The sequence below is a fragment of the Taurulus bubalis genome (assembly GCF_910589615.1).
Source record: "Taurulus bubalis genome assembly, chromosome: 8".
NCBI lineage: Eukaryota > Metazoa > Chordata > Actinopteri > Perciformes > Cottidae > Taurulus > Taurulus bubalis.
Genome location: NC_136596.1, coordinates 12,576,021 through 12,641,686, shown reverse-complemented (window position 1 = coordinate 12,641,686; position 65,666 = coordinate 12,576,021). Strand labels below are relative to the sequence as shown.

General features: G+C 40.7%; 1 protein-coding gene across 1 annotated transcript; it reads left to right on the top strand.

Annotated features, from left to right (window-relative positions):
• The first annotated feature begins 5,867 nt into the window (after positions 1–5,867).
• Positions 5,868–36,618, top strand: LOC306740650 (uncharacterized protein). The gene is made up of 16 exons (XM_079222879.1): positions 5,868–5,971; positions 22,712–22,767; positions 23,015–23,127; positions 23,964–24,038; positions 28,766–28,909; positions 29,211–29,288; positions 29,463–29,614; positions 30,890–30,944; positions 32,119–32,193; positions 32,342–32,450; positions 32,628–33,167; positions 33,700–34,071; positions 34,249–34,341; positions 34,443–34,576; positions 35,081–35,132; positions 35,250–36,618. Exons 1-16 carry the CDS (start codon positions 5,880–5,882, stop codon positions 35,384–35,386), a joined length of 2,277 nt encoding a protein of 758 aa, XP_079079005.1. The 5' UTR covers positions 5,868–5,879; the 3' UTR covers positions 35,387–36,618.
• Positions 36,619–65,666: the final 29,048 nt, after the last annotated feature.

Here is a 65,666-nt window from a genome sequence, read left to right as displayed (position 1 = left end):
ATGTTTTGAAACTAAAAATTTGTAATATTTTTGAACCACTGTGATTTGTACAAAATTAAAAAAAAGTAGAAAAAAAGTTGTTTTTTGCCATTTCAGTATTTTGATGTTTGACATGGATTTTATTAAAAATGTTAATCTTTTGAACTTGTCTCATGTGTTTGTTGTTATTGTGTGTTTTCCTGAATAATTCATCAACTCTGATAACTTCCACTTAATGTTACTTAATTTCAACTTGCAATTAAATTACAAAGAGGTGGTCATCTAGATTTAAATCATTAAGGAGAAAATACCACGGATAAGTACTACAGACAGTTCTGCATGAGCAAATGTGAAACTATATCCATATTACATATCATTATTCTTTGTTATGAATTTTAACTAAGACCATTTACAGCACATTGATCTAATGATACATTTTGTCCACTAGGTGAGACTAATTTTAGAAAATGTGGCTTTTAACAAGTCAACATAATAAAATATCAAAAACCAGAAGGAAAGTCAAAAACTGAAAAGAAGAAAAGAAGTTAATTCCATTCTTTCTGTCTTTCACTTGTCATTCCAGCAGTCTTTCTTTTTTGCATATTAGATTGTGGCTTTACTTATTGTATTGTAATGATTGACTGAATAAAACACACATTTATTTATGGTTTATTCTCAACCATTTTCCTTACACACTTAATGCATTGATACTTTGATGCAGCTGTGTCACCTAGTGGAGAAAAGAAAACACTGCGCAACTGCGTGTTGAGCAGCTGTTGTCTCATCAGTAATGCCTTATTTTTCGGCTTCAATATTTAAAAGATCGCCAAGCAGCTGCCCTCTTACACACATATATTATATTCTTTTCACATTTTCTTGAAACTTTGTAAGAAAGAGACTCAGCAACTCATACCCAGTGGCTTCCTGAGCCCATGCATAATCAACATCAACATGCTGTGAGCTAAGACTTTTAATAGAGTAGGTCTGGTAAGGGATCCCAGAAAGCCACAGAAACATGGGGGGAGTGGGCCGATGTTGCCATGGTGATGCTTAGTGATGTGGCTGATGATGAGTAACTTTAGAAGAGTGACGAGGGAAGGTGGCGGTTGCGGTCTAGTGAAATATGTATGTCATTATGCCATCTTCACATGTGTGAGTACATGTGTGTTACAATTAAACTCTTCCAGGAAAACACAGCAGAGAAGCTGCCTGCCATGAAACTCGTAACACCCAATGACGTACACCAGTTTTCCTCTCCTCTAGTAAATGGAGGAATTTACTAGCGTGCTTTGTACAGCAGAGACCTCAGCATCATCCATGCTCACGAGCATTGGTTTACACATTGATTACAGACCTTTATGCTGCCTCAGCTGTTTGATCCGTGGGCTGTGTTCGAGTTTCCCACCAACCTTGCCCCTGCTCTCTCACCGCAGCCTCGTAGAACACAGCTAGAGTCCCAGACACACGATGACATCACCACATCTGGCTCTCATTATCCAGGGCTACCTCGGGAGCAGATAAGAATATATGAATTTCAGAGCAAAAGACAAAACACTGTCTTACAGCTGAGAATGCACAATGTGAATGCTTTGGGGCTCTTCTTCGACCATACAGTTGTGATGAGAGCTGAAATAATCAGATACTACTACTAATAATAATAGATAATAATCTTTGCTGACGCTTGAGGCCTTGAAGACTATGATAGAGGAGTGAGAAGAAGCTCTAAACCCCAACATACAGATTGCATTTTGAGAGAAGCTCAGTGCTGTTCCAGGTTTGACACTCATGCCATTGACATTTTATAAAAAAAAGTGGTCCAACAAGCAATTACAAACGTATAAGGTCCATTGCGAGAGGAGTGACAGACACATTCCTTGGTATATTTCACCCTCCTCCAAGTGACATCCCATCTTCATGTTGTTGGTCCAGACCTCCCCAAAGTCTGCTCCATAAACAAAACTGTTAACCCCCCTACACACACATGCATGCACCTCTAAATCAGGGCCTCTCAAAGCAAAGTTTAGGAGTACTTTATTATCCTGACACCACAGTCTAATTTAAGGTCTGTTTTGTATGGAAAAGCAGACGTGGAGCTTGTTTTTTAAACTGAGATTTGTGGTCTCTTTTTATTTCCATGTAACTCTGCCATTTGTTTATGTTTGTCATATTTCACTGAAGCAAGGCAAACTCGAAACCATGAGGAAGTCAAATCTTATGTGGACGTTTTGTTGTGAAGCTGCATAGCTGAGCAGTGACCTCACCTGGAGACCCGAGGAGAAGACACCCAGATTCACAGAGAATGTGTGGATCTCTCTCTCTCTCTCTCTCTCTCTCTCTCTCTCTCTCTCTCTGAGACACACACACACACACACACACACACACACACACACACACACACACACACACACACACATATATTCACACACTCACACACACAGGGTATGTTTGACTACGATGTGCAAGTGTACCCTCAGTCTTTTCTTTCTCTTCCCTACAAATGCCTTTTGTTTCTGACTTTACCTCTGATGATACCACGCCCCAAATAACCTGAGTTGACCTCAACCATCTTCCAATGCAAAGTCATGATGTTGTTAGCCCCTACCAGCTGCTGTTGCACGTTTTTGAGTCCCGCTGTCCGATACATGTGTGTACACCACATTGTATCACCACTGACTAACTTCTACTCAGTTGTATCATCGCCACTCATGAGCCTCTCCCACATCTGCCACATTATCAACCTCCAGGAGAGAAATAACATGACTCCTTCACTGATCTCAGCATTGCCTTGACAGGAGGTGAGATAAAGATGCCGACATTTTTTTACTCTGCTAGGACAAAAAACACACACATGCTCGTTCACTGATTCAATAAGTAATATAGTGAAATAACAATTGACTTAAGACTTTTGCTGTAGTTGGTTATAACTTATGTTGTGTTATTTGTGTCACACACATACAAGTGCCCATCCTACACGGACTTACACACAATGCCAAAAATACAGTTGCAGTTGTGAAACATCCATCAAACTAAAACTTATCATATTGCAAACATGGAACTTCTGAAAGATTGACATATCAAATCTGCCATAAAAATATCCCCTTCCTAAAACACAGCTCAATTTAAGGAAGGACAAGTTAAGTGTAGCCTTTAAAACATCATGAGCAGTAAAACATGAACTCTATAGCCAATGTTGGTTTAGACAAGTGACCGTGCTTGATGATTTCCACGGGATGAATTCATTGTACCAAGTACGAGAAGGTCTGACTTGAAATACAGCTGGCACAAAGCGTTCTCAAAAGGTTGGACACATTCCAGCACTTTGTAGTGTGAACCAGTAAATTCACAAGACGATGGGATAATGTCATAGGAAAGGTTATATTTATGGCAACTTGAACAGAAGATTACACTGCAACTGTTCATACACACGCAAATATGAAAGCACATGCAGGTCATCCTGCCTCTCACAACATGCAGAGAGGAGCAGTGTGAAATGATTGGTGAAGTAGGACAACAGGAGGACAAAGCTCAAGCTGTGACCTTAAACCCAAACACATTTCTGAACTTTTAACACCAACCCATCAAAACTGAGCACACATAAACCTGCCACGCAAGCCTCACCCCAGCAAAACAAATCCATGCCTACAAGGAAGTGCTTTTTTGAGTGGCGGAAGTTGATTGTATCAATTCAGAGGCAGATTTTTGTATGTTCTGCAATGCCACACATCAGTGGAGGGTATTTTCTCAGACACTTGCTGATGGATGGCTTTAGTATTTAAGATAGAGCTGAGAGACTATGAGAGGATGTTGCATGTGACTGGACCACTCAGCACTCTGCTAGTTTAGACTATGTCCGCAAGGCAGGACGCTGGACAAAAAGCCTGTGAGTTTCAGTAAATGAGGAAAAAAATCCCCATTAGCGCATGCACACACACAAACACACACACATCTCCAAATCCCCACTGGACATACAATCATTCCCACATTTAGACCCCATCTCCAACAACAGCTGCCACCGCACCCCAGCAAAGGAAATGCCAAAGTCCTCTGAAGTGGAGCATAACAACACTGCATTTCACATCCACAGTGAAGCACTGAGATTCTGGAAGGGCAGGAGAGCCTCTAATAGCAGGAAGTTGTAAGAATAATAGCGGCATGGGGATGTCATGCCCCCTGTCCCTCTGGCATGCATGCTTTGGTCCAAACAGCATTGTCTCTGTGTGCTGCATGCTTGCTTATACAGCTAATGCAACATTTTGAACACAACTTGCATTAAGGGTTTAGCAGATTTTGGTTATTTGGGGAGAACATTTACAAACAAAAATGGGGCTAAACAAAAGTAAAGTGTCCTTGATTTCAAAGTGGATGCTCCTGAAAGTGTTAAACTATTTTAGAAAACTGCTTTGTATTTGCAGGATAGGTTTATTTATCATTTCACTGACTCTGGCAACAGCTACAACCCAAACAGTGAAAAATGTCCACAAGGAAAAGGACTACGAAGATGGAAATGGAAACTATTTCCCTTAAAAGGAGGTAAGGCTTATTTTCCCAAGTGATTGTGTTGGGTGACTGTGTCAATCCAATACTCACCAGGGTGTTATCATGAGCCATGTGAGAGTTTCCAGACCAAATCTTCGGAAAAATTATTTGAAATCAAACATCATGAGGTCAAATCCACCCTGAGTCTGACACATTAGAAAATAAAATCCTATGAGTTTCATCCCCTACATCTGTCCTGGATTATCTAAGAATGGCTGTTAAGTAAATTACAGAGCTCAGGAACATTCCCATAATCCAAGATCTTAAACCCCCATGCCACTGACCCACAGTCAATTACCAGTGCATGGGTGTGTATGTGTGTGTCTGGAGGGAGTTAGTCTAGAGTTCACAGCTTGTGTGTGTGTGTCCGTGCATGTGTGAGCCTGCACGGCAGTGTTTGTGCATGATTGTGTGGCCAGTTTGTGTTTGTGTGTGTCACTCTTGGGCAGCCATTGAACAGACCCCCAGCTGTTCTTAAACACCGAAATAGCCTCTCTTTTTTATATGCAACCTGCTTCAGACCCAGTTCCCATGAAATTGGCCCTTCTTTGGCTCATTCAGAGATGGACTGCACTGTAAATGGCTCCTCTGGAGTCTGCCAAAGGCCAGTGGGGGCCGATTCAAAGACAAAAAGAGACAAAGAGAGACTGACAGATCCAAAGCTGCCGCATTGCCCCCTGTAGCCACTTATAACCCACATCAACAATTCCTATTCTGTTTATTTTTATTTTTTATCAAACAATGTCTAAGCCATCACAATTATTTGAAAAATAGTTACATTCATTTGAAAGGAAATGTATATTCTATTGGATTGTTCTATATACTGTGGCCCCTCAGCTATCTTTCATTTGCTGGTAGTTCTATGTAAATGATGCTGATGAGGTGCAATAACTCCAGGGCTTAAACAAAGTGAATGTTTCACACAGTGGTGCCGATATTACAAGTTGCCTTCTGGAAGAGTGAGCAAGTTAACATCCTGATGAGGACGATGCACAAGACTGGGAGTGATCTGTACGCGTAGCCGAGCGGTTTCCTTAAAGTGACCGAGCTAGTGAAGTCATTACGCTTTCCACTCTCTCAACGGGAGGTGGGGCTTTATGCTGCAGACGTATTCTACCCCGCTGCACAAAGAGCAGTGTGCAGTCGCAGTCTCTTTCACGCTGTGAGTGCGCAGCGCCTGCACAGATCGCTCCCATTTGGAACTTAAGTCCACATTGCATGAACTTGCTGCGTAGCTTTGCTGCTGTGTCCTCGACCCTCAGTGTTCCGCTGTGGCTATTTTTGCAGCAGATACTCCGACCCCGAAAACCGTCGGGAAAAGTGAGGAGAGAAGCAGCGGGAGTGGTCTGGAAACTTTTGCCATCATGAGCTCGCAGACGGTCAACCTTGATACCTACAGCCTGTCGTTGCTCACGGCCAAAGAGGACATCCTCAACCCCCGCTCCTCCACCAACTGGTAACACATATACAGCTCTTGCATCTGCCTGCCATACCATAATCCTATTCTTGATGTATAGATGCCAATTTTATAATTCCGCGACGTTATGATGCACATTCACGAAGACTTGTAATAATGTGTAACTTTACTGAAACTGTCATGTTCTCCTCTTGTTTTACTTTGTTAGCCGTTGCATAAGCAGAGGCTTGCTTTAAATTAATCCAATGAGGGTTACTGAGGTGGCCAGCACAGGGACAACCCGCAAGCTGAACTATCTTTACAAGTAGGCTACAGGAGTGACAAATGCATGAAAATTGGTTTAGTGACACAGGCATGTATTGACTGTCCACGTCCATTCGGAGACCTGATGTGAGGTGTGGATTACCGTCCCTTACGCACGCCAGGCGGCTGGTGAGGCTCAAAGTGCAGCCCGCTGCCCTCACCGGGCCCTGCGCTCTGGGACTTTGCTACTCTTCCCCAGGAGCTGCGAGGCTTCATTCTTTGTGTCGAGTATCATGTTTCTGATGAAGTGCCGATCTCTGGCAGGGCTTGTCTTTCAGGGAGAGGCTCTTTAATTTGGCATACAGCTTAGTACCATGCATTAATAGCATCCACGTGATTAATAAAACTCATATTGAGTTATTTATTAACAACATACTAAAGACCACCAGCATTCAAGTACAATCAAACACATGGAAGTGTTTTACCAGAAAAGCTACCTCACTGTTTTTAAATGTCAGGGTACATTTTTGACTCTAGACGATTCTTACACACATGAAAAGTTTAAATAATTCATTCATTTGCTCTGGTGTATGTGGAAAAATGTCATGCTGTACCTGACACTTGACTAACTTCTTTTGTTACAGGGTTTAGCTAGTCTGTAACTATGAGGACCGACCCATCTTTTCCAAACAATACCTTTCTCCTTGTCTATACAAATATGTTGTCACTGGTTTAGCTAACACAGGGAGAACGAGATATGACCCTGCTCTTTCCACATAACCACTCACTTTGATTAAGTTATAGTTTACAGAAGTAGTTCAAGGCCCAAGCCCACACACACACGTGTGCTCAAGTGGAAGTAGAGGACCGATTCTGTCCATCGCTGTTTAATCTTCCTTTGCCACAGGGTCTCTCTGCCCACATTCGTCCTACCTTCTTCCTGGCTTTTCATGATGCCAAACAGACTTGAGGAAGTCGGATTCAGAACACTGAGTAAATCTTGACAAGCTACATTTTGACATCTTCATGAATGGAGTGGAAATAAGTTCCCCATCCAGGAAGAACATGCTTAGTTTCCATTCTTTCTTGCATTTGGAAAATCTCTAAAAGTTTCCATGTTCAGTATCACTACGAAGGTTTTGTCCCACAGCGACACCTCACAGTGATTACTTCACTGCTCCAGCAGTTTCTCATTGGAGAGCATTTACCTAAAGTTTCAGTGAACAACAGATCTTGTTAGCCAACACAATCCAACGTATCCTCATAATGCTGGATGAGACGATCACACAAACACAACACGCACATGTTTGGTTGAGCTTATATAAGAAAAAGGAAAAGAAGGAAAGAGAGAGAAATCCTCCAGCATTCACTGAGCCAACTTTAGGACTGAATAACTCTGCTGTGACTGAATAGAGAGGTGGGAGGGGGAAACAATCACGATTCCCTCTGTCAAACCACCAAAACACACACCCAGCTTGCATGTGTGTGTCTCTGTGCGTGTTCACAGGCTTCTATGTGCATGCACGTGAGTTTGCTTTTGAATATATTTGTCTCTGGATGTGCTATGCATCTTGCAGAGACTATCACAGTGAGTCTGGGCCGTTGAGAAGTTTGCACTGAGACGGGTATGAGGCTTGTTTTGTTGAATGCTCCCGCCCCCACTATGTGGCCTTGAGGTCCCTGTGTGTATTATCTAATGACCTTGTGTCCTGAATGGGAAACAGACCCTTTGTGGGCGAGACTCTGAAGAAAAGAGGAACAATTTCAATGCATCCTTCATTCAGACCTCTCTGCTCAACATACAGCCTTGGAGGTCTCTCAGCAGTCTCCCAGACCAGGACAACAACATGTCCCACTTGTAGGCTGGAAAGCTGTACTGTCTGCATGTGTTTTGTGTTAGTATGTGCCTTGAAAGACAGAAAGAGAGAGAAACAGTGATAATGCATGTTCCCAAAGACATGGTCTAATTCTCTGAGCAGGAAATACTTTTGATTCTTAGCTGCAGAAATCATGATGTATGTCCAGTTTATACACAAATGAATCAAATAGGAACTTTTGGTAAGGTCAATTTGGTCATGGAGAAATGGAAATGTTTCTATGCAACTTTGTTTTTTTATGGATGTAACACTTAAAAAACTATATGGCTACTCCAATTCATTTGTCATTTAGAAGTGTAGCACGCTGTTCCCAAGCTGAGTGTCTGCACGATTGATAGAGGGCGCTGCGTCATTGTCATTTCCGCTGGAAGTCTCTTCCCATAAACTCAGCAATCCGACTAACATTCTTGGTATGAGAGGCCACATAGTTGTTATGGCTATTGCCATTTGTCAACACAAATAAGGCGTTATTTTATCAGAATCCTAGCTGTGAACGTTAGGGGCACAGTGTCTGTTGAGTTATTAGTGTTTGAAACTCCGGTTAGTGAGGCACACGTTTCTTAGTAGTTGGTAGCCATTATAAGGAATGTCTAGTCTGATGTTAGCAGTTGTTAGGGGAGTTAATTGAACACCACACTTCCATTCTAGGTCTGATGACGTTACATTTCATTAAGTCATGGGAAGGTTGTCAAATGTTTCCACGCTACTTTGGTGCATAATATATTATTGTAATATTGTAAAAAGATAGGAAACCTTATTCACAAGCTAACGCTTATAGCTAGCACTGAAATGTTAGTTAATATGTTAATAGTTGAAAAAAAGTACACTATCGTTCAAAAGTTTGGGGTGACTTAGAAATGTCCTTATTTTTCAAAGAAAAGCACTGTTTTTTTCAATGAAGATATCATTAAATTAATCAGAAATACACTATACATTGTTAATGTGGTAAATGACTATTCTAGGTGGAAACGTCTGTTTTCTAATGCAATATCTACATAGGTGTATAGAAGCCTATTTCCAGCAACTATCACTCCAGTGTTCTAATGGTACATTGTGTTTGCTCATCACCTTAGAAGACTAATAGATGATTAGAAAACCCTTGTGCAATTATGTTAGCACAGCTTAAAACAGTTATGCTGTTATACAGTTTCAGCCGTTCAACTTAATTTCAACTCCTCTTGTGAGTTATTGAATGGGATACCACTCCCTGAACCTATGCTGTTAGTGTCTCTATTGCTATAATTGATAAGGATAAGAGGCATTACATGAGCTTTTTTGCTTTTTGTTTTGTATGAAATGATGTGTACACATTGCCACACATGGTGAAGGGGTGGGATAAATCAGTTTAGAGAAATGTTTACAGCATTTTTTCAGCATTACAAACTGATCAGATGAGAATTCCTATTGTGTTTTGGAGCAGTTTGACCACTATTCGTCAGATCTGGGTGTGGGCTGTATCCAGACATTTGTGGGCCCTGGTGACTTTGAACACACCTTCTTACTCATAAACCTCTTTCTTGCTGTCCACACTTAGATGCTGTGTTAAGTGTTTCACGATGTCCTCTTGCAGGGATTATTAGTGACGCATAAAGTAAATATCTGATTGCATTGAAGTGATTCAGAGACCAATCCCTCCTGTATTCATTCCCAGTTGAAAGTCTAGCTAGTCTAGCTCTAGAGGTCAGGTAATCTATTTACATGTATGAATGAAGTGTATTGTAGCCATATTTTCACAAATAAAACAGCATGCTAAGATTGTGACATTACAGATTATGTTTTTATTTTGTTAAGGAGGTACATACTGTAATATAATTGTTCAGAGATTGCTAAAACCCATTTTAGGGTGATGCATTTTGTTAAAGACAGTACCACAAAAAAATAATAATTAAGAAGTACTTACTGTTAATGATTTAAAGCCTGCATCATCCTATGGGCATGGAATTTCAGAAATTAAGTTTCAGTTTTAGCATTGTTTGGAAATAGAAATATACCTCTGGCATCACTTTAAAGGCCTTCACTTTATTTCAGTAACGTGAATGGTATCCAGCGCGTGGTTCTTTTGTAGCTGTTAGAAAATAATCCTCCACTATAACACACCATATCATTCAACCTACTGAAATCATTAATTATCTGGCTACAGGTCATTCATTTGTATTTTTATCATTTATCTTTTCTTTGTTTTTGACTGTCTGTGGGAAACTTCAATACGCACTCTTACCCATTTTCATTTAAAAAGCAACAACCTCTCCTTGCCAGGCCTCTGATTTCCTGTGAAGGGACTACCGTTGATAAATGGAGAAGCCTTTATTTCAGCATCGGCCCGGGGTGTTTGCGCTGCTGCTACTTGCCAGAATTTCCACAGGCTCATGCATGATTAACTGAGACCTAAAGAGTTCCTGTGTCTAGAGTTACGCGCTACTTGGAAGACACCTGTGGTTGTGGGGAGAGGATGATGGGGAGTTAAAACGCAGGGCTGGCATTGTGTACAGACGCACATGCATTATGTGCGTCTGCTTGTGTATAGGTGCACAGTGTGTCCTCATTTAGCAGCAAGTCAGTTATCTTTGTTATAAAGATAAACAACCATTATCATCACACTGTTATCAAGAAGTAACTCACTGCCTGAACTTCCTTGCACTTGTTCTGCTTTTTATTCAGTTCCTTAATTATCCACGAACACTCACCTGTCAAAAAGAGACTGTTGACACATAAACAGTTGTGTGATCCCAATCCAGCCTCGTCAAGGTGGTCATACCTTTCTACGTTGAAACAAATCCTTCTGATCACCCCACTGTGAAATCCTGCAGACAAAAAACAAGCAGTCTGTTTCGTTTCCTCGGGCTGTTCAGGATACGGCTTCAAAGGCTGCACATAGTGTTGTTATCAGGCTTAATGGTAAAAGGACACGTTTGATCAATTCTTGATATTATAAATAGCGTTAAGCTTCATGGGAATTCAAAGGGAAGTTAAACTGGACCAATGCCCAGCCCACTCTCTATCTCTCTTTGTTGCTCTGTCTTTCTCTCTATCTTTGCTTCTTGTGCAATGCTTTGCAATAGACAAAGACATAGATGTTCTTTTGCTTTCCAATGAGGTGTGCATTCTAACACTTGTCAACATATCTTGCTGCAAAAAAAAAAAAATTGATGTGGTGTTTTCAATGGGCCCTAAAATCTGATACTGGGGCTTCCTTTCACACTATAGTGTTCACAGACTCTACAAGGGGCAGCGTTGATAATCACAAAGGATTCAGGATTAGGATTAATTTTACCCTCAGGCCACACCACCGTTGCAAGAGCTAGCTGGACGGGAACTTTGCTTGACCAGAGGGGCTTGAATTGGCTCAAGCACTAACTTGGGCTCACCAGAGTGGTGCTTGGGCCATTCAAGTGCTTCTAGTGTGACATTAGGGCAGACATAATTCATGTAAGTGTCCCATTGGGACATGTTTTTAAAAGCTATTGCATACCACCAACATAGTGCCCATTTCAAAGACCCACGGTTTGCACCTGAAAGCAGCACTGTAAAGAGTACCCTCAGTTTACCGAGCTGCTTGTGTGAGCGTGTCTGTGGGTGGCATGTTGGAAGATGATGACAATAATGGCTATAATGGCTGTTATATGTATCTCTCGAGAGCATGTCCCTCACAGTAATCACTAAACAACTGCTTACTCTGCCTTTAAACATTGTTTAGGTTCATTTGAGGTCTAAGATGAAGCTGCAGGGTAATGGTAGGTCTCCGTCTTGATGAGACCTGACTGCAGAAGGTTATACTGTATTTGTGCATTGTGTGTGTGTATCTCTGTATGTTTGGGTTTCTTAGCGTGCAAACTGTTGGGTACATAACCACAAATTGACACTGTGTTGATTGAAGTGTGACTTGTAATTGACCCACAGAAGATGCAAAAGGTTGGTAATTAATGTTTCATGACTTGGTGAAACTGCAGTGCTGTCATTCTTCTCGGTGTCAATTTTCTATTGGTAACAAAATAACTTCAAGAGAAACACTAAAGAGCTGCTGCCATGACAAAGTAATCTCTGGATGGTGTGGCCTATTTTGTTCTTATTACAGTCAAAGTTTTATATAAAGATCGCTGTGAACAATAACCGTTGTGAAGTATTTTGTCAGTCGTCCTAACACCTGACCTTTCTGTCAAATCCTCCTTTTGTTCATTCAAGTGCCTCAGAGCAGTTGGCCTTAATCCGGATACCCTCTGCACATTGTTTCCACTGGAAATCTGTCCTTTTTATGCCCACAGCAGTGAGTTCAACAAATATGTTATTGTTTCCCTTCGCAGTTCAAGATCAAGGCTGCAACTTTGGCTGTGTGTTTGTGAAACCAGATGAATTGTTCATGCAAATGCTATGAAAAATAGAAGCTGGGCTGAGGTGAATTGCTTGTTTAGTCTAACTAATGGCCCTTGAGTGTAACAGACAGGGTGGTGTTTCCAAGGGTGTGTCAGATAGCTGTCTAAAAACATCTGTATTTTAGTGTGTCTTCAAACATTGGCAAGAGAATGAATATGGTGTGTGTGTGTGTGTGTGTGTGTGTGTGTGTGTGTGTGTGTTTTCGTGTGTTTTCTAAGCCCAGTTGAAGTTTTAGGCGACTTCTGAGAAACAAATTGATATTGCAGAAATATATTATTTGATTGATAATTCCTTGTGTTTGATCTGCAGAATTTTACAAAGATATAGTTTGTTTTACAAACTATATCTTTGTAAAACTCAGGTACACTCAGCTACAATGCAACTTATATTCTAGCATTACAGATACAAGAGTGACCTACCTGTCTTAATGTTGTTTCCACTCTAATTGCAATGTGCCGAACAGGATGTAGTGAGACACAATGTTCTCTTGTGTAGCTCCCACACGGCTGTCTAATTGCTCAACAATATACTCAGGAAAGATGGTCTTAGAATTGGGCCTAATGATTCTAGTGGGAGCCATAACAGGTGTGTTGTCTTATTTACAGAAATAAACCAAATATGTGATATCTAGAAAAATGTCCACCTCTTGTAAAAGTTAGGATTGTGTTCTTAAGTCTCCTCTCCTGCATTTATGTTGTGAAAGGTGTCACCAAGTGCACGCCGAAACACCTTGGCGTGTTCTGTGTTGGTGTGTCTCGTCTTTTTGTGAGCGGGCCAAGCATAACACTTGTAGTCACAAATCTTTTCACGGACTATAACATTATTGTTATCTTGCTGTTAATTACAGTTATGGGATCATCTGACACTTGCACTGACACTTGCACACACAATTTATTTAAGTGTGCATCGACACATGCAAAAATATAAACACGGAAACACACAAGAACAACACTGAGCCGCTTCAATAATGACGCACCCCTCTCTAATTCAGCTTTCCTGCCGCCCTTCGCTTTAACTCCTTCACCCTTTGCTTTAACAATTTCTCCCACTTCCCCATGGTTACAAATGAAGGTCGTGGCTATAATCATGGCATTCTTATGGTTAACCATGAGTGTCTTGCAAAGTCACACTGCAGGGCCTTGACTGGGAACTCCACTTTACTTTTTCTTGTCTTGTTTGTTCACTTGCTGGTGGGGATGGGTTGTGGGTGGTTGATGAGAGTCTGGTGGCTCTGTCGTCCTGACGACCCTGGTGGGAAAACTAGGTTGTTTGTTAAGAGAGACTGAATAAAGCGGGTGAGATAAGTGGAGAGAGATTGAAGAGGCTGGGAAAGAGGTGCAAATGAATGGGCAAGGACACTTGGTAAGGAATACAGAGGAATAACGCGATGAGAAAGGACAACGCATGAGAGGAAAGAGAAATCATTTTAGTGAGTTAAGACAAGTTCAGCGAGATGGCCTTTTCAGGAGGGTGTTGAAAAGCAGAATGATTGAAGCTGGGGAAGTGACAGAGCTAAGCAAAGGGGAAATGTGAGAGGACAGGTGAAGAGGAATGAGAGGAAGATCAAAGCACTCAGAGAGGCAGCAGAGAAGACAGGCCAAATGAGGTCTAAGTGGGTATGTGACTTGAGAGGGTTTAGTTTGTTTTACGGAAGGAAATGGTTGACGATAAGATACCATCATGTTTTTAATGAACTCATAATAACTGTGTATAGAGACATGAGGCTATGTGTGTGTGTGTGTGTGTGTGTGTGTGTGTGTGTGTGTGTGTGTGTGTGTGTGTGTGTGTGTGTGTGTGTGTTTGTTTGTGTTTATAAGCAGTTTGGGACAGCATGCACAGGAAATGCCAAAGTAATCCCAGCGGATCACAATCTTAAAGGTTTCATCGTCGTTCTCATTCCTCTCCTCACCACATCTCTTTTTATCCTCCTTTACTCCTTCCAATGTCAGGTGTAGGTAAGATCATTATTTTTGCCATCCACCCTCTGATTGCTCTCTGAACAAAACAAGCACCAACCTGTAAGAATCATAACAATTTACCCCATTGAGAACCCTGTAATGCGCCCAACTAGACACCCAATAACAACACATACTCTTCTGCCCCCTTGGAAACTCCCAATACTGTCTGGCTGTTTCCCATTGTTCCCAACCATCCCAACCATTGTTCAATGTGCCCAGTCTTAGTCTACCCACTTATTTAATAAAACATAGTTTTATATATATATATAAATAGTTTTTTGTCCACTTAAGTCCAAATGTTGCACTCTCGAATGCTAATGCTAAGTTTAAAATAATCCAATAATATGCAGCTCAGTCTATAGTAAATTAACTGTTTGATCTACTACAATACATATTTAGTGTTGCGTTTAGTCAGAACTGAGTTTTACCTTCGACTGTAAACACACAGGCATCCTCCCTGTTATCAGCACTTACATCTAGCACAACATCTAGCGCAACACACAACAGGGGAAGTATAGACTATTTCCTCTTGCAGAATAGATATAGGACCTTTGAGCTTTGAGAAAAGAAAGACTTCGGTGAGTGAGATTGTGCGGCTCTGCTCCAAGCTTCAGCCTTTCCAAGGGTTAATAAATAGTGGGGCACTTCAGGTCTGGGAATATTTATTGCTTGCACATTCTGTGTCACCCTGACACGCACACACACACACACACACACACACACACACACACACACACACACACACACACACACACACAGACACACACACACACACACTGACACTCTTGCCTTTCTTGATGGTGGGCAAAGTAATGCTATTGTTATCTATGGATTAACTGTTCATGCGTTCCACCACTACACCCACTGCCTCGCAGTTCATCACCTGATGATGACAGGGTTCACTCCTGTTCTGCGGTGTCATACCCCAGTCTCAGTATTACTGATGTGTTTTGTCTGCGTTCGTTGTCTTTTGTTTCTGGACATTTTTAATTCACGTCTATACAGCAGCATGCTTTTGTCTCTTTGTCCATCCCCCACTATTTTCCATCTGCCTCAGCACAGAGAAGGCTGTTTTCTCTCACTGGTCCTTGGCACTGATTTAATTACTTATTTGTTTAGTTTGTCATATTCTAAAGTTCTCTGGCTCTGTGTTTTGCTTAGAACAGACATTTCCCTCCCTCCTCTCCTCCTGTCAGCAGCATTCCATTCAGTCCCTCCCTCGGCCCCCTGCTACCTCACCCCCACGGATTGATATTGTATACACTCTGTTGTTGGACTTTTTACCCATGTTTGTATTTATTTTTGCTACATTTTCTGTTCTTTCTTATAATTTTGTTCTCTGTCGCCTCTGTCATTTCTCCCACTATTTACAATTCCCTCCTTTCCCTCCAGGCTAAATAGCTGCAGTGGTCTGTAATAGTCTCCAGGGGACTCTGCTGTTTCCTCCACCCAGGCAAATACTATACACATCAGTGTTACTCAGTGGGTGGATCTGAGTAAGTACTCTTATGGGTCAAATAGGCTGCCAACTTAGTCTTTAAACTGACTCGCATGGAAGTTGTTAAAAGTAGAGTCAAACATGATTTATCAACTGTATTAGCATTACTCTATTAATGCAAAATATAAAAGCAAATACATATTTTCATGGTGACAAACAGGTTACTTTCAGTTTTCATGTTCAATACATGCATGTAGAGTTCACTCTTTATTCATTCAGTACAAAAAACAAGACAAGAAAGGAACAGCAACTGAAACTAATTTAAACTGTTGTAAGTTTGAACTAACATGAGGTCACGTTACTCCAGCATGTCTCAACATCCTGTAGTTCAACTGTCAATGTTTTCAAAAGTATTTGAAACATGCAAAGCAAGTCGTATTTTTTGCACTAGTCCATCTCATTCGGAGAGCGGCATGTTAAGTGTATGGTCTGTCAGTTGAAATGACAGCAAAGCGATAGTACACCTTACTACAACCACATACTGCTTGAGGATATTTGGCTTGTTCATATGTGACTTCACCCCACATCATTCGGGGGTTTCCACAAACATCCCCAACTGTTGTCTTCGGTTACTTTATGCCTTGTGACTTTATCAGCACATCGGCATTGTTGTCCAGAGAGTTGTACAATACAATGTAAATTACATTAGTTTATTGAATTATTAACCAAGATGCATTTCATGTGTGGCAAGTAGAATGAATATCACTTCACTTATATAATTTTAAGATGTCCTTTTAGGAGACTTAAGTGCCGAGTTTAAATCCCCTTCTGCTCAGCAGCTCATATTAAGGGGCCCTCTTGCTTGGTCTGTGGGGATTACAGTGGTTACAGCCCACTCTCTGGGCACCTGACTGAATCCTAACTGAATCCTCTGCAGCAAGTCATGAGTTTGAGAACCAGGACTGGACTATCCCTTTTTGTGTTCTTTTGCCTTCTCTGTTTTCTTTGCAAATTTATCCGTAGCTGATTTTCAAGAGACTCTATCACGTATCTTCTCTCTATTGCTCCAATATAACTGTGTCTCAGGTTTTTTTCTGGCACTCTTTCTCTGAGTGGGATATTTATTTTAAGTACAGAGGTGTTCATATGAGCACCAACCCTCAGCAGCAGTCTACATCATTTTGACCTCCTCGCTCCATCACTTAATGAGGGGCCAAAGAGAGAAACAATGATTGGGTCACTACAGTGTTAAGTACTTGGGATTGTCGGATGTGATGTTGGACAGTCCTCATGCCTTGTGTAGGGGTTTTCTTAACTAGAACAGAATAAAATGTAAACTTTTTTGTATTAAAATGTATGTTCCCTAGCAACATATTTCACTACATCACAATTCAAATGTGCCTGTGGCTTATCATGCCATGTTATACAGTCACCTTAAAACACAGAGGTGCTGTATTACTCTGTACAAGCCAGAAAATGTAGTGCCATTCTCGCCTTTTCTTATTCTCCACTTACACTCCCATTCCGTCACTTCCTCTCGCTTACTCACATTTCTCAGCCTCTACCCATAAACCTCCACATGTCGGATGCAGGAATGCGTGCACCACTGGACACTATATGAGTAACATGCCGGACACGAGGAGGGGGGGGTACTTTTTTTTCAGCAGTTGAGTCTGGCTGGACTTTTCTTGCCCATGTTTGGCGAGAGGAAATGAGCACTGTGGGGACATCTCTGAGTTCCCCACTCCAAGACAGCCAGAGAGGTAGACAGAGAGACTAAAAATAGCGCTGAGCCCAGCTCAGCTCTGAGCCAAGAGTAAGAAGTTTGGGGAGCTGATGGGGGAGGGGAGAAAAAATAGATGATGTAAAATGAAATGAACAGAAAGGCGCTTGTGGAAAGGTAGATGCAGTGAAAATCTGAAAGTAGTTAGAGCATGAAATAAGCATTTAAAAGGCTGCATTGTTAAAATCACAGGTCAAATGCCTTCCATGCGAGTTGCTGGGACCACTGGGGATGTGTGTGCGATATGTGGGAGAGGAAGGCAAACAGGAACAAAATGGACCTGATGGAGAGCTTGATCATGGGCAGTGAATTCTGGTGGGTGCTCCCAGCCTCTCATCCATTTTCTCATTCATATGTTTCTTCATGTGCAGTTTATCATATCGCAACAGCATCCATAACCACAAATCTCTCATATCTCCCCCGCTGGCAAAGTTGGAATGAATAAATGACCGAGAGACACAGAGGGTAGGACGTGTGGAGTTGAGGGAGAAAAGATGAGGATGAGATATTGCTCTGGCTTGTGAAAGAGGTATGTTGTGCTACAGGATTTAATGTAGGAGGGGAAGAAATATGTGTTGTAGGAGACGGGGTCATAATAATGAATTTGGAGTAGTAATGATGATGAGATACAGAATATATGGAGAGAGAGAGGCGACAGTGAAAGGGACAAGGTTTATGGGAAAATGGATATTTGTTCCGGGACTCAAAATACATTCTCATAGGTTTGTTTAGCTTTTTATTATTGTATAACAATGGATAAGTAAAATTAAATGTATTCCTTGAGAGTATCAAAACAAAATCGGATGAGAGTACAAGGGAAGAAAAATCCCCATAAGGTCTCTTTAGAAATGAAAATACAAGAGAAGTTCTTACATAGTGTTCAAGTATTTCCTGCATATTACCACACTGTAATGGTTCATATTTTAGCCTAGTGTACTGGAATGCTTAGATAAGTGAAAACAAGGCATTCTCCAGCACATCTCACCATCTGGTTCTGTTATGTTCATCTTGAAATGGTAGAGCGTAGCATGTTTGGAGGTATTACAGGGGCTCCAAAGCAAATAACCCCTATTGTTACTGGCTCAGGCTTACAGTATATATATATATATATATATATATATATATATATATATATATATATAGTGTGTGTGTGTGTGTGCGCGTGCATGTTTGTGTTTATGTACTGAATGTGTGCCTTTGTCTCTGTATACTCTGAGATGAATGGCTGTTTATTTGTTGTATAGCTGCATTTAGTAGCTGGCTGTGGTAATGATGCACAGATTTAATTCCTCATCGTTAATTACTTTAAAAAAAATATGATGTTTCATATTATGCCATCTTTGTTTTTTCTTCTCTTTGCCTTTCCATCTCCCCTTTTCATGCCCCTCACTCCCCTAAATTATGGCCTCTTTCCCTACATTTCACATCTCTTCTCCACCCTCCACCCCTCCCTCCCTCTCAGCGCTGAGGTCATAGCTGGCTCAGTTTGGTTGAGGGCTGGAGTACCGACATAAAAGAATCTGTTTTTCTCATCAGTCAGTGAAGCTCACATGAAACCTACATGTGTGAAGGAATGAGGGTCTGTCTGCTCTGTTAGGTCTGAGCAATTCTGAATACTTCTGCTACTACATTGCAGTAACTAAGCTCATCAAGTTGCAGACAAAAACACAAAGAGAGAGGCTTTGCTGACTCACATGTGGCATACCATAAGTAAACTACATACGGGTGACCGTAACACTGTTTTGGATGCATTTTCTCGCTCAGCAGGGAATACACTTGCAGGGTGAATCTTAACCTTAACCGTCTGTGTAGCGAGTGTAGAAGGAGAACCGTCCCTCTGTTCTCACTATACCACACTGCTGGCATATTCAGATTCATAATCATTGGTTTACCACAGGGTTTGACGTTATCCTCTGTTACAGTAAATGGCACTGGAGTAGAAGCACAATTTTAAAAACATGTAATATCTGCAACTGTGAACTATTGCGGGCCTCATTTTATGTCAGCAACTAGGATTCCCTGAACCATAGAAATAATGTAATAGCAGGGTTCACTTAAATTTCAACCAGATAATCTTTTAATAAAACCATCAGATGAGTGAACAGTCCTAAAAAAATAGACTTCCAGAAAAAGTAGAAAAAATGTTCAGGATATTTACTTGATCCCCTCAATAAATGCTATTGTGCATAGTGCATTTCAGATATGTTTCCTTCCTCGGGGCACAAAAGAGGGGATTTATGATTCGATCAAATGCTTCATTAATAATAAGGGTAGCAGGTCTTATTTATACTTTAAAAAAAGAAAGAAAAAAGTAATTGCATAGGTTTTGACCATTTGTTATTTTGGTTGTTTGTAACGCCAGGATTATAGTAAGTAAAGTCTTACCCTTCCTCTTGTGTTAGCTTTCTGTTACCATCTCTTGTGTTAACAGGTCGCTGGTGACCCATGTCTTAAATCAGCTGTAAAATACACTAAAAACAATTATCTATCATCTAATTAGTTTCTCATCTCTTGGTTGCATTGTTAGGCTTCCTTATCCATGAAAATATTGTTGTATGTTTTAATATTTTTGGCCTCTGGGCCTTTTCTTTGACAGTATACCCCTCGATTTCAATACAAAAATGGTAAAATGAACCTCAAGAGAATCATATAAATAAAAGGTTGTTGTGTTACCTGACTATTACTGAGGGGTATTAGAACACATCTCTTAAATACATATGTTTTATTTTTTTTTTCATTTAACTATAGTAACATCTATGGTGTTACGGGTCAATTTCGAATCATGTATATGTACTTCAAGAAAGTTAAAAAATAAATTAACAAAAAGTCTTTTGTTCAGCAATAGAACTTTAATACAAACACAAAATGAAAAACAGAACAAGTCATAACACAAAATATAGATTTGCAAGGTCAAAAAAAGTGTTATAACTGGGTCGAACCGACCCTAACAACACAAAGGCCATAACAGAGCATTTTATAATTTAGTGAAACATTTTTTATTTGTTTTATTTTGTTGAAATAGAGGTTTCTGACAAAGTCAAAAAGCCTTGATGCAATACACACATTTTATGTGGTTCTTTTATGCATTTAAAACCTAAAACGGGTCGGTGCCGACCCTAACACAGGAGGAAGGTTAAGGAGAAAATAATACTGCAAAATAGACCATTGCAAATTCCATCCAAGTGAAAGCTCTGGCAGAACAAAGAGCCTCCCACAGCACAGTGTATCCTCATGTGCCAGCCTGTTCCCTGTGGGTGGAGAATTTGCTCATGCAATTAAGACTCCCTCAGAGGCACAGTGATCTTTGACCTTGACTGCTTGTGAATGGTGACCTTTAGGAATGTCTTGAAGACCAAGTATCAGTAAATGTGGATTGGTGTCTAAGCCCCTGATGCTGGTGAGACAAATGAGGGAATGGAGTGTGTTGTTTCTATAAACATTGTGACTATGAGCTGAAGAAATAAGTATAAGACCCAGGTGACCCAAAGCTCACACAATGGTAGAAAGCCCTAGGGAATGTTTCCATATTTTTTTTACTTGTTCTTGCGTGATGATATGATTGATATTCAGTAAATACCTGCCCTCAATAAACCAAATGAAAAAGCAGTTTCAGCCTGCCCTCGCACACATGCAGGACCAGTTGGCAACTTGCTCAGTAGAGCGCACAATATGGTTATTGTGTCCTCAGAACACTCGCACACACATACCAATTGACTTTTGTCGCTCTTTGTTCTTTGGACAGACAGAGACTTGTTGTATCAGGAAAAAATAACAGAGTGATTCAGAGATGCCAATTGAGTTAGCTGGCCAGTTGTGAGTCTTTAAGCCAACTGCTGTTGTTTTTACAGTAGATAGAATTTGTATAAAAGGCCAAATCTTTTTATAATAAATCTTTTCTTTTTTACCTCCTCCACCCCATGTTATATTCTCACAGTCTCATTCACTCCCTCCTCCCGACACACACACACAAACACAGAACATTCACCTTTGGCCTATTGTAATAGCTGCTCATGGCCGTACACTCTTGTCACCCTGCTCCAGATGTTATTGACACACACCCAGCAGGAGTCCTACAGAGAGAAATGTGTACACACACACACACACACACACACACACACACACACACACACACACACACACACACACACACACACACACACACACACACACACACACACACACACACACACACACATCCACTGTCCTATAAAGCTGTGACAATTTATCTCTCTGCAGGCCACCTCGTAAACTCCCTTACACTCACACACACATTTACCCCCAGTTGAGCTTCAAACACACACATGAATCAAGATTATGTTAGTAGCCTGTCATGTTAAATAGCAGATGGGTATCATTTTAGACTTTGAACTAACTATTTGTATCGATAGCGGCAGAAAAATGTGAAGTATTACAAGTACCAAAGTATCTTGTGGTTTGTTTCTCTTTGGTTGATTCTTAAGTCACATATTTCTGCCTTGGAGATTCTCCAACAAAGCTTACATCTCAAAACAAACACTCAGTTTGGTTTGTTCAGCAGTGCAGTTGGTCTCACTGGTATCATGGAAACACGTTTTGAGTTGTTGAGTTATTGAGTTGCCACAGTGACCTGCAGTTTGATTGACTGAAGGGTGCGGTAGGACAGGTTTTCACCTGTAAAATGTCAAAAACCCTGTAGCTGTGAACTGCACTGACTTTTTGTTTTGCACATGTACTGTAAAGGCCTCTGGGAAACGAAAACAAGTTAACAAGTGCATGTGTTATAGTTAAGGAGAATTCATTTTTGTTGGTCCATTGTCGAGATGCTTTGCACTGCACTGCAAGTATGTGCAGTAAAACATCTGACTATGCATGTGTGCGTGTCTTTGTGTGTCCCCTGTGCACCATGAAAGACTGAACAAATAGCATACCCAGCTGTCCACGTGCTCATTGTTGAATATGAAGGTTTTGGACGAGCCTTTGCTTTGAGGCATAAAGAAATCAAAACTACACTACTTGTTTAGTACAGCAAATTCAACCTGTGTTTTGTTGACACTCGTTACAAATGTGCCTGTCATGTCTTTGGCAGCCACATTTCTCAGTAGCTGACCTGTATTCTTGTCTGTGTGTCCAAAGGGCGATATTCACATATGATGGAGTCACCAACAAGCTCAAACTGGCTGACTCAGGAGGTAAGATGGACTGTCATATGTAGTATGTTTGTTAGAAATTCAAACTTAGCCCGAAAAACAATGACGCTTGTCAGCGTCTTCACTCTGGCCTGAAAGGAATTCACATGTCCTCTTGCGTTTTGAGAATATTATAACGCTCTTAAAATGTGTGATTGAGAGAAAATGTAGCATTTCTGTTGTCTCTGCATCAGTATAATTTTCCTTTGTTCTCTCCAACTACTCTTTCTTTCTGTCTTCTTTCTTACAGCGGGTGGTGTGGCAGAGCTGGCAGGCAAGTTTCACATCGCCAAGCCTCAATACGGACTGTGCAAAGTCGGAAGTGTGGAGACAGGAGGCCCTCGGATTGCTATGATCAGCTGGGTGAGTGGCAGACAGGTTCATGGGGCTTAGCTCATGTAAGCTTATCATGTGAAAGAAACACACATACCAGCACACATTAGAAAATCACACTTAAGCATTGCACATACATTTTAAAATAGCAGGTCCACAAACAAGTGCTCACAGAGTCACACTTATTAGTGGCTTAGTGGCTTGATGTTAGTGGCTTTAACACATTGTATACAGAAACAATCTAAGCACAAGCTATACATTCTATGCACTAATCTCTCAATCATAAAATACTTGACTTATTAACATTCTAGGGTACTGTTTTGACACAGGCTTATTTGGCATCTGACATGTAGGTCAAAATACTGTGAGAATAATATGTTGTCATTGTAGTATACTTTATGAATCACAGTGCATGTCTGATAACTGTCAGACAACACATGGAGTTGTTGCCACTGCCTCTGATTGGCTGTAAATCCACATTTTCCACAGAATATCTGGTCATTAATTAGTCCAAGAAAAAGATGCTGTGAGAATGTTTATATTATTGCTGGATCGCGGTAGTGGTGGCAGGGTGTTAGATCTGCAGCCAGCTGAATATTGAAGAAAATCAGTGTAATAAAATACACATACACATGCATTATTATAACTTTAACTTTAACTGTCTATACATAAACTGTAACCTCATAAATTGTACCTCACTATGGCTTCATGTTTGATCTTTTATGTTTTTAGTGAGCTATCTATCCAAATGGTGAAACATGTCAATCCTATTGTTCCTAATCTTGCTTCCTCCTTTTTTAGTCTGTTTTTAGTCCCCTCCAAGAGAGGTATGAATGTAAGTGTGTACATCCTGTGTTTGTCTGCAGGTCGGTCAAAATGTGGATGACTTCCGAAGGACAGAATGTGCGAGCCACATTCCAGCCATCAAAAGCTTCTTCAAGGTGCAGTACATCGGGATGTGCTTTACTAACCTTTGTGCACTTCATCCAGTAATTTGTCTATTTGTTTGGTTTCCCATTAAACTGTGCATGAAGATGGCATAATTACAGATGTGGCACTTTTAGCATTTAGGGGTGGAAGCAGTCCAGTACATGAAAATACATGTCTCTTTGTTTCCCAAATCTTTGCTGGCGTTAAAAATTTTCTTTTTTTTTGTGCACAAAAACTCTATATTTACTCACGGCAGTTTACTTTGTATTGTTTTGAGCGTTTCCTGTCCTCAGTTCTCTTCCTGTTGTATTGCAGTGTTGGTCATGTGTTTGGCTAGGCGACTGGTCTATCTTCCTGGGTGAGACAGCTGAGTTTAGGCTCTATTGTTTGTGGTGAAACAGAAACTCAAGTGGTAATGCGGACAGACAGGAAGTAGAAGGAATGGAGAAGAGTGATTTTATGTTCCAGGTGTATATACAGTATATCAGGAACTCTATTCATCAGCATGTTAGCTGCAGATTCTTCTCTCCATCTGTGTCGCTCAAACTGTTTATTTTGCGTTTCAGTCAAACTATGAGAGGTTGAACTGACCTTTAGGGTTACTAGTTTCCATATAAAGGCATCACCCAGTCAACTGCAGAAGCATGTGTGGAATGTTTGTTGTTTTTTGTCTCCTTTTTTTTGTGTGGGATTTTGTGAGCCACTGTTTGAAAGCGCCTAACCGCTCTGTGTGTGTTTGTGTGCGTGTGTGTGTTTGTGTGTGTGTATGTGTGTGTGTGCGTGTGTGTGTGTGTGTGTGTGTGTGTGTGTGACGAGCACCCGTGGTACTGTGTACATATTCTTGTGGGATTTCAAAATTGTAAAGAAATTATCACATGGTCAATATGGCGTAGAGTGAAGAAAATTGTCTCTCTTCTGAGAATGGTGGGAGAATTGTAACCCCTAACCTTAACACACACACACACACACACACACACACACACACACACACACACACACACACACACACACACACACCACACACACACACACACACACACACCACCTCTTGGGTCACGACAAAGCAATCAACCTGTGGTCACCACTGTCACTACTAACCCATGTATTTGTTGTTCTGTCAGTTGTTTGCTTAAACTTAAAAATGTTATTAAATGTTCCTTTACACAGCAGTTCAGACTTAGATGTATTAGTTATAGCTGGTTAAGACTTAAAGAATACATACTGTATCACTTTGCACCATGGACATCATAGCCAAGCATATTGATGGCATTTGCAGAAATATTCTGACTATAAAGTCTGTGGGGATGATAGATACTATAACTGTGCTATCATGTCTTCTGTTCATTCTTACTTTGCCAGCAAACGGGACTTGACGTGTTTTTTATGCTCTGTTAAAGTCACGAGATTATTCACAGTTCCCATTACATACAGTACTTTGTACATGAGCAAAAACATATCTTTGAAAACCGGCCTCATATGCTGACAAAGAGTAATGCAAAGAGTAATGGGGAGCTTTTAAAAACAGCACAGCAGTCTGCGTCATACCTCTGTCTGGGAAATAATCGGGGGTTGGCGTGTGATAAATTCCTTAAAATGAGTACTCAAACCATTTTGTTTAACAGTTTCTATCCAGCTCTAGAAAGATTTCACAGCCACCTGGAAAATAATAGCATTACAAGTAGGAACACTATATATAAATGAATATTCATGCCAACTGATACCAGTGTTTGTATTTGTATAGATCTCACAAATATGTGTTTCAAGCACCAAACTACTTTAATCGCAGGCTTCAGACATTGATTCTGTGTCGTGTCCAACGTAATGGTTGCAACGTTATGTTGATTAATCAATTAATAGTTGATCAATCAATTAATCTATCATGACGTAAATATGGATCTTTTTTAATGGATTTTTACATTGAATAAATTAATGCAAACTTTTTCACCTGGTGCAAATTCAAAGACATGGCATTACATCATGCAGGTCATCTCTCGTTTGGATTCTACTGTGATCTCAAACAATACGTGACTGATTATTCTACATGGTTTCAATGGATGTGAGCATTAGTTGTTTTTAGGGGAAAATAAATTGAAATAGAGGGGTCATAAGGTTGTTGCTGATATTACCTCACCAAGGCAAGGCAAGGTTGTATTTTACTGTTGTCCACATTTAGCAGAAATAAACAGATGCCACAGACTTCTCCAATCCAGACTCTCAGCAAAATTCTTCCCTTACCTTGCAATGACCGGAAAACAACATTAGCAAGATATCCCGCTTACATGAATTGAGTGGTGATAATAACTCGATTAGCTTGTTTTCTTAGAATCTTGGCTTTCATTGCTTTGGATGCAGTTAGTCAGAATTTCCCTCGGCACTTTGTTAGTTTGTATTCCTTATTTATATATTTATTTACTTCGTCTCTGCCTTTCTAGCTTGCTATCCTGCATGTCCCAGCTGGCAGTGAGAGTTTTTTGTAAAGACGAGTCTGCAGCAGCAGATTTGGGTCGGTTACATACTGTACTCAAGTGTGGCTTTAAGTTCTGAAAACTAAAGTAGGAGTGTTTCCATTGTTCAACGTGCTCTACAAAGAAGTGATAGCAGAATAAAGTTCCATCACAAGGTGTGTGCATGTGTGTGTGTGTGTGTGTGTGTGTGTGTGTGTGTGTGTGTGTGTGTGTGTGTGTGTGTGTGTTTGTGTGTCTCCCCCTGTCTTATTTAAACAGAGGAGCCCTCTGAGGAACATTATATGCTATGAATATAGCAATTTTACAGTCCATGAATCAACTTACATTACTTTTTACATTTAAAGTAGAGTGTTCAAAACGGTAATGATTTAGCTGACAGCGAAATTCAGAATTCTACATGCAAATAATATCACTTATCATAACTGACCCATCAGTCATCGAGGTCAGACTTCAACTTGGGACACATGCAGTACCTCCACATCCACCTTCTGTCTCCTTTAATCTCCTGAGTAGGAGACTGACTGTTTGAAGCGGTTCCAGAGCAGACAGTTTATGCAGTTGAGCACAATGATATCGAGCTGGTAACTCTCAAAACGTCACATCACCTTGGGCTCCTCCTTCGCCCAGAGAGGTTATATTCTTATACTGATAGCTGGTTTTAATTGCCAAGGTCATCAATGTCACAAATCCTAAAAGATGGTTGGTTCGCATGTAACATCCCACTTAGATGTTATACTAATATGATTTTCCCTTGAAAATATTTAGAGCAATAGGGGTATTTATGACTATCTTAATAGAGCAGTTTACTGGATAAGAAGTAATATGAGCTCAAACAGAAAGAGTCAAATGTTAAAGCTAGCACATTGGCATTTTTTCATCTCATTTTATTTACAGCAAAATACATGTTAAGGGGTTGAAATAAAGTGAAAAGAAACTGGAAAGAAATAACAAGGGGAAGGTAAGAGACTGAAGAGGGTAGATGAGGGCGTTATTTAATCTCTAACACTTATGATTTACATGTAAAACAAGATGGTAAAAAAGGAATCCTAAGCCTTTAGCATCTACATGCTGCTTAATGACTACCAGCTGTATCATGTTATTTAAAAAAAAGGTATGACTAGATGTGTGTAATGTATACAGGGAAGTGGAAGAACACATAGACAGCTTTTTCTCCTGAGAGCAAACTGTTCTGTTATCTGTTTAATGCAAATTTGACAATCTGTTAGCATCACCTGCACACTGGCGTCTGAATTGTGCATGTTTTATGATATCCATTTGCCCTGCGTTTATATGAACTGTCATTCAGTAATGGTAACACCATCGATAACCATGCCAGTTTTTGTACGTCCTATACTTGATAAACTACAGAACATGAGGAGGAGGCCATGTTGCTGTCAGTAATAGGCAAACACGTTTTGCGACTGGGAGCTTTTGCTGTGGATTTCGGTTCTGTCTGTTTCCATGACTTTCCCAGCATCCCTGGCAGCACTGTGGGTTGCTTGTCTGGTCTGTGTGTGTGCAGTTGGCAATGACAGCTAGAGTGATATGGATTATACACCGTACTGACATGTATTATAGGGCACATTGAATGCTCTGTTCAGTGTCAGTGTCAGCGTTGTCACTCAGATAAAGCTGTGGTTTCCTGTTGGAGGCAGACAGACCTGGCCCACCATCAACAAGCCTGGTCTTACTCTCCATTGAAATTATTCTGAGCTCTTGGCCACATACAAATGCCTGTATACATCCATGATTTCAATGTTTAACACGTATCTGTCCCATGGAAATAGCTGCAGTGGAACACTATGTTTTGGTTCTGTGGTTTTTGAATAAGATCTGTCAATAGTCATATTTCTTATCTCTACATCTTCCTTAAGCTTTACTTCCAGGTATTGAGCAACTATTAAGTGAGGGCCTCTCTCTTGTTCTGCCTTTTTTGTGAAAACAAATGTTCACTTTCTCGATCACATCCCCTATTTTTATTTTTCCCTATCCTTCCCTCTTCCATCTATAACCATCCAAACCAAAGCATTCCTGTCCTCACGCTAAAGCCAGGAAGGATTATCGCTCTCTCACAATGCTTATAACTGAAGCAGTTGCACAACTGTTTGGCTCCAACTATGCATAACTTCAAGTCAGATCAAGAGAAAACCACTACAGGGTCTGTGTATACTTGTGTATGTGGATTTCTAGCTGTTGTGCGTGTATGTGTGACTTCAATACAGTTTGTAAGGGTGGATTAAATAAGTTTTCCTTCCCTGCTGTCCGTGTTTCAGGAAGCACATGCGTTCATTAGTGCGGAGAAAGTGGAGGATGTGACAGAAGAGACGATAAGAGCCGAGCTCAGCAAGGCCCAGGCCCACACTCCTACACAGTGGGTGAGAAGGAGCTCCAGGTCTGCGGACAAGGAGGAATTAGTGGTGAGTCTACTGCAATACCTCAGCTACCCATCAGATGGAGACAGAGACTTTCATATACAGATTGTGACACAACTTAACCCTCCTCCGTGTCTTCAGCGTTTTACTTTTTCCTCTAGTATGTTTATTCAGTCATGCCCATGAAAATAAAGAAATACAAAAGGTATACGAAAAGGTTTAAATTATAGTTACTGACAATGATGCAGTATAATACAGTGACACCAAAAAATGCCTCTCTACACATTAATGGAAAATGTACAAAATGTGTGGCTATTCATTCACTATTCCGTTGTTTGTCTTATAGGGTACAAACTACAGAAAAACGAACGCTGCAATGGAGATGAGACGAATAAACAGAGACTCCTTCTGGGCACGTGCAGAGGTATGACAAATAACCACATCTCTATTTGGCCACATTTGATTGGCTAAAATATACTTTAGATGGATGTTTATTACAATGTACGTTTGGAAAAGCTATTGTAGACAGTTATTTTGTATATTTCAAAGTTTAATAAATGGATAATACTTTACCATTGTTTCCCGTTGTGTGTGTCAGCGTGAAGAGGAAGATAGGAAAGAGGAGGAGAAGAGGCGTGCAGCAGAGGAGCGACGTCGCCTTGAAAGAGAAAGAGTTTCAAAGGAGCGGAGGGATGCAGAAGAGAGGGACAGGAAGATGAATGAGAAGCTACAGATGATTGAGGAGCAGAGGTAGGAACAATGTCGATTTCCATAGTGCCCTCCAGTGGCTGCATTTTGTAAAGATTTGAAGAACAAAGTGCACTGAACCAAAATATGAATGCAACACTTGTTAAAAGCTGAAGTTTAGATGAAAGATCTCAGCCGGATTTCCATGCACACAAATGGTTTATGCACTCAAATTCTGTGCACAAATTTGTTAGAATCTGTGTTGGCGAACACATGCATCTTTGCCCAGGTGTGCTCTATCAAGATGCTGATTGCACAGCATCATTATTACACAGGTGTGCCTTGGGCTGGGCACAATACAAGGCCAACATTTATTAGGATTTCACATGACTAGGGCTTCAGAAATGCATTTTAATCAGTATCTGGATAACAGTTGACTCATGCAGTGCGACACATCTCCTTCTCACAGGGCACATCTCAGTCTCTTGATTGCATTCCCATTTCCTTCACTTGCGTCTTTCCCTTGCGTCTCCCACCAGGGATGCATGGAGAGACGCAAGGAAACTGTGCGAGAAAAATGGAAACGAGGAAATATGTTTTAAGAGAAATGAGATGTCCTACGCTTTAGAGGAAAGGACATCTCATTTCTGTTTCTGGTGACGGTGCATCAGCTGATCACAGCTGGATCAGCTGTCAGTCGGCTTTAACAGCTGGATGGAGTTTGTGCCTGCACACATGAGCAGTGTCATGGAATTGTTTCCTGGGCCAGACAGTTTTTAGCTAACAGTCCAATTAAAATCCACTTAAAATATTGATGGAATTGATCGTATTATGTTTTCAGTTGATTTAATGGTGTTAAACTACTACTTGTACTAATAAAGACACAGTTATCATCACTGTCAGAGAAGAGATGTTTTCTCTGTAGTCTGTTACCTGTTAAACAAACTACATTGAGTATTTATACACAGATTGTGGTATTTATACTGTGTTCTGTGTCCTGCTTATATACGCAGGACCAATTTCCACCGGCGGAATGCGTTTGTCTTATTTATGAATTGTCTACGTTTGAAATTTCTGATTGTGACATCATTATAAAATAATCCAGATTACGATTATGGTTTGGAATTAATGTATTAGGCTCAATGTAAAGGGGTACAAACAATTTGAGAAGATTAAGTTTGATTGTTCGACAAAGTCTAAGATATTTTATATATCTCATTCAAAATGGGTGCAAAAACAAGTGTTTATGTGTGTTTAGTAATAGTTTCAAATATTCTCTGACACTGCATTTTGGATAATGCTTTTTGGAAAACGGTCTCATGTTTACCTGTCTCACAGAAGAAAACAGGCAGAGCAAGAAGAAGAGCTGCGCGGAAAGGAAAAATTTAAATGGGTGAGTGAACAAATGCAAAGATTTTTTAATGATGCAAAATGGTCCGGCACTGTTTTTGGAGCATCAAAAAGCACACCTACTTTGCTGGCTTCTTATTTTTTGGGGGAGTTTTTCCTGATCCGATGTGAGGTCCTGGGACAGGGATGTCGTATGTGTACAGACTGTAAAAACCTCCGAGGCAAATTTTGATTTGTGATTTTGGGTTATACCAAATAAACTGAATTGAATTGATTTTTCCGTTTGGTCAGACTGCCTGAACTCATTGACCCCTGTGTAAGAACCGGATTGACCTTTTGGCTGTGAGAGGTCTGATTGTAATACTCTAATTGTTTCTTTATATATTACTGACCCTTTGATCCATGTAATATGATCCATGTAACGGCCACTGTTGTTTTCCACAATATCTGCTGATGTGCAGAAACTAATTAATTTACAGCTACATGAACAAAACTGTGGATTTAAATGTACAGGGGAAAGTGGACTATGCAGCCACTGCTGATTATTTGGGTTTTACTGAGATATTCAAGGGACTATACAACTGATAAGAATGTTATTTTATATTTATTTTACATATTAATTATGTCATTCTAAACCTAAATTAACATGTCACTGATTCCTTGTTGCACACTCTGAATGGTTGCTGTGCATATATATATATATATATATATATATATATATATATATATATATATATATATATATATCTCACATGACGACCTTCATGGGATTTTGGCATAGAATTATGATGTTGTATATTGAATGCACAAACATTCCTGGATCTCTGTTTTTTGTCGTGGGTTGTACAGTATGTTCATGGTTTTTAACGTTACCTCCGGTCTCTATGCTTGGTCGAGTGCAGACTGCTTAAATTATATTACACTATATACTTCATATTTGTGAGAGGTGAAAGTCAGGTTGATTATACTTGTGTCTAGTGAGGGGTTTGCTGTTGACTAAAAGAAAAGAATAAATGTACTCCCAAGGTATTGCTTTGTGTCAACTGTTACCGTATCATTAATTAGGGCTCAATGTCAAAACACTGAAGTTTCACTCGTCTCAAATGCTTTGTCATCTACTTTTTCAAATAGTTATATTCTAAATGAAGAGATTAAAAATATAAAAATATGTGTGTGAATATGTAAATATGATTTCTGCTGTGTTTCTGTACTGACAGGAGCAGCAGCAGAGGGAGCATGTGGCAGATATGAGGGCTCGTCTTAGTCGGAGTGAGTCCATAGAGAAAGCAGCAGTAAGTGAATCTTAGACTACTTGACATTGCTTTGAAATAACTATTTTTCTAAGGCCTGAATGGGCCACACGTTTGTCATTAGGAACTGTCTCTGTCTGTTTTAATCATTTCAATTTCTTGCCTATTCTAAACATTACTTGACCTGTAGGAGGCAGCAGAATTGGTGTCCCAGCGCTCTATGAACCCAAGGGAGTTCTTCAGGCAGCTGTCATCATCATCATCACAAAGTCCCACCAGCCCTGGATCCTCCCGCTCTGGTATGTACACTGTGTGTAAGCTCGAACCGAGGTGGTACCACATGGTGACATGTGTTCCGAGGTCCAAACAAGCTTATTGAAACAAGAACAATCATAACTAGACTGCAGTGCATGCAGTTTTTGGATATACAATGTGTAATTTGAGTTTCTGAACTACTCAGTTGTTTTTTCCTCCAGGCAAACCCTTTAGACGATACCAGCGCAGCCTGACGGACACAGCCTTCATCTTCTCTAAAGCAGAAGAGAGCACGTCATCTTCCCCTTACAGCTCACCCCTGGTCTCGCCCTTCTCCCGAGCTCCTCCCTCCCCCATCTACCGCGCTACGTCTCCCTCAAGAAGTCCTGATTTCCGCCCTGTCACCTCTTCACAAAGGCCCAGAGCCCCCATTTCACCGCCCACATCACCTCTCCGCCCTGCCCCTCCAGTTTCTGCTCTGCCCAGCGTTCCACGAGCTGACAACCAAGTTCAGGCTGTTGTTGAGCCCAAACCCCCATCACCCGCAGAACCTTCTGCACCTCCCGCCTCCCCTACTCTCTTGGCTTCGTTGTCCCCCAGTTTAGTAAAAAACAACCCCTCTCAGTCACATCCAGAAGCCCTGCCGGCATCGCCCCCAAATACTCCAAATAGTCCAGCCCAGCCAGAGCAGTCAGCTTTCTTCTTCCAGTCTGTTGTGGCTCCAACAGCTCCTCTTCCAGAGATACCACAGGCAAACACAGGTAGGATGGACACAAACAATTACATTGGGATCTGATTATACAATGATATGTTTTTCCTTTTTGAGCTATGTGGGGAAGGTGGAATTATCCCCAAAACAACAAAATCAAGAGGATGGTTTAATGTGCAGAAGAGCCTATTACTTTGCCAAAACACATTAATCATTTGACATTAAGTAGTGGTTGTTAAACATTTTATTACAGGCTAAAGTGACTTATATGCTTTTGCCAAAACCTACTCCACACAGTCAGTAAAGCAGGCCAGGAGCTATGAATCGGAGGCCTGTTATACAAAAATGACAGAGCTCCGAATATATTTTACAGTCTAGTCACAATTAAATAGTCCTAAAGTAATCCCATATACTTTTAGTCATGCCAAGCTTAAATGTAATGTGCTCCCAGAGAACCCACTTTTTTGGTTCTTTATAGTTACGTTTTTCTACACAGGCATACACTCTGTTGGCTCTTTTTTTTTTTATGTAAGCTTATCAAATTCACAGTTATGTTTTTACTGATATCTTTTTCCAATCAACAGACATCGACACAGCTACTCTTGTGCATGCTGAGCTGGTCTCAGACACTGGCTACAAAGTGCAGGCTGTACTGGTAGAGGAAGATGAGGAAGAGGATGTGGAGGAGCAACTAGAGGCTTGTGCTGTTACAACAGAACCAGTCCAGACTGAGGCCGAAGAGCATGAGGAGGAAGAGGACAAGGAGGAAGAGAAGGAAGCGGAGGAGGGATTAAAACAGGAAGCTGAGCATGCCCCACTGGAGGACCCAGTGGAGGTCGTGCAAAAGGAAAAGGAGGCAGAGGAAGATGGGGCGGAGAACGATCAATCAGAAGACAGTCAGACTCCCTGTGAGCCTGCTGAGCTTTCAAAGAAAGAGGAAGAGTCGACAGTTACTGGTAGCCCTCTTGTTCCTGTATCCTGCTATTTTGACTTGATTAACATCTCTCAACATTTCTTATTGTTACACTGTCACACACAGCCTATTTCTGAATGATGTACTGAAGCTTTCCAAAAGTTAAAATGGCATTTGATAATATGCTGCTCTATGACAAAAGATTACGTCATTATTTCAGATGCTGAACCAATTTGTCAAGTAATGAAACACGAGACTGTCGTCGTGTCAACCAATGGGATCACAAACGGAGAACAACATCAGAACGGCATAGGTTTGGCAACCAATCTATTTTAAACAAGTGATAATACATAAATACCCATTCACCATGTTGGTTGGACTGTGATACATACTTTTCACACTGGTCTACCTCAGAGCGATCCTTGAGTCCATCGGACACAGAACTCAGCTCACCGGAGCTGGTTGGGTGCTACGATCTTCATCACACAGCAGAGGAGGCTGACGTTAACGAGGATGAGGAACAGATGATCTCAGAAAATGGACAAGAGGTATCCACAAACCATAGACCTATGAGAAGCTACAAACACATACCGGTATTATACTTGTTCAGTGTCTTGCACAAAGTCCAAAATTAACAAGGATAACTGTTCTTAATTTTAAAAAAGAATATTGTTGAATATTTGGCTAATACGTATTCAGAATACTAGTGCATAAAGCACAATGCCTCTTCATAGTAATAAGAACATGTCACCCGGAGTTAAGGTGTAGCTCAGTGATGCATTTGTAATAGTTTTTGAACAGCACTTGAGATTTATTGCACAGAGGAAAAAATATATATCAGGCTTTGGCTACACAGAATATATATAAAAAAAAAAAAATATATATATATATATAGAATATTGCCAACATTATCATTATAGATTAAATTGAATTTAAAGAAAGCCTTAATGAAAGTGATTCATATTGCTGTATTTTCCATGTGAGTCTGAAGTTCAACAAGACGTGTATTTCAGGATCACTACCTTTTTCTTATTCCATTTTCCTCTCCACAGGTTTTAGCAGAGCAACAATTGTGTGTCCGAGCTCTGTATGACTACCAAGCAGGTAGGCTGCCATTTAGAGGATAATCGGCATCATGCATGTGCACCTAAAGTGCCTCCACTTACAGTAATTGCACCGTGATTAGTGAGTTTTCACCATGTTATCTTGCGGTTCCCACAGAGGACGAATCTGAGATCTCCTTTGAACCCGGTGACATCATTAAGGACGTGGAAACCGTGGACAAAGCCTGGTGGAGAGGATGGAGCAAAGATGGCCGTCAAGGCTTGTTCCCTGCCAATTATGTGGAGACCATATAGACAGACAGAGACGCAGAGGAAAAGACTCAGGGAAAACCATCTCACATTTCTGCATGTGTTTTGCCTTAATCCTCCCACTGAAACTTTGTACTCTCTATTTTGTTGGAAGGATAAAGGAAAGTGTGACTCCCTGTTTTGTAGAAAGCATAAAGAAAAGTGTGACTCTCTATTTTGATATTTTTCGAGCAAAACAAAATATTTTCTCAAGTATGCAGAAATTACCCAGCCTCATTTTCTTGGATATACTAGCGGAGACCTTTTCCTGGACCAAAATAACTTATTTCCATTTGAGATACAGCAGGAATGTTGGTGGGAGGGATCATATCTCAATGACAAAGGATCACAAACTTGCTTTTCTTCTGAGAAACACAAACAGATTTTTCTAGTGTATTGTCATCTTTTTGATCCATACATATAACAAGCATTCCATTCTGCTCAGCGTTTGCTTTGTGTGTTGCATTGCTAACAAATAATTTACTGCTTTTGACTGGTATATATAATCAAGATACCTGTATCAGAGATCATCTTATAATCACCTTCCTGTATCTCCTGAGTTATTTTTGTAGCACTGTTCTTACTGACAGTCTCACAGCACATTTTAATTACCTGAACAGCAGCGAACCAGAAGATGAACAAGCAGTAGAAAGAATTTGACATCTGTATTTCTCTATCACTTTTTAAGATGGGCTATAGTTTGTTCATATGGTGATGTCCTTCCATACATTTTGTGATTACGTGTCATCTTGATTCTTCCTACGTTTAAACATTGTGTTTACACATGATGTGAAAAAAATCTTCCTATTTTAATCTTCTGTTATATCTTAATCATCTAAACTGTATATAAGAATGTATAAAAACAGCTTCTCATTTTCTATACATATTTGTATGTGTTATGCTTGTTTGATGGTATGTATGTTCTTTGTATTTACTCCAAACTTACAAATATATAGCATCTACAAACTCAAACTTTTAAAGTGTTTGTCTCTTGTTTTCTTCACATTCACAGGTTTTCACAACCAAACAGAAACTGTGATGATATTATCCTTTTGTTTTCATCCATTTAAGGGAAGCACAGTTTTTTCAGGCATTTTTGAAGGAATTCGAAAATCAATGTAATGTATTCAATGTCCAAAATATACCATAAATGCATCAGAGACAATCAATGTTTACTACTTTTAAATAAAGCAATTACAAAATAATAATAATTCTAATTGTAACAGTGAAGTGATCATGAGCAGGTGTTTTCTGTTCTTTTAATAAAAGATTAAAAAGAGAAGATTTTCCAGTTTTATTGGTAGCATTTTGATATTTAATTTGTTCACGAGTAAACTTGATTTCAATATCTATTTTGTAATGTTCCCTACTTATGCATTGATTCTTAAATGCTTTGGAAGAAAGAAAAAAAAAAGTTGTGAACTGTAGTGCTGTATTTGCACCTATAGGTGGAGACATTGCTTTTTCTCATATGTCAGTTACAACATTATTGAAGGAGACTTCACTGAAATGAGCCAATTCCTCAGAACAAAAGGCAAAATATTTTGACAGGCAGAGAAGAGGCTCATTGTTACACACATTTTAGAAGCAGAATATCCAGACATTTCCAAAGCTAAAAATTGCTAATGCCGCTACACCTTAAACAGGATTTTCCCCCAGAGTAATAATGATTGATTGAACATGACATTAATATTTCTTAACCATACACCTTTAATATGTTTGTGAGGGCTAGGTTACGCTCTTGTAGTGCCAGTTCAATAACAGTGTTTGGCACACGCGCCTCTGTTCGGAAATAGACAGGTAATGTTTGACATTGGTCTCATCCCGTCTGAACTGATGCCTGTTGACAGACTGACTAAATCCATCCAGGAGACTATTCTGTGGAGGTTATCCCAGAAGGCTAATCATCATTGATATGTGTGAAAAGGTGATGAGCCTCTTATGAAATACTAATTGGGTTGCAAGGAGATGGCTGTGCAAAGCTCAAATGAGCGAGACTGAGAGATAGAAAAAGAGACTTCATTTTAGTTTTAAACAGGGAGAAGAAAAACACTCATCGTGTAACAGCAATATAGTAATATATATATATATATATATATATATATATATATATATATATATATATATATAAATATATATATATATATATATATATATATATGATTTTACATTGGTGTGCATGAGAAAGATAAACTGGTATAAAGATTGTGAGCGTGAGAGGACATCTGTGCATAGAAAATGTGGAGGCAAATTTATCTCGACAGTTGTGTCCCCTCTTCTCTCACTTTGCAATATTCCCGTTCCCATGGTCATCCCCACAACTCAAGAGATCCCTTGTCTCTTCAGATTAAGAAGAGTGATAGGGAGACACTGGCTAATGTGCCAGTCGACTTTCCCTTCCCCTACCCCTGTGTCTTTAGGCCGTCCGTTCCTTCTGTGACCCTCATCAGTAACAGAATCCCTTCGACTAAGGTGCTAAACTAACAGAGAACAACCCCCCTGACTTTCCCTTTATCTTTTATTTAACTGACAGAGCCTATCTGACCGGCGGAGGACTGACAAGTGTGGGACGGCCGAGATGAAGTGGCGGTAGGAAAGTGCCACTCATTGTAGTGTTATCAGCACAAAGGCCAACGACAGACACCTAATCTGACCTGGCTGCTGATGGCTCGTGGTTTATTCGTTTCTGCTCTGAAGCAGATTCTGGCAAATCTTGGAGGGGCGGATAAGCACAGACACACACAAATATGTGCATGGATACACACGTGAAACAGACATGCATGTGCAAACAACAAGTACAAACTATTCTTAGCCTCCATATCTGAGGCAACCTCTTTCTCCTTGCCACTGCTCAACCTCTGCCTTTCATTGTCTAAATAATAGTTTACTTGATTTTTTGTGTGATTAATTATGTGTTTGGGAGAGTGTCAGTTTTCAAGAGACAAACATCTTACCACAGCAGTTTGATAAATCTGTGTTCAGCCTTCCTTCTTTAGCTGCAAGCACCTGTGTGCAAGTGCAAGCGAATGGCACTTGTTTTCCCTTTGGCTCATTGTTCTGCAGGAAGAAACATGAAGGACAGGGTCACCCCGTCCGTCCTGAAGGCTTCAGGTTACCGCACCAGTGTTTGTGCCAGAGGACTGCCCGGTTGGATCTTCCCCACTCCAAAGTGCTATGAAAGATACTGCACCCACATTGTTCATGCTTTCGTAAAGGTTTGGCAGAGCTCATGCATGCAGTGTTATTTTTAAAAGACTTAAGAAGCTCCTTTTTTTCTCTTCCCTTGCTGAAATAAAGATCAGTGTTCATAAGCACCTGTATACGTTAGACTAGCACTCACTGAGAAAATGGGTCTCATTTTGTTCTTGGCTCTTTGTTTTGCAGGGGCATGAGTTACCGTAGGCAGTATTTCATCCATGTTATCGAACATTACCCGTCGGCAATAGAAACTCCATTGCAACCCTAGGTGCTGTATCAAAACGTGAAAGCACCACTGATGCTGTTTGCTTGTGAGAAGATCTCAAGGCTACTGTTATCTGGGAAGAATTTCTCTAAACTATAATGCTTCCTCAACATAAATCAGCTTTAGCTTGGTGATAATTCCTTCTGCTGTAAGTCTTGATTAAACCTTTGCTTTTAGACATCTCTCTTGTTCTTGACATTGTCATTTTCTGTTTTCCCTTTCAAGATAATCTTCAAAACCGCTGAAGTAGATAACGCCTTGGAAGCTCCTGATGGCTCCAGCCAAGATTTTACTGTCAGCATAGAAACCGGCCCATTAACTTCTGAAGCCCTCTTTGGCAAAGCTCCCTTTCCCCTCCATTGCCGTCAAAAAAGCTATTTCCCTCGGCCAGTCCTACACAACCCTAACAATGAATAGAGGATTAGAACATCTCTCTGTCTTGACGCAAAAACAGTAAAAATCTCTTTTTACCAGTCATTGGTGAAGACGAGTTGGCAGCATTTCCTCCATGGGATTTTTCCTGACATGATTCCCAAGAGGCGGTTTTATCTTTTACGATACAATTCCTGCGCTCACAATCAGCTAGCATGTGGCATTGTGATCCAATCACAAGATTTTTTTTCCCCCTTCAGTTCGTAAATGGTTAAGTCTCTCAGTCTATTGTGAAGGAATCTTCAAAGTGGTGGGAAACCACAGGGGAACATTGGTAGTTGTTAATTAATGCAACAGACTCTGTACAAATGCTTTATTTTCTTGATTCTAAAGATGAAAAAAATAAATCATGCTTTGAATCTAGCAACAGGCGCATCCAAATCTGTTACCTCATCTTCAATCCGTTATCCTGGACAATGAAATGCTGTTGTGTCTATGAAAACCACAAGTGATTTTTATTAACTTTGCTGTGGTTCCAGAAGAAATATCTCCATTTCTGGTTTAGATTTATTGGATTTTTGTTCATAGCGATCATTTATGTTTCCATTCAGTAAATTGATGTAAAATGTGTTTTGCTAAAATTATATTTTCTGGTCTTTATGACTATCATTGAATTTGAAAGAAATGGGAAACATGACAGAGGCTGTGGTAACCGCTGAATGGCAACTAAAGCTAAATTGGCCAAGCTGAATGATGGATAATGAGGTTTAATCTTAACATTTTCTAAATTGCTTTCCATCCATGACAATTACTTTAAATGTTTTGGATTGCTTTTGATTGTACACATTTTCATATTTTTTAATAAGAAGCAATAGTAAAAATCCTATGAAGAATAGTGAAATTTTGTCAGAGTAAATCATGACCATATACTAAAGTCTAAATTGATTTCAGAAGCCACCAGTCAGCATGTAAACACGACTAAAGTCCTCGTGGTCAATAATTGGGTGAGCTGTCCCTAAAGACTAGCAGGGGTCAAAGCACTCATTTTCTTGGTGACACACACACACACACACACGTTCTGGCTTTCACACATGATGCCTTTGGCACCACAATCACTGCCAGATGCTGTGACTTTCTTTCAGACAATTCATTTCACAAGTATCTCTGAAGGAGCAATGCCGATGGTGGCATTTGAGGGAGACAAATGTACATACAGCGCGTGTGTGTTAGTAAGTGATGGGGATATGCTGGTGGCAGTGTGGAAAAAGGACACATATGAGATCAGATAGAGCTGAGACTAATTCACAGCCTGGCCTGAGGACATTAAGCAGGATAAAGTGAGACATCTTTTCTCACACCATTTAGGCTAAGCCCGTGGGGACACATTGTTTATTTCTTAGCTGAACTACATGATTTCAGGCTATAAGTGTGGTTTGTTAACGCAGAAAAACAGCATGGCATTGTTTCATGCAGCTGCATTTTTTTTATTCAAATAAAAAACGTTTTAACCGAACCAATTCACATTTTCAACCCTCTAAAAAGACATACACAAGCTTGTGCTTCACACTGCTGTTTGATTGTGATGTTAACCGTGCAGATTTATAGTGGATGAGACACCCAGAGCCAGCCCTTGGCAGGCCAGGCACAGTGCCCGCCCCCAGGGGAGGAGGATGATGGAGAGCAAACAGCTAATAATTAATACCATGATTACACAGGCTGCAACAACATGGGGAGACAAACCTTCATACAACCAGGCAGGGACCTGACCAAGACTGATAGCACAGGAGCATGCAAGTACACACACAGATGCAGACATACACAGACACGGGCATGCACGCGCTGTATCTGTCACACACACATCCTAACAGCAACCAACTTCAGCCCTCACACAATTCGTACCACAGCATCTAACAGATGTTTGTTCACACTAAGATCAATTACAAAACTAAGATCAATTACAATTACAAAAAAGACACACTGGAGCATTAGAGGAATACAAAACAGTAATGTTATAGTTCTGTTTAGATTTTAAAAGGCCTGTGCAGCAATTAAAGCATATCTTCTACTCTATTCTTCTTTGCTCATAGGAAGCCCTGGTGTTTGGTGTGCCATTGTAACTAGAGCACCAGTGGCTCTGTGTCAGTTTGGCTGCTGTGAGACATTTAAAGTAAATAAATCCAGCTTGCTAACCGTCCACTAAACCCTACCTGCCATGTGTAGAGCTGATACTATAATTCAAATGCTACAAAGGCCATAAAAATGTGTTTAGGCTGTAACAATACCGCCCAGACCCCCCTGTGCGTGTGTGGATAAAATTCCTCCCATCCTATACTACCTAAGCCACACAGTAGGATAACAACATAAAAACGTCATGGTCACACTTATTAGCAGCCGGGCTGGAGTTCCTTTGATTTGTACATGCATATGCACAAGGTCTGCGATGGCTTCCATATGGGCACCCCTTCCTTTTTTTATATATCCAGCATCACGTTACACCGAGATGAGGTGATCCCGATTTCCCCAAAACCTCAAGTATTTTTCTAAATGTGCTCGACATGTCCAGGATTTCCTACCATTTGAAGGGATGCAGAGGCGGTGTGTGTTTTCACGACCGTGCGGCTTGCCGAGCTCCCTCGTAATGGTGTATATGTGTGTGTCAAATCCAGAGAGGGAGAGAAAGACAGGTTGTGCGTAAAATGTGTATTTGTGCATGAGTATGTGTGAGTAAAGAGATGCCAACCATGGAGGGGCCATGCAGGGCCTGGGGCCCGCAGCCCTTGACCACCACCTCCTTCCCCTCCGTGCCACATTGACTCTGTTTCCATTACCACAGTGGAAAGAACAATAAAGGGCTAATGTGTAGAGGTGTTGTCTGCTAGCACAGCAGAGGCCTGGGCAGCCTAGGATGGATTGGACTAAGCTAGTGAGAGCTAGACGGCTTCGTGTGTGTGTGTGTGTGTGTGTGTGTGTGTGTGTGTGTGTGTGTGTGTGTGTGTGTATGTGTGTGTGTGTTTGTGTGCATATCCTACTGCATGTGCTCTACCTAACGACACCTTGTCAGACACAGGAGAGTAGAGTATAGGATTACTGCAGTAATCTTGTACGTTTATGCCCCAATCTAATTTTAACACCTCAGCCTTCTCAGATCAGGTAATAATTGAGCCCAAGTTCTGCGCATTGACCCATGCCATTCATTTTTAAACTCCATCTGTTTGGAATCCAAACAGGAAAAAAACTAAATACAATAAATGAGCCGGAGCATTTATTTCACCTATTTGACTGCAGTTTTGGTTCAAGAACCAAGCCTCCCCTACATGTGTTTAACAAAAGAACACAACCATGGTTGAAATTCAAGTGAACGAAAATGTCTTTCATTGTTGTGATAGCATTCACAAATTAGCTTACGGTACACAGAAGAGTTTCTAATCTCTTTGTTTCTTTGTTTGAGGAGATGATGACACATTTGATCCTGTCTCGCAGTGTCACATGTCACCCTCCTCATGCCCTGTCACTCTGACAGCTCACAGCCCGCAAGGCAAAGGATCATGGGTGCTGTGTCAGACACAGCGGGGAGGTCGGAGGAAGGCAAGCTAAATGCACGATGTGAGTTTCCACGTGTGAGCGTGTGCTTATGTGTCTGTGTGTGACTGTGAGTGTGTGCATGTGTGTCAGTCTGAAGGGATGGATTCATGCCAAAGGCGAGAGCAACACCATGTCAGAGTGCTAGCAGACGATGCCCATTTCAGATACACTAATTCAAACAGTCAGCTCAGCCATGAAACCATTTCCTCCTATGATTCCTCCACTCCCTTCCTCTCTGCTCCACGTGCGTCAGCAGCCAGGTGTAGCAGCAGCAGTCATACCTTAGTTTAAGTAAGTCAAAAAGCTGGCAAACGTTGCAAAAAATGATTTGAAATTAATAATAGGGGGGATGTAGGACTTCTAAATGATAAGCCTCTCTGCATAAAGGTTTAGTGGACCATGTAAATATTTTGTTGCACTACCAAATGACACTATCTTGTTGGTCCACAGTGATTACGACGCAATGTCCTCAAAAAGCTTTGATGGAAATTCATATTTACTAGCTCTACTAACTAGTTTTGGTGGGGCCTGCTGCTGTTTCCCTCTCTCTGAAGCTCCCCAGGCATGTTATCAGTGATGGTTCCTTCAGTGGATAACCTATCAAAGCTACTGGTCAGGATACTCAAAAGTTGACAGGGTAAGTTTGGGACATTGCATTTAGGCTGAGTTTGTACATGTACCCTGCCGGAATGGGCTCTCTGTCGATTATATTGTTTAACTTTTTTTTTTTTATTACAAATAATTCTAGACATATCTAGTGTATGTAATATTTAATTACAAAAAAGTGTGAATTTATTGTTACCAGATTGTTACCAGATGTGTTTCACTTATGTGAGAATCCCCAACTTATAACTAAACTAAATTGTGTATTATATAGTATTTTAGTCAGTTACGTTTATATGTCTTAAGGTAGCTGTTGCATTTCCAAAGCAGATTTTATGCAGTTTTTCCATTGAATCAGACGTTGCTTTGTTCTTAGCGTGCACTTGTTTTGCTACTGTTGCTCAATCTTGTTCCCATAAGGCTATAACTATCACTTAGACAAACCAATCCTTACATGGTACCTAGTGGTCATTTCACCACTACCATATATCAAAAAATATTACCATATTTTTATTGGCTGGGAATTCTCTTTCCTCTTTCACAAACACACATACACAGACAAAAAATAAAAAATAAACCAAGTCACTGAGTTTTCCAACTTGATGGCTGAGTTTACTGTAATGTATGGAAACGTAGCTTCCTTTGTTGACATGATGATGCCTTTAAAGGTTTGTCAACAAATGTGGGAAATATAATAAAATGCTGAATGACAGCATGTTAGGATGAATTAGACAAACATTACTGACATATGGTATTAAATAGATACATGACTGGGTCTACAGTGTAATTGTCCATCAGAGCCTGGAACTTTGCAAGAGTATCTGTCCAACAAAGACCATTCAGTAGCTTCACCCAGAGAGCAATCATATTACATACAGAGCTAGTGTGGAAATTGTGATGGCTTCATGCAAAGATATGAATAGTAGGCCCATAATAGTTGCGGCTTAGCCTCAACGATCCCTTTTGAACCAACAGTTGGTTATAGCATTGCCTTCAAATCGCTTAAGCTGTCCGCCACTGTCAGACAAAAAGAGAACCAACTCTTTTCAGTGTTTGGTCAAGATATAATGCGTTTCACAGGTGTGGGAGTCTTGGGATAATTGGTAATGGGCAACGGCAACTGGGGCCCCTGTGGGCCACCTGGAGAATCACACTAACTCAGCCAACCACCACCCATTTATTCCCCCACCACCCACCCCGAGTCACACACACAGATGCACTCACAGTGTAGCAGAAGGATGTTCCTTGAAAGCAGAAAAAGCAAAACCTGGCTCTTGATGTGGATGTATAAATAGTCCTCACACTGCACAACATGTTCTGTTTTGATGTAATTATGGTGGCTCTTGGGCAACCGTTGTGGGGTCTTTAACAAGGGATTTGGTAAAGAAAATGGTTGCACCTGGCTGAGCTTGGTGTGTTTTGGAGAACAGGGAGGATAAGGAGAGATGTAAGGATGTAGAGTGAGCAGGAGAGACAGACACTGAGCAGGAGAGAATGAGAGACCCTCTTGCCAATACACACACACACACACACACACACACACACACACACACACACACACACACACACACACACACACACACACACATTTGAGCTGCTGCAGGAACACCTGGACTTAAACCTGCTGTAAAGTGGAAAACAACAAGAATTTATGGTGAACACAAGCTGCATGAAGCAGACACTTTGTAATCTCATTCAAACGGCAGTCGGTGCCACTTTCCAACATGTTGGATTGATTCATTGTATACCAATCCCCTAAGAGCGATAGGCTTGTAACAAAAGTTGAGGAGACACTTCGTTGGCAGACTTTTCAGGCAAGGGAACGGAGGATAAAATGAGGTAATGCTCACTGTGCGAAGAAGAAAGCAAGAGGCTGATTGTGATGTGCAAAACTTTGTTCAGGTATCCATAGTGACAGAGTTTAATCTCATTTTAATGTGACCTGGAGTCCTACAGAGTATGATCTTAGTTTATGAGAGCAGATTCAGCTGAACACAAGGGGGAGCACTTATCCTTTCCCTGTGTTTTCCAGGCCGCACAGCCTGCCATCACTTCAGAGCGAAGCCATGCTTTCCAGTCCATTGTTGCCTCTTATGAAGTGTCTGCGTGTGTGTGAAAATATATTGTCAACCTATCAGTCTAATCAACCCGATCACACGCTCCCAACACGCACACACAAAACCACACACACACACACACACACACACACACACACACACACACACACACACACACACACACACACACACACACACACACACACCACACAAATATGTAATTTATATATTTAAAAACATTGTACTTTAACAAATTCAAACTTTTCCCCAAAAATGTAGCTCTCAACCTGAATTCTGAAAAGATATATGAACAAAATACAATTCAAAGGAAAGCTGTGACCTTTTCAGGACAACTGTAGTAATTCCAAAACACAATGGAGCTCAACACGCTCCCTCTTAACACTTGTTCAGGCCTGTGGCATTGAATGATTTGAATTCTTACTCTGGTGAGTTTCCCCCCTCCGTGAATTAATTAGTCCTTGCCAAAGCGGGCCACATTTGTCATTCGAATTTATGCTAATGAGTGCCGAGGTCTCGTGGAAGCGCTGATAGGCCGGAGCAGCTGCTCTGTCCTTGCGGGGCCTAGCTGTCTCCCCCTTTTTATCTGCTCCATCTCTTTATCTACTCCTCTGTCTAGCTCCTCATCCCATTTCTCTCTTTCAGGTTTTGTCCTCCTCTCTCTCCCCCCCTTTCTTTCTCTTCAGCTCCTTCTCCCTCTCTCTATCTCTCCTCCTTGTCTCTTCTCCTGTGGTCTTATCCTCCCACCTCCTCCTTCTCAAACCTCCCGCTGGTCCTGGGCTCCATGACCTGTCAGTGGAGAGGAGACTGCCCGTGTCCCAGGCTGATAAGGCAGCTAATTATCCAACACTTCCCACACCAGGGGAAGTGGATCTGCAAACAGACAGCTACACATATGAACGCCACAACAATGTAAGGCTTATAACACTATACTGTATATCTGTAGCTATAGATAGATCGATAGATCGATAGATCGATAGATATATAGATGTTGTGTAACTGGTTGACAAGTCAGAGGCGTATCTTGGCAACAATTCTAGGGGCTGAGTACTCCTCTCCAGTCTCCCAGCTTCCCCATTTGATGGAGTCGAAATAAGCATGTTTGTGCTCTTTCTGCAATGTCCGAATGCACCATTGGTTGAGGGAGAGGTCCGTATTCTGTAATGCTCTATTTTGAAGTATGCCGGAAGTAGTGGCCAAGTGGTTGAGACAGTGTTTTAGGGGACAATCCTACTAATCTATTTTACGCATTTACCCTTTTCTTCCTTTTTTTCTTCTTCCTCTGCAAATAAAACACTGTTTTCTGACCTGGTCCGCCACTATGGTGATTTGGGTTGGTGTGGCACATCAGAGTATTCTACACAGCACAAGAATGGCTCTTTGACAGTGTCTTGATCCAATTTCATCAAAAACATTCACAATAATGTGTAAAAGCAATTTTCTATGATAACAATATATTTTATGCTGGTATGGTTATGAAGGCTTCTTCTTAAGAAATCATAGTGACCAAAAGCGGATGATAAAAAGTTTACCATAATGCTCACTATTTGATAAGATTACGTGACTGCTGCAGAAGTCAAGTCAAACTGTCATATAGACCCAAATTTATTTATTTATTATTTATTTATTGTGGAGCTTCTAATTGGCTTAGCATGGGATGCCGAGCAGACACCATATTTATACTTTTTAGACTTAATCAAATTACATTGGGAACTTTATGTGTTTATCACATCATTCCCAACACCCTAGAGTGTCTTCAGTAATTTGGCTCAGATACATTCCACCTACTCAAAGGGGAAAGTGAGGACTAATGTCATTTCGAGGGGATTATTGTGATCTTTTAACACATCTTTGGGGGGTAAAGCATGTTGGTAAAGAGAGGAAGGGAAGAGCAAGAAAAGTGATAAAACCCCACCATAACTTTTAAATTTTCTCCCCTCTCTCTCCTCCGATCTCTCTCATTTTCTCCCTCACAGCACCAAAAGCCACATTATGTGCTTGTCAAGATGGATAAACCCCTCAGCCAAACGTTCAGATGAAAACAAATGAGTAGGAGACGTTCATGTAATCGCTTCTGCCAGAGAAAGGCTTTAAGAAGAACATAAACACTTTCTGGAAATGTGCCTCGCATGTACTAATTCCCTCACGCTTTTGTTTGGGTTTCATTCAACTTCAGGACCATTTCATACTGCCACATGATGAGATGTCACCATTGGAGACACGCTTAAAACTACTTTGCAACACGGTTAGCAGCAGCGAACAAAAATATGAGATTATATTACCTTGCTGCTTGTAAGACTGTCATGATTATATTCTGGGAAATTAAGAAAAGAATTCTTTAATTAACCTGGCTACGAATGTGGAAAAAGAAAAAAAGGAAAAAAAGATTGCCACTACTTAAAAAAAGCTCCAACTCCATATTATCAGGTCACGGATGCTCTTTGTTTGTAGTGGTGTGTTTTTCTACAGGACGCCTAGGCCCTTTTCACATGAGAAAAATGCCCCAACTGTCACTGCACTCCCACAATCTTTCCAGCTAACCCCTCAAGTAAAGTTCCCATGGTGGTCCTTGGACAGCTCACCAGCGAGGATCATGGAGATTCAAATAATTTACCCACTGTATGCAAAATTAAGAAAAAATGCCAAATAATGTTCTATTGTGTATATTTTAAGCATACATAGTATAAATCACTTCATCAAGGGTGTGTGGGCATTTGGTTTAAGTCTAATTTAAGAAAGATAATATAAAATACGATGAGCCTTTATTGATACCTAGACGGTGAATTCAGGTGTAAAGTTTGGTTTGTTAATACATATCACCTCTGAATGACCAGCTAGCTCCTTTGTCTCTTTTATCCCATGTTTGATGCACATATTGTCTTCTGCAGCAAAAGTTAAACAGAAATAGCAGGCAGAGAGAGAAAGAGAGAGAGAGAGAGAGAGAGAGAGAGAGAGAGAGAGAGAGATGAGGAGAAAAACTATAGTGACCAAGAAGATGCTGAAATGTTTCAGAGAAAAAGCTCTCCTCTTGTTAAATATTTAAGTGATAGGACACTCGACTTTTCTAAAAACTTCCCAGAGTTTCTTAAAGTCACTCAGTGTGCGTGAGGCACATAGAGTTAATAGCTCTTCAAAATCCTGGCCTGAAACTAAAAGGTTTGTATCTTTGCCTTCCTTATTCAGTGCTCACAATTAAAGCTTCAGAACAATGTCCGTTTCAGCTAAATGTCACATCTATATCAACAAATCAAATAAACCGTACATGACTTTTAATGCTAAATCTACAATCTTTTTCTGTTTATACAGTGAAATGGAGCAGCTCAACAATCGATTTCTCCTCAGCAGACAGGCGTCTAAAAAGAAAAATAAGTCCATGTGATGTGGTTGAAATTGTAAGGAAAATTGTAAAAGCCTGGCAATGGGTAAATCCCAAAAACTAACACTCAGCTTGTTAAAAGGTACCATTGAGAAGTCTATGCTTCGGAAAAGCCTGATTTCAAAGTGATGTAATACAGACAGAGCACAAATAGCAACTGCATGAAGGGCTGTGGCTATGACCTCTATGTCTAGGGAACTCATTTTCATAGTAACTAAACACCAATGAAATATCTTCCCTACAATGAGCCAAGCCAGAGCACCGACCATCCAATAGATGGGATCGGGATACGTAAATACACTGAACAGGAAATAATATTGGGGATGAAAAATGAAACTGCACAAACCCGTACTGATGACCTCTTTCATTTCCTATGAACTGCATTTCATCTGCCACTAATTCATGTATTGAGAATATTCTGGAGGACCCATTTGTCTCTGCTTTGTGAATCAGTGCCATTTCATAGAACAGATTAAAGCTTCTCTTTGAGCATTCATTTGGTAATGCTGAGCAACTGCATTTAACCTATTGAGCCTCAGATTACCTCTGGTTAATAAGATAAAATACTCTGCTTTTCAAACATACTGGTATTATCTTGTACTGAAAGCATATCACAATGTGAAAATTGATTTAATTCAGTTAATTTACTCCTCACTAGAAGAGCCAAAAGAAATGAGTTGTGGACAGCCATATAAGCCTGGTTTTAGGCCTGTGGCGTGTTAACTAAAACGCAGACAGAGCATGTCAAGCCTGTGGGCCAGCTGGCAGACTCTGCTGTTTGTGTTGTGCTAGTTGGTATGTCAGGGCTAGAGTGGGCTGACGGGGGCTGGATGGGGCTACTGGAGGACCAGGCCTCCTCCAGACTTGGCTGGTCTGACTAAATGGACCAGATCAATCACATTGGACGGCCCTGTGACAGTGAGTTAAGGTTCTGCGGCGCGGCACAGAGTTTTTGGACGCAACGGCCCTCAGCAAGGCTAGCTGACTGGCTGGCAGACGCACGCGATCGTTCCTCTTGCTTTCCTTGGGCTTACCAAGCAGATGGCGATGGCAAGGACGGAGGCGACAAGTGTGCCGTCAATCCCATGCCTCCATCCATCCAGAGACAAGTGATGAGAGAGATTAGGGTGTGGCGATGTTGAGAAGTATGGAGTGGATGGTGTGGATGTAGACTTGTGTCAGCCAGGTCTGGTCTGGATCTCACACAGCTGGGCAGGGCTGGCCTGGCCTGAGGCTGGATCTATGAGGCGTGGCGCTGGATAGTGGTTTGGGGATACAGTGGCAATGGAGGTCCCAGACAGTGGTGCAGTATGTAACATGTCTGAGGTCTTCCTGGCATCACTTCTGTCAGAATATGTGTGTGTGTGTGTGTGTGTGTGTGTGTGTGTGTGTGTGTGTGTGTGTGTGTGTGTGTGTGCTTGCGTGCCCCTGGAGGTAGTGCCAGCTCTGTGTTTAGTGGCATCCAGAGATGGGCCAGGGCTAGCCTCATGCTGGGACACTCAAGAGGCAGAGTTAGAGGAAAATATGACCTACATTGCCATAAGGGAGGGAGGATGCTTAGCTTTCACAATGTACACAGAAGCAATCTGAATACTAACTGTACAGCTTTTACAATTTTTATATTCTTATATCTTACATAAATCACTGAGTGTCTTAAGTTTTCCATGAAATGTATTTTTATGTTTTTCTTTCTGTAAAGTTGTTCAACCTTTGATATTTTAAGGATGGCAATGCTATTTTTTCAGTTTCATCAGGAGCACCAATTTCTTGCCCTGGTGGGCAACATGTTGGAGAGTATGACCTGATTTTCAATAAAGGTGTCTGAAGCAAAGCTCGATTGAGCATCGTGGTTTACACAAAGTTAATAATACCATGTAGGAGAATCCAGTTATACCAGATGGTGTCCCTTGGTACAAAGCTTGTAATCTATACACTTGGAAGGTACATGTAATATGCCATAGGCATTTTGTTCTTAATCCAGATTTGATCTGATTCTTCTTGTGTTACACAAACTGGGTGGTGGTGGTGGTGGGGCATTGGCTTGTCACACTGCTTTGTTTACTTTCTGACAATGAATCCTCCCACTTATTTCGATGCAAGTGGCAAAGACTGTTTTCATTCCTGAGAATCCATATTTCAAAGCTCCCACATACGCCAATGCAGATGTCGCCTTGAAAATCTGCAATGTATTCACTGTGGAAGGGGCTTTGCTGTGTTCATTGATTTTTCTATAATAAATGTCTCCATGTTGTCAAAATTGATTTTAATTATTATTCAATCCATGTTCATCAAGAGAATCTAATCCAGCTATTGAGCATCCATCATTCCTTTCAATGTGCATCTGTTTGACATCATTACAGGCAATGGACTGAAATGAATGCCGTTACAAAATGATTTTAAACCATGCACTGTTTTTAGGATATTGAATCCCGGAAGCAGTTGTGGTCCTGCAACATAAAAACATAAATTGCCATCTATAATCTTATCCTATGTTAAAGACGGATAAGAAGAAAAGTGGGTAATTTCAAAAGTGCACACAATGTACAGGAACAACATAAACATGCCTGTTCATTGAATGTAATTGCAATGTACATTGAACAGCTTTTAGAACTAAGCCTGTATTGTTTTTACACTTTTTCCAACTCTGAAGTTGAATACAATTGAGGCCCTATGGAAAAAGCATTCAACTCATCTCCCCCAATAACTTTGGATGATGACCAGCACAACCCAATAGGTTCTAAGACATATTACAAATATTTAGCAGAACCGTCACAGCCGGCGATGTCTCGCCATGCTCTGGACACTGTAACTAATTGGAGATCCTTTTTTGTTATCGCTCCTCTCTTGGTGGTTGAAATGTAAACAGGGTGTTATGAAAGTGCCCTTATGGCATGGAGGGAAGCAAGCGAGGCCACTCTGGCACTTACACGGCATGCCTTATAAATAAGTAATGGTACTGGACATGTAGCGGTTAGTCATAGAGGAGGAAGGTCTGCGCATCAACCCCACCTCTGTTTGCCTTGTACATATTTCATAAGATGCTTGGGTGGAGGGAAGTGGAAGGTTGTGGGGCATACGGGAGGGTGGTTGAAATAAAAGGCAGCTCACACAGGCTCCTCTCTGTTCACTGTCATGGGTCTGTTACTATTAATAATACCCAGTGTCCTCTCTCTTTCTACTGATACAAGTTCATGGTGTTTTTCTCCTCCCAGCCTTCCTGTATTTGACAACAAAATAGAGCCAGCTGCCGTTGTGTCCACCTTAACCCAGCAGAACACAGTACAGGTTGCACAGTGTTAGTTTTAACAATTAACAAAGTTTCCTTTACAGAATCCAGATGACCATTTTCTCAAGGGCTCTGATCAAAGTTGGCGTGGAAAAGTACACACAAGGCTTTCATGCTTCAGACTCAGAAATGAAAAAGTGTAAATCATACAGCCATAAATGCGTTCTACAATGTTTGCTTTTTTTTGTAGTAAATGTGTCTCAGTATGTTTTTTGTATCATTAGCATTAGTTTGTAAAAATGCAGAACTTTTTTTAGTTGTTTAGTGAGCTTTCTTGACAGTGGCATGTATTGATCGGAAAGTGTAGAGGCTCGTCGATCTTCTTACCCCACCATTCACAATACTGTTGTCTATTTAATGGAGTTGCAGATGAAACATCTTGAAAGTCGGTAACGATTCCCTACCAATCAATGACCTTCGGGTCTTCATGATAACATGATGGAGGTCGTGTTATCTGAATAGATCAGTATCCTGTTTACAGTTTACTCACTGCTCAAAAAAACCCCACCTTGAATTATTGATTGGAAGGAAGGAAGAAGTCCTTCAGAACAATATTATCCAAATTAGACTTTACAGAAGACAACACACACACAAACAGGCAAAACCAGAACTACATTAATTAGCCTTTCTGTGGAAAGAGGTCCAAATAGTCACCTCTTGCACACTGAGCGAAGAAGATATAATTACAGGAGAATATATCTTGCTATGCAGCTTGTATTCCATACAGTATCTTATCAAGAATGAAAAAGACTGTGCCTTCTTTCCCCAGTCTCAAACTCCAATGCTCTCATGCTGTCCATACCAGCATGATAAATGGCTATGCTGCAGATCAATAGCAGACAAAAGCATGCTCTCATACAAATGTTGATCTTGAATAATGTTGAGGATAGTATTTCCACCAGAAGAGTGGAGAAGAGGAAGCATGAACATGCCACATATGTATCTGAAATCCTACTCGAAATAAAAGTGCTAATCTAGGCCACATCTTCAATATAAAAGGACACATTCGTAGATCCAAGAACCCAAGAATCCTCTTGCCTTCTACCTTCCTTTTCCTCTGGATTGACTTTGTTAGGAGTCTTTAACCCCTAATTTCAGTTTTCAGTCTATATATATTTATATACATAGTCATACATATTTTTTATATTTTTTATAAAAGCACATCATCAAACATAACCTGTTGCCAGGTTACTGCTAGCCTGCAAACACTGCCTCACAAGTTGGAACAAAGACGGTACCGGTAGCTAGCAGAGCCTCAGCAGCACATGTCTAAATATAAAGTCTTCATCTCTTGTCTGTTTGCAGTTCTCTTCCCCCTCTTTGGAGGAGGTTAATGGAAGGCGATGGTCACGCGGTTTGTTGCCAAGGGCAAGTAAGCCTCGGGCCACCACACATCTAACTGCCCTTTGTGTGTGTGTGTGTGTGTGTGTGTGTGTGTGTGTGTGTGTGTGTGTGTGTGTGTGTGTGTGTGTGTGTGTGTGTGTGTGTGTGTGTGTGTCTATGTATGTGTATGTGCAATTGACCAGTATATGGACAATGTTAGATTTAAACCTACTTTGAGGACAAAAAGGCCCATTTACCCAACTGACAGAGAATACAACACTAACTAAGCTGCAAGCTACTTCACAAATTACACAGATGTTGCACAGACAAGGTGTTTGTTCTGTCTTTTAATGTCCTCATATGCTCATGGGTCATGTGAGGACAGCCTAATTCAAGCATGTCATTCAGTTAGTACCTGCTAAGACACTTCAAAACAATTGTCTTTGTCCAATGTTTCACTAGAATAGAACATATATCTTATTAGAGTGTATCAGAGCGGCTATGTTGGGACATAATGTCACCAGAAGTGTTAGTTTAGTACAAGTAAAGTGTTGTGAAACTTAATGTATGCTGGTGCTGTATTGTACCTATCGTCAAGCTATGTGGGTCAGACATTGTGCTCCTGGGGGCCAATTGTAGCCTGCAGCTGAAGGATGTGGCTGAGTCAGCATCTCCAGTCCACTCTCAGGGACCAGGATGCAGCGCTGTGTTCCGCTGTGACTAGGCAACAAGCCTCAATGTTATGTGCACACACGCAACTGCTGTGCCTCTCTCTAATTTAAGTCTGGCTGTGTCCCACTTTTACTTCATGCAGTCAGGACAATACAGCTATACTTAATATAATGAGTCTACAAAGGTTATGCAAAGAAAACAGCACTTCACTCCTTAAACCAATGTTGTGTAGCTTGCCATATGTATAGTTATGCTTTATTCAGAATCATAGATTTGAGCAGTCACACATATTCTGAAAAATATAATCACATTTCGAATGTTCCGTTTTCCAATTATCAAACTGAAAAGATGACTTTAATTTAAATAAACATGATTAATCTAACTAAAATCATCGCTTACTTTTTCGTCTGGTTCACTAAAAGTCCATTGAGGACAGTGAAAAGTCAGCCATGTCTTGCATGCATTCCTAACTGGTCTTGAGTTGAATATACATAAAATGTACATACATGCATGTGATTTATATAATCTTCTTTGATCAAATGCCTGACACCACAACAGGAAAAAAATATACATAACCACCCAAGGTTTGTATCCAGTTATGTAAAATTCAGAATGTTGAAATATGTTCATTATGAAGTTAGTTATGAACTTGTATTTTCACGGTAGACACACACACACACACACACACACACACACACACACACACACACACACACACACACACACACACACACACACACACACACTTTATCTCTTGCTTCTATGTGTTTATACATCTTTATTAGCTTTATTAGCTTTAACTGGCCATATCCAACACACACATCTTCCTCAGTTGCTCCAAAAGTTCAAATCAAATGGAGAGGGTGGTTTTGAGGATGCAGAGATTTGAAGGGGCTGATATATATAACTCAATTCTTAATGTTGGGGATGACAGAGGACTGAGTTGTTAGGGTGATGAAAATGGATATATTGTGTTCAGTAGCTCGCCCCGTCGACCTTGTGATGAATAATAAAGTTTTATTCTTTTTCTCCATCTGTGGGTCCTTGTGACGAAGCCTCCCAGAGCAGTGATGGTAGCTATTTCTTAAAGACATAGATGAAAAGGTAAGTTGCACATGAATTCTAGTTCCTATATGAAGAACCAGTGACATTTCCATAAGGCCAGCTTAGTGGCTCTGAATATATAGATACCCAGGCACCTTGGAAACATGTCCTGTGTTAAAATCATAAACACAAATTCACTAATTAACTCTGATAAATAAAAATCAATAATAGTAGCCTTGGTTAACCTTCCGCACCCCAAGCGCCGCGGCGCTCATTATCGGACAAAGAAAAGAGAAGAATAAGTCAAGTGACGTTACCTAAAGGATCTCCAGAACCACAACGTTGATTAACTTCATTTAAATTGCTGAAATACAGTAAGGCCTTGTGGAAAGAGTTCTATGGAAACAGAACAAATGCAACTTTGCATTAAGTTTATGTAATTACATAAACCCCGTAGCCTCGACGTCACTTCCAGGCGGCGGCCGTAACATTTCACTAGATCGTTAATAAGTACACTTTACAAAGTCGGACTTCAATAAAAGACACCTCTTTGTAATCCTACGAGCTTGTAGGAGTCTAATAAGCATTATAAATCATTTGTTGTAGTATATTAGTACCTGAAAAATCCCAATGCAGCCGGACTTCTTTTTTCCTACTTCCTTGTTCCGTTTTTTGACTTTTTCTTAGACCGTGTCACACGTCGTAAGTGGTAATTTATGCAAAGATAGATACCCAGCATGCAACAATCCGATCATGTTTAGGCATAAAGATTATAACTTTTACATTTACAATTATTTTTTACGGAAACTCCTTGATAACACCCCAAAGCTTTGTTTTATTGTGATTCTGATTATGTAGGTCATTATCTTGACAAAGAGGGGTCTTACAACTCTGTAGGTTGTTGTTTAGGCCTTGAACCATGTAGTTGGAAAAACTTGGGGGCGGTTCGAGAAGGCCTTTTTGGGGAATCTTAATCAAATTATGCTCAGATCATGCAAGATGTTTATAGTTATAATCAAAATATGGTATAAAAGTTGAATTTTTGGAAATATACATTTTATTCAAAATAAAATTCTGAAAAAATCTATATAAATTACACAATATTAAAACTCATTTGGGGTCCATACAACTACTTGAATAATGGGTACAGCAGAGAAGAATTTCCCCAAGGGGATTAATAAAGGATAATTTCTTTCTTCCTCTTCTCCAGAGCTCTGGAGTAACCTCGTCCACAATATTCTCCTTTCTTGTTGGACATCTTCACTTCTCTTTCTTTCTGATCAGGTGGGGCCACATTGGACTGATATTACTTTTCTTCAGAAAGGTTACCGTGGATACAAGGATATTACTTAATCGCTCAGCTTGTGGCATTTTGAACCGCCGTTGGCATCCCCCTATAATTACTCAATTCCATCCAATGCTCTTATTCAGCTGTAATTTGAATAATTGTACAGTGAACCATTTCTGAGCCCAATGTAGTGCCTTTGATACTGTTATGGGTCATTGTGATTAAGAGGTGTAGTGAGTAATTGTGGGAGCTTTTGGGAGTCAGTTGAGGTTAATAGCATTGACTGTCACTGAACATCTGTTTTTCTTTCTGAATCAACACATTGGTTATGATGAACACCAGGTAATCATAGTTGTACAGTATGGTTAGTCTGTGGTAGTTATTTGGATTGAGAAGATTAGCATACTGAAATTCTATCTAAAAGGGGCACTGACATGTGCTATTATGTCGAGACTAACTATCTTGGACGTTTTTTGTCGACTAATACATGTCCACAATCAGATTTTTAAACCCTAAATTTGAAAACGATGTAAATATTTGAACATCATAAATACTCTCTTCTGCACACACACATTTGCAGACACGCACAGAGGGAAGGAAAAACACACTATACAGAGTTGGGGGGTTGTCTCATAAAGTCTTAGATCACAAAGTGATGAAGGGAATCAAGACAACAGCAAGCAGCAGCATTTCATTTACAACTGCCACTCCATCAGCATGCTTTTGTGGGCACCACAACTCCTTTTTGTGTGGCTTTGCTATTGTATGCTTTATTGTGTGTGTGTGTGTGTGTGTGTGTGTGTGTGTGTGTGTGTGTGTGTGTGTGTGTGTGTGTGTGTGTGTGCTAATAGCTCACATTTCAGAGGCCGCTCGCTTTTTACAGTTACTCTTGATGACAATGGTGTGGTGCATAAAAGATATACACTTCTTTTTCTCAGTCCTCCCCACTGGAATCACAATTTGTTTCGCCAATGTAAACACAATGCCATAATAAAGGCTCATTATGAGGCGACCAGATTCATTTTGTCTGGAACACGCTTCGCGATTTAGCATGACAGCTCCAACATTTTTCCTTGAAGCATTGTTGACTTTTTATATCAATATCAATAGCATTTCACTGACTTATTGGATAGAAAAAAATATGTGGGAGCCTTTTATTTGATGAGATGAGAGTTATTAAGCACTTGTTTCAGTTCCTATGGTTACATTTTAGATCCGTCTTACACTGGATGATGTAGTGGGCCAAATAAATTGTGACATGTTGTTTTCTGTATTAGATGTATGCATGACTGCTTGTTAGGTGAATTATAGGATTGTAATGTGGAAACATAGAATCAAAGTAACCCACATATAGTGTGGGTTAAATGCTCTCAGTAGACATGGAGGTCTTTAGTCGATGAAAATCAAAGAAACTGGTGCTTTCCTTTTGCACCCCTCTGTGCCTTTGTCTTCCTCTGAGCCCTTGGTTCTCCTCAGCAGACAAGTGCAAGAGGCCGCATGCTGTTAATTCAAGGCTCTTCAGCAGAGAATTTATTTTAGCTGGAATACAGCACATCATGCCAAAGGGAAGACTTCCTGACCCACAATCTGCTTAAGCCCCGACCAAGGGCACAGTGAGTTACGGCTCCCCACAGCATGGTGTCATCGAGAGAAGCATGGAGGAGCAGAAGTCTGGGGAACAGCGAGGCGCGTGGCAATCGATTTCTCCTTGGGGGAATCCAACACAGACACTGTCGTCGCCTTACTGATTCCTCTCTTCCACCTCTCTGCCCTCTATTGCTGTCTCTCTTTCTCCTCACTCGCAATCTATTTATTCATCCTCTCTTACTTCTTTCTTTCTGCCTCTCTCTCACCTTACTCAGGCCCACCTGCCAGCTTCAAATCTGGAGGGGTTACTCCAAAGTATCTGCTTCCTCGAATCCAACTGCCTGAGCTTTGTGACTCTGGCCTGACCCAGCCCTAATTAAACACAATTAGATAAATCCCATGGACTCTGGCTTAATCCTCTGGACTGCAGCAGGAGCAAGAGAGAGCGCAGGCAAGAGAGATAGTCGAGGGGAAGAGGGAGACTTGGCAGGAGAAGGGACAGCACATCCCTGCAGAACAAAGCCAAGCAGAGCGTCTAATGTATCAAACACATGGATTAGTGGTTAGCTGGGAGAGCTGGGGCTGAGCGCGAGCCTGCGGTTTCCAGCTTTCTTGGAGGCTGACTTGGCCCAGAGAGAGCCAGGAGGCCCCAGTTAGTCTTGTGGGAGGCCGAAAATCCATTTCTGAATGTGTAAATTGACAACTGTATAAAGATAAGTAAATATATCATAATTCTGTCCGAGAGGATTTATTTTAGTTTGAAATGACAGGTGCCGTGATTATTACTTTTCCACATTTGTGTAACCAGAATCCCATGGTGGTACTTGGAAAGACTGAGAAACAAGGTAAGACTCATGCCATACTGAACAGAGGAACACTTCTTTGTCCACCTTTGGTAAAAATGAATACATTTCCTCTTTGAATAGACTTAAACCAGAATACGTTTTTAGTTTGGAACGATGACATATTATCTCTCTACAACATTTGATTAAACAAGGTTTAAGCAGAGATACTTTCAGACAGGCATTTCAGAAACAACTTCTGAAATTTTAATTTGTTAACATATTGTTCACAGAGAACCGTAACTGTGAGCCTGTTTCTTACAATCATCTTCTCACCTCTCCTATTGTGTTACCAAGGCTGCAATATTTTCATAACCATGGAAAGATAATCTCGCACTTGACTCTCAGTATTGAGTCATTTCAACAGACCCACTTTTGGCCATGTATTATTCACGGGTATTCAAGCCCCACTCTGGCCCAGGGAGGAAGTGCTCTCTCCCAGTCTCCGTCACAGGATATCAGCCTCTAATTCATTATTCAACATGCTGGAGCAGGGCCACTCAGTCTAACTCACTGAGAAGCTTCCTGGACAGGAGAGGACTACAGAGGCTGGTCTTAGGCCACCAATGATTTCCCTTTCTACGGATGGATGAATGGATGGATGGGTGGAGTTGCACTCTATCTGGGTTTCGGATCTAGTAACAGAATGAATGCTGTGCAATCACAGTTGTTTAGTCACCTGATGAAGACAGTGATGATGCCATTCGTGATGATAATGACGATGCAGCTGTGGATGCTGCTGCTGCTGTTGCTAGAGATGATAGTGCTGATGGCAAAGACAATAATATTAATGAACAAACTTATCTGTTAAGCATGGGTAGACAGATGGACTACGTTAAGTCTTTGATTCAACTTTTTAAACCAAACTTTGAATCATAAACATTTTTCTTCATAAGAAAGGAAGGGAGGATGTGGCGGTGACATCACTGAAGGTTGTATTGATACAATCTACAGTACTGCACAATATTAGAGTTGTGTTTCTCCTAAGATATGATGTTGCATTGCCCTAACATCTTCATACATTTTCATACAAAAATCAACACACTATGTTCACCTCAAATTCCAATGAGTTCAACTATAGCAATAAGTAGAGAATCAACAGGCTTTGTTGGTGAGGAAGTGATAACTAACAGTAGATACGTAAGGGAAGATTATTGTCATAGGATTATTACCAGAATTTGTGCAAAGAGAGAACATGTGAACTATCATCAGGAACATTCACTGCATGGCAAACATTTTTCAGAAAATAAACACAACATTTTGCTCCCCGAAACAAGCTGTAACAGCAATTCCTGAAATGTACCTCTTTTCAGCATATTTGACATTGTAAACAATAACACTGAATGATCTTTCAGTGGAATTCCTAAACACAGCTGTTCTCCTTTCTGTATCTTTCTACTCTTTTGATATTAAACTGCTTCTCACTGTCAAGCAAGAGCACCATGAAAACAGTAATACAATAAATAGACAATAATCGGATTTACTTTATGGGGGGGGGGGAATGTATGCACACTTTTCTACATCTATATAATATGCATCTAGAAATAATAGGCATGACAGATCAGTTAAAAACATTACCACCCTCAAAAATATAAGTTTCCAATCTAGATGTTTAGTTGTGAGGTAGAGGAAAGTGTCTGAGAGGTCACATTTGATGGCTTGGAAGAAGATCAATCAGTCTAAATTAGGTCAGTGCCATGGAGGTCTCGGGAGGTAGATGACAGCAGGGAGAGTTTCGTGTTTTGGGTCATCTGTGCCCATGACAGAGCTAGCTGCAGACCAGTAGGCAAACAGCAGACCACCATTTATTTCAATGCTTCCTTCCTAAAATGTTCCTCTCTTGCCTTCTTTTATAGAGCTTTGCTCCAGTGCATCGCCATCATCCTTCATTCATCCTCGATATCTCTCACTTCCCTTTCTCATTTCCCTTTCTGTCCCATTATAATCACCCTCTCCATATTTTAATCACTCTCCACTAAAACCATTAAACCTTCTTTTCACTTTGTTGAAACAATATATTAAGTAAATTAAAAAATACATAAATTCATTTCAGTCATTTTTAGACATATTTCCAGGTCTGAGTCACGTTGGGGTAGCCTGGATTTTTTTCTCAGCTAAGCATTCAGCTCTTCCTGGAGGATAAGGAGTGTTCCTACCTAGACCGGATAAAAAAGTATAAAAAAACATTTGAAGACAAAGGACTTGAATAAACAGCAAACAATGGCACAACGGTTTGTCTTATTTGATTGTATGCTAGCTATCTATATGTCAACCCTGGAGGCCTATACATAGCCACCCCATACCATTCCTTGAGTGCTGGTAAAGAAAATCTGAAATCTGAGTTCCTCTCCCTTTATGTTAGAGGAGACAAGCCTTTACATTTGGATAGCTATTTATATTTATCCATGGTACTGCAGGTGTACCATTTACTTTATTCAATGATTTAACTTCACTGAAACTTAATAGGAAATAGTACAATTAGGTCTTGAAGCATCGTAAGTTCAGCGCTGCAGTAAGTTGCGCTCTGCATTGGCTGTTGACAATGTGCTTTACAACGATTTGCTTGTTCACCTGGCTCATACAGGTGTTTTGCGCGGAGATTACAAACTGTCACGTAACTTGGCCTTTGACAACGCGACGTCTACTGCCCCAGCTGATCCGGCAGTCCTGTGGGCGAAAATGCCTTGTTGATGCTAGAGGTCAGAGGAGAATGGGCCGACGGATTCAAGCTGATAGAAGAGCTACTTTGACTGAGATAACCACTCGTTACAACCGAGGTATGCAGAAAAGCATTTGTGAAGCCACAACACGCACAACCTTGAGGTGGATGGACTACAACAGCAGAAGACCCCACCGGGTACCACTCATCTCCACTACAAATAGGAAAAAGAGGCTACAATTTGCAAGAGCTCACCAAAATTGGACAGTTGAAGACGGGAAAAATGTTGCCTGGTCGGATGAGTCTCGATTTCTGTTGAGACATTCAGATGGTAGAGTCAGAATTTGGCGTAAACGGAATGAGAACATGGATCCATCATGCCTTGTTACCACTGTGCAGGCTGGTGGTGGTGGTGTAATGGTGTGGGGGATGTTTTCTTGGCACACTTTAGGCCCCTTAGTGCCAATTGGGCATCGTTTAAATGCCACAGCCTACCTGAGCATTGTTTCTGACCATGTCCATCCCTTTATGGCCACCATGTACCCATCCTCTGATGGCTACTTCCAGCAGGATAATGCACCATGTCACAAAGCTCGAATCATTTCTAATTGGTTTCTTGAACATGACAATGAGTTCACTGTGCTAAAATGGCCCCCACAGTCACCAGATCTCAACCCAATAGAGCATCTTTGGGATGTGGTGGAACGGGAGCTTCGTGCCCTGGATGTGCATCCCACGAATCTCCATCAACTGCAAGATGCTATCCTATCAATATGGGCCAACATTTCTAAAGAATGCTTTCAGCACCTTGTTGAATCAATGCCACGTAGAATTAAGGCAGTTCTGAAGGCGAAAGGGGGTCAAACACAGTATTAGTATGGTGTTCCTAATAATCCTTTAGGTGAGTGTAGAAGGTCTGACAGCTACTGGCTAAATGTTGTGTTTGTGTGCTTCCCTTATAACATTCTCTTTTATATGTGTGCTTTTCCTAAATATCTGTGTATATGTAGCATAACTGGTTGTTATGTGTAGGTGGTATGGTTTACAAGTATTATCATGCGACCGAAGCATATGTATTTGGCAATACAAAATCTAAGAAGCATCAGCTTGATGGATGTGCTAACAAATTGTATCTGCCTACAGCAGTTTTGTATGCACATTTGTATGTGTGTATACGTATGTGTACATGTGTATGTATATATATATATATATATATATATATATATATATATATATATATATATATATATATATACTTTATCTATGTGTGAATGTGTGTATATGAGCCTTTTCCTGCAAATCGCAGTCTCTTGCTGAACTATAGCTAACAAGTTCATAATGTGTAAAAAATGAAAATATCTGCGTGATTATGAATGACTGCTGATGTGGTTACACATTTTCTCTATCTTAATTCTTAGCACAGACAGGACAGTGATATTTTTATTTTCATTTAACTGCAAAGTAAACTGTACTTACCAAAATGCTGAAACAAGGAGTTATATTTATCATGAATATTAGATTGAGAGCATTTGAATACCAAATATACAGTATATGAGGTCTACTTCTCTCACACCGTACGATAGATTAAAATCAGATGGGTACAAATGGCGAGCTAGAGGTCATAATTATGGTTTGCTTCACAACCGTCCCTGAGCATCTAAAGCACAGGTGCAGTAGGGAGGGGGGCAGGTACCAGATGTGTCCCAACCACAGCCTGTCTCTGTACAGATAGAGATGGACATCTCCATGTGCCTCTCATATCATTCATGGCTCATTAAGTCCACACTGTACACCGGACATCTGCTCTGCATGTGTGTGTGTACGTGTGCTTTTACTGTCTGTATTTTTTATACACACCATACACTGTATATTATTTAATCCTAGCTCGTTTTTTCTCTCTCCAAAGCACACACAAATGCTCTCACGCATTACATTTTCTGCATGTTTTCAGCCAGGCATCGGTGCACAAAAGAGATTTATATGGGATTGACCCAATAGGCGGTTGGCATAATTAAACATATACTGGTTTTAATGATCCCTGCCTTGAATAAGAATATTAAGAAGATAGGCCCCCTGACCAGGTGGCAACCTCCAGTTCTAAAAAGTAAAGCCAATGTGTAAGCTCCGGAAGGTTGGAGATCTCCACCTGGACGTTGACGGCTGTTCCTTCTCCCCATCCTTGGAAGTCCGCAACCTGGGTGTCATCCTGGACCCAACACTATCATTCCAATCTCATATCAGGTCCATTACCAAATCCGCCTTCTTCCACCTCAAAAACATCTCACGTCTCCGGCAATCACTCTCTGACTCTGTGGCAGAAACCCTTATCCACACTTTCGTCACCTCCCGTTTGGACTACTGCAATGGAGTTCTGTCCGGGGTTCCCAGCAAAGCCCTGGACAGGCTCCAGTATGTGCAAAACTCGGCTGCCAGGGTTCTCACCCGCACCAAGCCCTGGCAGCACATCACCCCCACCCTCATCCACCTCCACTGGCTTCCGGTCAAGTCCCGCATCACCTACAAGATCCTCCTCCTCACCTACAAATCCCTCAATGCCCTGGCTCCTCAGTATCTATCTAACCTCCTCCACCCTTACACACAGTCCCAGAACCTTCGATCCTCAGGCACGGGTCAGCTCTCCATCCCTCACACAAAAATGCGAACTTTTGGGGACAGAGCCTTCAGTGTGACAGCCCCCACACTTTGGAACTCTCTCCCCATAGAGCTCCGCAACACACCATCTCTGGACACCTTCAATAAACACCTCAAAACTCACCTCTTCACCAAAGCCTATGTCCTCTAGCTACTGTTGCATTTGTTATGTTTATTTATGTCTTTGTTAAGCGTCCTTGGGTTTCATGAAAGGCGCTATATAAATCCTAGCTATTATTATTATTATTATTTTATTATTAAGTGTCGTTACGTGCATTATTTATAATGGCCAGCAGGGGGTGACTCCTTTAGTTGCAAAAAGAAGTCAGATTCAAGTGAGCAAATGACCTCCTTTCTTACTTGAATATTTACCTTATTGTATACATGAGTTTGTGGTTTCAAGCCCTCGAGTAAAATAAAAGGTAAAGCAGGATGCGTCTTAGTGGGCTTCTACCTTACAATTGAGGGGTCTTTACCATGGCATTGTCCACTCAAGGAGTTGTCCGAGTTTTCGTCTTAGATCTTTTAAACCTTTCACAGTGTGTTTTCTGTTCATCAAAGTTGATTCATGAAAAATGTCTTATTCAGCGTTCTGGTTTGACTTAGTGCCACCGTCTCGTCACATCTGGTTGCAAAAGAACAAGAAGTCAAAGGCCAACATACGAAATCTAGGCTTTAAAACCATTGCATGTGTTCCCCTCACAAAGTGAATTGTTGCAGTGAGCTCTCAAATAGCAAGGGATGTGTTGAGTTGGGTTTATGAGGCCCCAGTTATCATATTATTTAAGTTTAGGTCAGGAGAAGCCAGTGCATTTTCATCTCTTTGTTAGTCTGGCTACTTTTTCAAAACAGTTAGATCATGCACAAGGGATTGACAAACCAGCAGAGATGCAACTAGGTAAAGTAATTGAAGGTCAGTGGTTTTCAAACACCTAAACGATATGGTCTAAGTGGATCCCTTCAAATAACTGTAATATGATCTGTTATTGTCGGCATTACTGAAATAGTGCAACATTTGTAATGTGGGTAATTTGTTAATGTGTGGACAGTCCTCCTACAGTTCTGAGAAGTGGGGAAAGGGAGCATTGGTCCCCCACCTTACCCAACGCAAAATATACTCTACTTTAAAGTGCTTTACATAACTAGAATGAAAACAACAATTGCTTCACTTCTTTTCGAGGTCACTACCTCAAGTAAAAAAAAAAACATGATGATGTCAAGTCTTCACAAAGAAGCTGAGAGTAACACAAATGCATTTTCTATAAACTTTGTACATCTTCCCAGTGCTCATTAAATAGATTTTTTTTTTGACATGCAACATGTTCAATTAAGTGCAAATAGACTGTGAAATCATAAATATTTGGTCTTTTTCAAACACATGATAATTGGATACATCAGCCGTACATTAATAAATTGTTTACTTGCCTTGCACGTTCCTTATTGCGCTAATAGGGCATGACAG

What these genes read in the sequence shown, in the direction of transcription:
- LOC306740650 (XM_079222879.1), top strand. Translation starts at nt 5,880, where the DNA reads ATGAGCTCGCAGACGGTCAACCTTGATACCTACAGCCTGTCGTTGCTC. An exon ending in TCTCAGAAAATGGACAAGAG is followed by an intron (nt 34,577 to 35,080) that starts GTATCCACAAAC and finishes TCCTCTCCACAG; the next exon opens with GTTTTAGCAGAGCAACAATT. An exon ending in TCTGTATGACTACCAAGCAG is followed by an intron (nt 35,133 to 35,249) that starts GTAGGCTGCCAT and finishes CGGTTCCCACAG; the next exon opens with AGGACGAATCTGAGATCTCC.